This window comes from Capra hircus, chromosome 29 (assembly GCF_001704415.2).
Source record: "Capra hircus breed San Clemente chromosome 29, ASM170441v1, whole genome shotgun sequence".
NCBI classification, from domain to species: domain Eukaryota; kingdom Metazoa; phylum Chordata; class Mammalia; order Artiodactyla; family Bovidae; genus Capra; species Capra hircus.
The window spans coordinates 37,016,151-37,088,239 of record NC_030836.1 but is presented as its reverse complement, the minus strand read 5'-3'; the positions used below and the strand labels follow the sequence as shown (position 1 = coordinate 37,088,239).

Sequence of the window (72,089 nt, the reverse complement as noted above, 5' to 3'; positions counted from 1 at the left end):
CAAGAAGACTGATCAGTAACATCCAGAAGCTCATCAGCGCCATGCCACGGGGTTCTAAGGTGAAGAGTCATGACCCAGGGTCATTCCCAGTCTCCTTACAAAAGAAGCATCTCCAGGGCCAGCCTCTCTCCCTCTCTCTCTAACAGGACTGCGTTTCATGTTTTGCGGTCAATACACTCTCCTCTATTACCTTCACCCTCAATGGCATCATCTACCCAGTCCCAGCTCAAGCCTACATCCTCAAGGTGAGGGGAGAACCCTGAGGGGTGGTTCTCAAGTAGGAACTTGCAGGAACCCTCGGGCTGCTGCTGGGAGGAGGGCGCCCTCTGCAGGCTATCTCGCACCATTGCGGACGCTGTTAAGGGCTGGGGCAGGCCAGAGCCTCCCACAAGGCGAACCTCTTGAGAGTAAAGGGCCATCTGGGACACTGATCCATCCTGAAATAAATGTAGAGACACCACGCCATGCTGGCGTGGGGTAGTCACAAGGAGAGGGGAACACTCAGGTCTTCAGTGTTCAAAGAGCTTTACTTTAATCTGAACCTTCAGACGGATGAACATGGAAAGTCAGCTCTAGCAGTACCTGAAATAGGCCATGTAACAAGGAGAATGGCTGGGGACAGTCCCAGTTTGCTGTCCCACCATAGGGATTAACAGTCTCCCTTCACTTCTTGCAGTTTTCCTGGTTTGGATGATAAATTACATGATCACCCTAATTCTCAGATGCATCTTCCCCTAACTCTGGCCGGGTGCCCCCTTTGTGAGTCAGGCCACATGACCCCTCTGTGGGGAGGCTGGATGCTAATTTGAATAAAGGGTGCACAGTGACTGCTCAGCCCCAGCACAGGGTGGAGGCTTCATGTCAGCTCCCTAGGGGAGTTCAGAGCAGGCTGATGGGCTCAGAGAAGACTTTGAGGAAGGGAGGGAATTTCAGGAATTCTAAAACTGTAAACTTATGGAGCCATAAGGAGGGTTGCTTGGCTCTAGGCAAAACTGCACTGGATTCCATGCAAATGGCATCCCAAGGTGTTCTACACTGGGGCACTGGGGACTTACTCGGGGTGATGAGGGCTACGGACTGACCGGTGCGGATAGGGAACCAGAGTACGTTACCCAACCAAGCCTGGAGTAGCCAAAGAGCGTGAGTGCGGGCCGAAGGAGGCTTCCCAGAATTCCTAAGTTAAGTCTTCAAGAACGTGTTGTGGGCACTGCTCTATTTAAGATGGATAACCAACAATGAGTTACTTTGTAGCATGGGGAACTCCACTTAATTATATGACAACCTGTATGGGCAGGGTATTTTGGGAACGAGGATATATGGATACATACGGTTGAGTCCCGTTACTGTTCACCTGAAACTCAGAATATGGTTAATCAGCTAAATTCCAATACAAAATAAAGTTTTTAAAATAATGTATGGATTGTGGGGATGCAAGAGGAGAACCAGCGTTCTCTGCAGAGAAAACAAGGAGCAGGAGTCAGAAGGAAAGAAACAGGGAGAGAGGAGAACTATGGGCACTCTTGTTCTTTTCTAAAATTTTTATTGAAGTGTGGCTGATCTTCAGTGTTGTGTTAAGTTCTGCTGCACAGCAATGTGACTCAGTTATACACATACAGAAATATATATTCTTTTTCTTATTCTTTTTCATGTGGTTTATGACTGGATAGTTAATATATTTCCTTATGCTCTTCAGTAAGACTTTGTTGTTTATCATTCCTCTGTATCCCCAACTCCAGGTCTTCCCCTCCCCAACACCCTCCTCATGGCAACCTCATGTCTTGGCCCTTTTTGGTTGTGGATGAACTCTCATATCCCCTGCTAATGAGAAAATCCCTTGATACTTACCAAAAGTGGGAAATAAAAGCAAGAATTGTGTTGGGTCTGGATATTTGTGGGAGTCACATGTAATGGCTCCTGCTGACTGGTGTGTGTCTCTGACTCCCCCAGGATTCTAGAGGCCACTGCTCTACCACCTTTCAAGAGAACACAGTAAGGACATCTAGAGAGACCTGGATCCTGGGTGACATCTTTCTGAGGCTGTATTTCTCAGTCTTTGATCTAGGAAATGACAGGATTGCCCTGGCAGTCAGTGTAAATGCTTGGAGTGGTTCAGGAATCAGTATGGCTGCTCCGAGCAAACACTAAATCACGCTTAGGGTACTCCAGCCCAGGATACTGGTAAACTGTATGTGGTGTTCTTCACACCCTATTACAATAAACAATAAAGTGTTTCACTCGTAATGGTGCTGAAACAAACGGGTGCCACTGTTTGTGTCTGGGACGGGTACAATGATCAGGAAGGATCTAGAACAAAGTCTGAATCACAGTTGAGAGGAGCCCGCCTCCACCTGGCTTCAAGGACAGAGGGGACTCATTGAAATGATTCTGAGAATCCAGGACACAAGACTCAAAGCAAGCACAAAGATCTCTGTGACTGGACCCAAGAAATCAGAAGTCATCAGTCCTGTATTTCATACCCTCACTCTTTCATTCCCTCTTCTTTGATGGTCTGAGCCTGACAACTTTCTTCCTTAAGGCTTCTACACCTAATGAGGGAGTCCAAGCTACCTGCCCTAGGCTTTTATATCCTGAAGGCATCTCCAATAAGGAAAGAAAAGGTTACAGACATCAGAGTTCAAGGGTGTTCTCTGAATGATCCACCGAAGATCACAGGTGCAGTCCTAGATCAGCCATGCTAACAGGGCCATGGGGTCCTATCATTGGCTTTACATGGTCTTGTGTCCCTGACCCAGCAGCACACATGATTGTCAATTTCCTCCAGAACTACATGACTGAAGCTGGGGAGAAGTAGCCCCAAAGAAAGCAACTGGGAGATAGTCTAGGCCATGGAAGAGTTTGTGATAACCCATCAACTCCACCATCTCCTCATTCAGAGGAATTATAAGGGGTAATGAAATAGACTCTCTTCATCCTATCTCAGATGAACTATTCACTGGCCTTCTCCTCCAGGGGAGTTTGGGTGAGGTACTTCATGGAGAGCTAGTTCCCGTTTGTCCCACACCCAGTCACCAGGTTTCTGCCACATATGACTGCTCTGTCCTTTCCAGTCCTACTTAGTAAGTGATGGCCCCAGTGGATCCCTGAGCCATCCCCTTCCTCCAGGGCAGGCAGTGCTCCTTCCTTGGCCTCTGATGCTGCTGGGGAGAACGCAACATGTGTATCACGAGACCCAGGGTACACAGAGCCTTTCTGAGCTTCTCCATAGGTGGGGCTACAAACTGTTTGCTTGGAGCTGCCATGGTTAGGCACTTTTGCAGTGGGAGCATCCGTTCTTTCCACCTGGAGGCCCTCAGTAGATGCCTCAGCTGAAAAAGCAGGGGTCAGAGGTTGATTTCCTTTCAGATTGACTGGTTTGATCTCCTTGGTGTATAAGGGATTCTCAAGAATCTTCTCAAGCACCAAAATTCAAAAGCTCAATTCTTTGGCATTCACCGTTTCTTATGGTCCAGATCGCACATCTGTACCTGATTACTAAAAAAACCATAGTTTTGATACTACAGACCTCTATAGCAAAGTGAGTCTCTGCTTTTTAATACACTGTGCAGGTTTTTCATAGCCTTTCTATCTTCCAAGGAGCAAGTGTGTTTTAGCTTTTTGGCTGTAGTCAAGGTCCTTACTGATTTTGGAGCCCAAGGAAATAAAATCTGCCCGCTCTTTCCACTTTTCCCTCATCTATATGCCATGAAGTGGTAGGACTGGATGCCATGAATGTTGAGTGTCTTTTTGTGAACAGTTTCTTGAATGTTGAGTTTAAACTAGTATTTTCATCTCCTCTCCTCATCGAGAGGCTCTTTAGTTCTTCTTTGCTATATATTATTAGAGTAGTGACATCGTCATATCTGTGGATATTGATACTTCTCCCAGCAATCTTGATTCCAGCTTGTGATTTATCCAGAGCAGCATATTGAATGATGTATCCTATATATAATTACATAAACAGACAATGTATACCTTGTCATGCTCCTTTCCCAATTTTAAATCTTTCAGTTGTTCTGTGTCTGATTCTAACTTCTGCCTTTTGACCTGCATACAGAGTTTTTAGAACAATGGGAAGGTGATCTGATACTCCCGTTTCCTAAGAACTTTCCACAGTTTGTTGTGGTCCACACAGTGAAAGGCTTTAGCATAGTCAGTGAAGGAGATGGAAATGCTCTTCTGGGATTCCCTTGCTTTCTCTATGATCCAATGAATGTTGGCAATTTGATCTCTGGTTGTTCAAACCAGTTTGTATCTCTAGAAGTTCTCAGTTCATGTACTGTTGAAACTTAGCTTGAAAGATATTGAGCACTACCTTGCTAGCAAGTGAGATGAGCACAATGGCATGAAAGGTTGAAAATTCTTTGGAATTGCCTTTCTTTGGCATTGGAATGAAAACTGACCTTTTCCAGCACTGTGGTCACTGCTGAGTTTTCCAAATTTGCTGACATATTGAATGCAGCACTTTTACAGCCTCATTCTTTAGGATTTTTAAACAGCTCAGCTGGAATTTCATCACCTTCCCTAGCTTTTCTTGTAGTGATGCTTCCTAAAGCCCACTTGACTTCATACTCCAGTATATCTGGCTTTATGTGAGTGACCCCTGCATCATCCCTATCCTGGTCATTATGACCATTTTTGTATAGTTCTTCTGTGCATTCTTGCCACCTCTTCTTAATCTCATCTGCTTCTATTAGTTCTTTAACTTTTATGTCCTTTATTGTACCAATCTTTGCACTAAGTGTTCCTCTGGTATCTCCACTTTTCTTGAAGAGATCTATACTCTTTACAATTCTATTGTTTTCCTCTAAATCTTGCACTATTCACTTATGAAGACTTTCTTATCTCTCCTTGCTCTTCTCTGGAAGTCTGCATTCCATTGGGTATATCTTTCCCTTTCTCCTTTGCCTTTCCCTTCTCTTATTTTCTCAGCTGTTTTTAAGGCCTCCTCAGGCAACCAATTTGCCTTGTAACGTTTGTTTTTCTTGAGGATGGTTTTGATGACCACCTCCCATACAATGTTACAATCCTCCATCCATAGTTCTTCAGGCTAACAGACCTAATCTCTTGAAACTATTTTTCATCTCCACTATGTAATCATAAGGGTTTTGATTTATTTCGTAGCTGAATGTTCTAGTGGTTTTCCTTACTTTCTTCAATTTAAACGTGAATATTGTTTGCTTCTGCCTAAGCATTGCTTCCAGATCACCACCCACCACTCCCAGTGGGTGTGGAGCAAAAACACACAATTTGAGGACTGTTACCCTGGGTTTGTGCTTGGCTTTTCACATGCTTAGCTGTGTGAGCTTGATCAAGTCCCTTAATCTCAGTTTTCTTTTCTCATCTGGAAAATGGGCACCATGATGATAATTCCACCTTCTAGATTGCGTGTGTGCCTGCAAAGAGCAAGTGGCCCTGAGAGGGCTTTCTGGGTTCCTGAGTCTGGAACAAATATGAAATATTCTGCCACCTGGGAGAAGGAAAACTTCTGTTTAGAGGTCATGGCTCCCATCCCCAAGGCTAAATACTGATTCAAGCCAAGTGACATCTATCTCTGAACCCTGACCCAGAACTCTGACTGAGCCGATGCTTCTGTTTTCTGGGCTCCCACAAGAGCAAATGATTACTGGCTCAGATTACTCCCTTCTTCAGCCTTACCAGTCAGCCTTTCCTTGTCAACTACTTCTCCCCTGAAATCACACTGCAAGGAGAGTCATAAAGGCTCTTGTTCTCTTGTCAGTTTCCCAGATCGCCAGCATAGCAACAACTAGCTGTTATGGCTGCTTGTCATAGCAACAACTATGGCAACCTGTACAGTCCATCTCAGCCTGTTAAATGAATCTTTCCCCAGTTGCCCCCTCATGTTTAAATTACCTATAGTTGCCTTAGTAACCTTCCTATGCTTGCTGTTTAATGACAAAATGTGTGTGGACCTCATCTAGTTTTATTTCCCAAGCATAATTCCAACCATGCAATTAAGTAACCAAACATTTAGTTATCTAACTACCCACAGGAATTGACAAAAGCAAACCACCCATCATGCATTTTTGCTTGTACCAAAACACACTGAAGTGATCTCCTGAAACAATGTGATACATTGGCATGTACACTCCAGAAGGGACACTTTTTTCTCTGGATTTGTTTTCCATCTAGTGCAGAATGTCAATCATAAGCCTGACCCTCCAGCAGCTGGTCACCTAATTTTTGCAGACACAGACCACTCCAGATCCCTTCCACATCGCTCAGTAAAATTTAGAGAACAGACTTAGTCAAAGTTCTCACTCCTGCAGAAAACAGGTTTTTTGTTTGTTTGTTTGTTTGTTTGTTTAGAAAACAATATTTGGTAACACATTCAAAATCTTGTGCTCCTTGCCTTGGATTCAAGGAACTGCACAAGAGGATGGGAAGCCTCCTCTTCCACCTGAATCTTTCACCAGGGCTACAGTCTTGACTGGAACTCAAAGACTTCTGCCGGCTCCCTGATGTCCTCTATACATCAGTTCATTTCAGTCTCTCAGTCATGTCCAACTCTTTTCTATATCATGGGATGCCGCATGCCAGGTTTCCCTTTCCATCACCAACTCCCGGAGCTTGCTCAAACTCATCTTCATCATGTCGGTGATGCCACTCAATAATTTCATCTTCTGTCTTCCCCTTTGCCTTCTGCCTTTAATTTGCCCCTGTGTCAGGGTCTTTTCTAATGAGTCAGTTCTTCCCATCAGGTGGGCAAAGTATTGGAGGTTCAGCTTCAGCATCAGTCCTTCCAATGAAGATTCAGGACTTATTTCCTTTAGCATGGACTGGTTGGATCTCCTTGCAGTCCAAGAGGCTCTCAAGAGGCTTGTCCAACACCACAGTTTAAGAGCATCAATTTTTTGGTACTCAGCTTTCTTTATGGTCTAACTCTTACATCCACTCATGATTCCTCCATTTTAGTCGTCATAAAGGAGTAAAGGACACATTTATCCTCCTGTCTCAAGTAACTCCAAAATAGAAAAGACAAATGAAAGAGAATTCTTTTACATCAAACATCTGGCAGCAGAGAATGGATTCCTGAGGCAGAGAGCAAGCAGGGAGAGTTCTACAATTGCCCCAAGTCTAGAAATACTTTCCAACACATACATGGAAGGTGTACCTAGGCAGAGACAAACAGTCTCCCCAAGAAGAGAGATTTATGACTCTATATAGTTAGAGTTCATAGGAGAGAGTGACATACAGAGAACTGTAGGAATGTACAGGTGATACCCTTTCAGTTCTCAGCAGAGAGTTGATAGTACTGGTCTGAATTATAGGGAACAATCCTTGAGTCTCAAATTGCACCAAGTCTAAGTGTGTCCCCACCCACCTGCATGGAAATTATTCATTTTTAATATAAATTTATTTATTTTAATTGGAGGCTAATTACTTTAAAAGATTAGATTGGTTTTGCCATACATTGACATGAATCTGCCACGGGGGTACATGTGTTCCCCATCCTGAACCCCCTCCCACCTCCCTCCCCATACCATCCCTCTTGGTCATCCCAGTGCACCAGCCCCGAGCATCCTGTATCAGGCATAGAACTTGGACTGGCGATTTGTTTCACATATAATATACATGCTTCAATGCCATTCTCCCAAATCATCCCACCCTCGCCGTCTCACACAGAGTCCAGAAGACTGTTCTATACATCTCTGTCTCTTTTGCTGTCTCGCATACACGGTTATTGTTATCATCTTTCTAAATTCCACATATATGTGATAATATGCTGTATTGGTGTTTTTCTTTCTGGCTTACTTCACTCTGTATAATAGGCTCCAGTTTCATTCACTTCATTAGAACTGATTCAAATGTATTCTTTTCAATGGCTGAGTAATACTCCATTGTGTATATATACTACAGTTTTCTAATTTATTCATCTGCTGATGGACATCTAGGCTGCTTCCATGTCCTGGCCATTATAAACAGTGCTGAGATGAACATTGGGGTTAACTTGTCTCTTTCAATTCTGGTTTCCTTGGTGTGTATGCCCAGGATTGGGATTGCTGGGTCATAAGGCAGTTCAATTTCCAGTTTTTTAACGAATCTCCACACTGTTCTCCATAGTGGCTGTACTAGTTTGCATTTCCACCAACAGTGCAAGAAGGTTCCCTTTTCTCCACACCCTCTCCAGCATTTACTCCTTGTAGACTTTTGAATAGCAGCCATTCTGACTTCCGTGAAATGGTACCTCATTGTGGTTTTGATTTGCATTTCTCTGATAATGAGTGATATTGAGCATCTTTTTGTGTGTTTGTTAGCCATCTGTATGTCTTCTTCGGAGAAATGTCTATTCAGTTCTTTGGCTCATTTTTGATTGGGTCGTTTATTTTTCTGGAATTGAGTTGCAGAAGTTGCTTGTATATTTCTGAGATTAATTCTTTGTCAAATTGCTTCATTTGCTATTATTTTCTCCCAATGTGAAGTCTGCTTTTCACCTTCCTTATAGTTTCCTTTGTTGTGCAGAAGCTTTTAAGTTTAATTAGCTCCCATTTGTTTATTTTTGCTTTTATTTCCAATACTCTAAGAGTTGGGTCATAGAGGATCCTGGTGTGATTTATGTCAGAGAGTGTTTTTCCTATGTTCTTCTCTAGGAGTTTTATTGTTTCTGGTCTTGCGCTTACATCTTTAATCAATTTTGAGTTTATTTTTGTGTATGGTGTTGGAAAGTGTTCTAGTTTCATTCTTTTACAAGTGGTTGACCAGTTTTCCCAGCAACACTTGTTAAAGAGATTGTCTTTTTTTCATTGCATATTCTTGCTTCCTTTGTCAAAGATAACGTGTCCATAGGTACGTGGATTTATCTCTGGGCTTTCTATTTTGTTCCGTTGATCTATACTTCTGTCTTTGTGCCAGTACCATACTGTCTTGATGACTGTGGCTTTGTAGTAGAGCCTGACATCACGCAGGTTGATTCCTCCAGTTCCATTCATCTTTCTCACGATTGCTTTGGCTATTCAATCATACAGATTGTGAAATTATTTTTTCTAGCTCTGTGAAAAATATTGTTCATAGCTTGATAGGGATTGCATTGAATCTATAGATTGCTTTGGGTAGTAAAATCATTTTCACTCTATTGATTTTTCTAATCACAGACACGGTATATTTCTCCTTCTACTAGTGTCCTCTTTGATTTCTTTCACCAGTCTTTTATAGTTTTCTGTATATAGGTCTTTAGTTTTTTAGGTAGATATAGTCCTAAATATTTTACTCTTTTCTTTGCAATGGTGAATGGAATTTTTCCTTAATTTCTCTTTCTATTTTCTCACTGTTACTCTATAGGAATGAAAGGATTTCTGTGTGTTGATTTTATATCCTGCAACTTTACTATATTCATTGATTAACTCTAGTAATTTTCTGGTGGAGTCTTTAGGGTTTTCTATGTAGAGGATCATGTCATCTGCAAATGGTGAGAGTTTTACGTCTTCTTTTTGAATTCAGATTCCTTTTATATCTTTTTCTGCTCTGATTGCTGTGGCCAATAATTCCAAAACTATGTTGAATTGTAGTGGTGAGAGTGAACACCTTTGTCTTGTTCCTGACTGTAGGGGAAATGCTTTCAATTTTTCACCATTGTGGATAATGTTTACTGTGGGTTTGTCATATATAGCTTTTATTATGTTGAGGTATGTTCCTTCTATTCCTGCATTCTGGAGGGTTTTATCATAAATGGATGTTGAATTTTTTCAAAGGCTTTCTCTGCATCTATTTAGATAATCATATGGCTTTTACTTTTCAATTTTTTAATGTGGTGTATTATGTTGATTGATTTGCGGATATTAAAGAATACTTGCATCCCTGGGATAAAGCCCACTTGGTCATGATGCATGATCTTTTTAATGTGTTGCTGGATTCTGATTGCTAGAATTTTGCTAAGGATTTTTGCTACTATGTTAATTAGTGATATCAGCCTGTAATTTTCTTTTTTTTGTGTGTGTGTGGCATTTGTTCGATTTTGGTATTAGGGTGATGGTGGCCTCATAGAATGAGTTTGGAAGTTTACCTTCCTCTGCAATTCTCTGGAAGGGTTTGAGTAGGATAGGTGTTAGCTCTTCTCTAAATTTTTGGTAGAATTTAGCTGTGAAGCCATCTGGTCCTGAGCTTCTGTTTGCTGGAAGATTTCTGATTAGAGTTTCTATATCCATGCTTGTGATGAGTCTGTTAATATTTTCTATTTCATCCTTTTTCAGTTTTGCAAAGTTGTCCCTTTCTAAGAATTTGTCCATTTCTTCCACGTTGTCCATTTTATTGGCATATAATTGCTGATAGTAGTCTCTTATGATCCTTTGTATTTCTGTGTTGTCTGTTGTGGTCTCCCCATTTTCATTTCTAATTTATTGATTTGATTTTTCTCCCTTTGTTTCTTGATGAGTCTGGCTAATGGTTTGACAATTTTAATTATCCTCTCAAAGAACCAGCTTTTGGCTTTGTTGATTTTTGCTATGGTCTCTTTTGTTTCTTTTGCATTTATTTCTGCTCGCATTTTGAAGATTTATTTCCTTCTACTAACCTTGCAGTTGTTCATTTCTTCCTTTTCTAGTTGCTTTAGGTGTAGAGTTAGGTTATTTATTTGACTTTTTTCTTGTTTCCTGAGGTATGCTTTTATTGCTATGAACCTTCCCCTTAGCACTGCTTTTACAGTGTCCCACAGGTTTGGGGATGATGTGTTTTCCTTTTGATTCATTTCTATGCATATTTAGATTTCTTTTTTGAATTCTTCTGTGATTTCTAGGTTATTCAGAAGCGTGTTTTTCAGCCTCCATATGTTGGAATTTTTAATAATTTTCCTCCTGTAATTGAGATCTAATATTATCTGCATTGTGGTCAGAAAAGATCCTTGGAAGGATTTCAATATTTTTGAAACTACCAAGGCTAGATTTATGGCCAAGGATGTGATTTATCCTGGAGAAGGTTACATGTGCTTTGAGAAAAAGGTGAAATGCTTTATTTTGGGGTCAAATCTCCTATAGATATCAAGTAGGTCTAACAGGTCTATTGTATCATTTAAAGTTTGTGTTTCCTTGCTAATTTTCTGTTTAGTTGATCTATCCATAGGTGTGAGTGGGGTATTAAAGTATCCCACTATTATTGTGTTATTGTTAAATTCCACTTTCATACTTGTTAGTATTTGTCTTACGTATTGCGGTGCTCGTATGTTGGGGGCATGTGTATTTATAACTGTTATATCTTCTTCTTGCACTGATATTTTGATCATTATGTAGTGTCCTTCTTTGTCTCTTTTCAAAGCCTTGTTTTAAAGTCTCAGTTCAGTTCACTTCAGTCCCTCAGTCATCTCCGACTCTGTGACTCCATGAATCACAGCATGCCAGGCTTCCCTGTCCATCACCAACTCCCGGAGTTCAATCAGACTCACATCCATTGAGTCCGTGATGCCATCCAGCCATCTCATCCTCTGTCGTCCCCTTCTCTTCCTGCCCCCAATCCCTCCCAGCATCAGAGTCTTTTCCAATGACTCAACTCTTCTCATGAGGTGGCCAAAGTACTGGAACTTCAGCTTTAGCATCATTCCTTCCAAAGAAATCCCAGGGTTGATCTCCTTCAGAATGGACAGGTTGGATCTCCTTGCAGTCCAAGGGACTCTCAAGAGTCTTCTCCAACACCACACTTCAAAAGCATCAATTCTTCGGTGCTCAGCCTTCTTCACAGTCCAACTCTCACATCCATACATGACCACGGGAAAAACCATAGACTTGACTAGACGGACCTTAGTCAGCAAAGTAATGTCTCTGCTTTTGAATATACTCTCTAGGTTGGTCATAACTTTTCTTCCAAGGAGTAAGCATCTTTTATTTTCATGGCTGCAATCACCATCTGCAGTGATTCTGGAGCCCCCAAAAATAAAGTCTGACACTGTTTCCACTGTTTTCCCATCTATTTCCCATGAAGTGATGGGACCTGATGCCATGATCTTCATTTTCTGAATGTTGAGCTTTAAGCCAACTTTTTCGCTCTCCTCTTTCACTTTCATCAAGAGGATTTTTAGCTCCTCTTCACTTTCTGCCATAGGGGTGGTGTCATCTGCATATCTGAGGTGACTGATATATCTCCCGGCTATCTTGATTCCAGCTCGTGTTTCTTCCAGTCCAGCGTTTCTCATGATGTACTCTGCACATAAGTTAAATAAGCAGGGTGACAATATACAGCCTTGACGGACTCCTTTTCCTATTTGGAACCAGTCTGTTGTTCCATGTCCAGTTCTAACTGTTGCTGCCTGACCTGCATACAGATTTCTCAAGAGGCAGGATAGGTGATCTGATATTCCCATCTCTTTCAGAATCTTCCACAGTTGATTGTGATCCACACAGTCAAAGGGTTTGGCATAGTCAATAAAGCAGAAATAGATGTTTTTCTGGAACTCTCTTGCTTTTTCCATGATCCAGAGGATGTTGGCAATTTGATCTCTGGTTCCTCTGCCTTTTCTAAAACCAGCTTGAACATCAGGGAGTTCACGGTTCATGTATTGCTGAAGTCTGGCTTGGAGAATTTTGAACATTACTTTACTAGCATGTGAGATGAGTGCAATTGTGCAGTAGTTTGAGCATTCTTTGGCATTGCCTTTCTTTGGGATTGAAATGAAAACTGACCTTTTCCAGTCCTGTGGCCACTGCTGAGTTTTCCAAATTTGCTGGCATATTGAGTGCAGCACTTTCACAGCATCATCTTTCGGGATTTGAAACAGCTCAACTGGAATTCCATCACCTCCACTAGCTTTGTTCGTAGTGATGCTTTTGAAGGCCCACGTGACTTCACATTCCAAGATGCCTGGCTCGAGATTAGTGATCACATCATCATGATTATCTTCGTCATGAAGATCTTTTTTGTACAGTTCTTCTGTGTATTCTTGCCACCTCTTCTTAATATCTTCTGCTTCTGTTAGGTCCATACCATTTCTGTCCTTTATCGAGCCTATCTTTGCCTGAAATATTCCCTTGGTATCTCTAATTTTCTTGAGGAGATCTCTAGTCTTTCCCATTCTGTTGTTTTCCTCGATTTCTTTGCATTGATCTCTGAAGAAGGCTTTCTTATCTCTTCTTGCTATTCTTTGAAAGACTGCATTCAGATGCTTATATCTTAAAGTCTATTTTATCTGATATGAGTATTGCTACTCTTGCTTTCCTTTGGTCTCTATATCTTTTTCCAGCCCTTCACTTTCAGCCTGAATGTGTCTCTTGTTTCAAGGTGGGTCTCTTGTAAACAACATATATATTTGAATCCATTTAGCCAGTCTTTGTCTTTTGGTAGGGGCATTCAACCCATTTACATTTAAGGTAATTATTGATAAGTATTATCCCGTTGCCGTTTACTTTATTGTTCTAGGTTCAAGTTTATACACCCTTTCTGTGTTTCTTGTTTAGAGAAGATCCTTTAACATTTTTTGGAGAGCTGGCTTGGTGGTGCTGAATTCTCTCAGCTTTTGCTTATCTGTAAAGCTTTTGATTTCTCCTTCATATTTGAATGAGATCCTTGCTGGGTACAGTAATCTGGGATGTAGTTGTTTTTCTTTCATCACTTTAAGGATGCCCTGCAATACCTTCCTGGCATGAATAGTTTCTATTCAAAGATCAGCTGTTTTCCTTATGGGAATGCCCTTGTGTGCTATTTGTTGTTTTTCCCTTGCTGCTTTTAATATGTGTTCTTTGTGTTTGATCTTTGTTAATTTGATTAATATGTGTCTTGGGGTGTTTGGCCCTGGGTTTATCCTGTTCGGGATTCTCTGGATTTCTTGGTCTTGCCTGATTATTTCCTTCTCCAATTTAGGGAAGTTTTCAACTATTATCTCAAATATTTTCTCATGGTCTTTCTTTTTGTCTTCTTCTTCTGGCATTCTTATGATTCGAATATGGGGGCAATTAACATTGTCCCAGAGGTCTCTTAGATTGTCCTCATTACTTTTAATTCGTTTTTCTTTTTTCCTCTCCGTTTCATTGATTTCCACCATTCTATCTTCTACGTCACGTATCCTATCTTCTCCCTCTGTTATTCTATTCTTGGTTCCCTCCAGCGTGTTTCTGATCTCATTTATTGCATTATTCATTATATATTGACTCTTTTTTATTTCTTCTAGGTCCTTGTCAAACCTTTCTTGCATCTTCTGAATCCTCGTCTCCAAGTTACTTATCTGTAATTCCTTTTTGTTTTCAAGATTTTGGATCATTTTCACATTCATTATTCGGAATTCTTCATCAGATAGATATCCTATCTCTTCCTATTTTGTTTGGTTAGGTGGACATTTACCTTGTTCCTTTACCTGCTGGATATTTCTCTGCCTCTTCATCTGGTTTATATTGCAATGTCTGGGATTGCCTTTCTGTCTTCTGGCAGTTTGTGGCTTTCTCTTTATTGTGGAGTTTCCTCACTGTGGGTGGGTTTGGACGGGTAGCTTGTCAAGGTTTCCTGGTTAGGGAAGCTTGTGTCTGTGTTTTTGCAGGGTGGAGCTGGACTTCTTCTCTCTGGAGTGCAATGAAGTGTCCAGTAATGAGTTATGAGATGTCAGTGGGTTTGGAGTGACTTTGGGAAGCCTGTATATTGAAGCTCAGGCCTATGTTCCTGTGTTGCTGGAGATTTTGCATGATATGTCTTTCTCTGGAATTTGTTGGCCCTTGGGTGGTGCTTGGTTTCAGTGTAAGTATGGAGGAGTTTGATGAGCTCCTATCGATTAATGTTCCCTGGAGTCAGTTCTCTGGTTATCTCAGAATTTGGACTTAAGCCTCCTGCCTCTGGTTTTCAGTCTTATTCTTACAGTAGCCTCAAGACTTCTCCATCTATACAGCACCAATGATAAAACATCTAGGTTAAAGATGAAAAGTTTCTCCACAGTGAGGGACACCCAGAGACGTTCACAGAGTTACATGGAGAAGAGAAGAGGGAGAAAGGGAGATAGAGGTGACCAGGAGTAGAAGAGGGGGAATCATAAGAGGTGAGCACACGCTAGCCAGTAATCAGTTCCTTATGTGCTCTCCACAGTCCGGATCCCTCAGAGTTGTTCACAGAGTTACACAGAGAAGAGAAGATGGAGGAAGGAGACAGGGGTGGCCAAGGGCATAAAGGGGGGAATCAAAAGGAGAGAGACATATCCAGCCAGTAATCCGTTCCCTAAGTGTTCTCCACAGTCCAGAACACAAAAAGAGATTCACAGAGTTAGGTAGAGAAGACAAGGGGGAAGGAGGAGATAGAGGCTACCTGGTGGAGAAAAAGGAGATCCAAAGAGGGAGAGAGCAATCAGGCCAGTGATCTCGCTCCCAAGTAAAAATGGTTACTGAAGATTGGGTTCTTAAAGGTACAAAATTGATAACAAACACCAAAAAGCAAAGATTAAAAATCTAGAGTAGAGGTTAGATTCTCAAAAATACAATTAAAGGAAAAAAACAAAGTCACAAAAATTATATATATATAGGAAGTTTACTTTAAGAAATAAGGTCTTTTTCCCCAAAGTAATAGTAGGTTATAAAAATGAAAATTAAAGGAGCAGTAGACTTAAAAATTAAAAAAGAAATTAAATTTAAATAATAAAATAGTAAAAATATGTCTATTTTTACTTTCTCTGGTGTTGTTGTGGACAGTGTGGAGTCAGTTCATTTTCAGATAGTTCCTTGATCCAGCTTATACTTCTAAAGATCTATAGGCCCTTTCCTATGCAGTCGGTGCTAACTGCAGGGTCTTAATCTATTGCATCTGTCACTTCCAGGGTGGTTCCCTCTGTTTTAGCTTCTTTTGTTCGCTGGTGTCTTCAGTGTCTAATTTCCACCCTGACACAAGGGGGTGATGGTGGACAATTTTTTAGGCTCACTTGTTCAGTCGTGCTGTGGGGAGGGACACTGCCAACAAATAACACTGGCCTGTGCTCGCAATGATTCGGCCACACTGGGTTTGTTCCCACTCACACTGTGTGTACTTTCCCAGTCTACACTGCTCAGGCTCTAAGTCACTCAGCTGATAACTCTCTGAGGCTGGCCCTGGGTTGCATGTACTTCCCAGGTCTAAGCCACTCAGTTTCAGTAATCGGGTACTTCTCAAAGGTACAGACTCGGTTGGACCTGTGTTTTTTGCTCTTCACAGGTCTAAGCCGCTCAGGTGACCAGGTGTTTGGCGAGCGTGGTCACTCCTACTCATCGCCTCTCCCATCCCTGCCGCTCAGTTTTCTGGGTGTACAACCAGCGCACCTTCTCAGGCAGATGTTGCCCATCCAGAATCCCAAGAAGTCTTGGTTAGCAATGAAGCCTGCTTGCAGTTTGGTAGATGATGCCTCTCTGGGGCCAAGATTGCCCCTTCCGGCTCTGGCTGCCCTCGCCTTCCTGTCTCTGGAAGGGTAGGTGCCGGTCTGCAGCCGGCTAGCTCTGCTCAGTCTTTGTTCTATGAGTAGGCCTAGAAGTGTCTTACTTTAGGGCTTTTCGCCAGGGTAGCTATCCCAGGGTCTGGTTTGCTATCTTAAGTGAGTTCCCTCAGATTTTCCTCAGGGCATTCAGGCCTGGTCCTTACTCTAAGCAATGCAGCTCGCACCTTCCTGCCCAGCCCCTGCTTGCTAGTGGCTGGTGCAGGTATCTGCACTGCTTCTCCACTGGGAGTTACCATTGGACATGTAATCTGTGGGTTTAAATTATTTATTTATTTTTCCTCCCAGTTATGTTGCCCACTGAGGTTCTAAGGCTCGCCACAGGCTTGCCAGTGAGAGTGTTTCCTGGTGTTTGGAAACATCTCTTTTTTAAGACTCTCTTCCTGGGATGGATCTCCATCCCTACCTCTTTTGTCTCTCTTTTTATCTTTTACATTTTTTCCTACCTCCTTTCAAAGACAATGGGCTGCTTTTCTGGGTTCCTGATGTCCTCTCTCTGAACTCAGAAATTGTTTTGTGGAATTTACTCAGCGTTCAAATGTTCTTTTGATGACTTTGTTGGGGAGAAAGTAGTTCCCCTGTCCTAATCCTCTGCTGTTTTAGGACTGCCCGTGAAAATACTCATAATTCCCATGAGATTAATAGGGCCCTGAAGACAATATTGCTTTGCTAGTGGGGAACAGTAAACGAGGTCTAAAGACTGGTTTCATCCAGCTCAAAAAACTTTACAGCAAGCCTTCAAAAAATGCAATTATTTCCCAAAAATTAACAGTGTTTGCAAACAGTGAAAGGAATAATTTATAAAAATTAAAAAAAAATCCAGCATCCAAAGCTAAAGTGACCACATCCACAATCCAATTTAAAATTTCCATATAAATTGTGAAAGTATTTGTCCGAGTTTCATCTCAATATTGTAAGGTAATTATCCTCTGATTAAGATAAATAAATAAATTTTAAAAGAGAAAAATCCAGATGTGTAAAGAAGCAAGAAAATATCCATAACGAGGGCAAAGTCAATTAGTAAAAACACAAGTAAAATATGTATTACATAATTAACAGGGAAGGACATTAAAATGCTTACTATATCAATAATCCTTAAATTGATGAAGCTGAAGAATATTGCATATATTAAATAAAGACATGGAAAATAGAAATACAAAGACTGTGGGAAAAAAATTAATTGTACAAAAGAGAGCTTTGAAGGAACTTTAAGAGTGGTAAAATATATGTAAATGAAATCACACAGGAGGTAAAAGACAGAGGAATAGAGCAAAGAACTTCACAATTACTGGCTGAAAAATTTCCAGGTATGATGAAAGCTTTAAAGACATTAACACAGAAACTCAATTAATTCAAGTACAAGAAATATGACAACTCTACAAAGGCACATCATAATTCATGGCTTAAGACAATCAACCAAAGAAATGTAACCAGAAGGAAAAACAGACACAGTAGAACAAAAAATGGGGATGACAGCAGATTAGGCATATGAAACAATGGTAGGCATATGAAATTAGGCACATGAAACATGGCACCACATCATAAATGCTGAGAGAAATATAACTGACTCAGAATTCTATACACAAGAAAATTGCACATCAAAAACAAGATAAAATACTTTCTCAGACATACAACAACTACAAGACTGCATCACCACCAACAGACAATGTAAGAAATGTTTTTTAAAAGGTCTCAAGTCAGGAGGAATTTAAAGCCAAGTGAAAATCTGGATCTACAGGGGAAATGAACAGTACCCAATATGATAATCATGTAATATGTATTAAAAAGTAAATATAGGGACTTCCTTGGTGGTCCAGTGGTTAAGGATCTTCTTTGAAATGCAAAGCATTTACAAATGGAAAAAGTTTGTTCCTTTGCCAGAGAACTAAGATCCCACATGCCACTGAGCAACTAAGCCTGCATGTCTCAAATAGAGTTTACATGCTATAAGTACTGAGCGTGCCCTCCTCAAATAGAGAGTCCCTCCCACAAGGAAAATTCTGCATGCCACACTAAGACCCAGTACAGACAAAGAAGTGATAAATAAATAAATGATTTAATAATTATCATAATTAATCATGATAAGCTGGCAAGTTAAAGATGCATACCGTGGATCTTAAAACTACTTAAAAACAGTTCCAGTTAATAAAGTGGCAAAGGATATAAAAGGGAAATCTAAAAACTAGCCAGTTACAAAGAAGTCAGGGATAAAAAGAGACATGGAAAGAAAAAACATGGGACAAACTGAAGATAAAGAATAAGGTGATGGAATTAAACCCAACTAGAGTTAACCCCTCAGATGTGAACCCAGACTGAAGATATAACCGAGGGCCCAGACGACAGCAGATCCCCATACACTGCACTGTGCAGCTGAAACAGAGCCTGCCAAGCCCCAGAGCCCCATGTGTTTGGGCACAGAACAGCACCAAAAGTTTATATGGAACAGTAAATTAGAAGACTTCAATCATACAAAGTACGTCCTCTGTTTATAAAGAAATGGCATTAGAAATCAATGTACATATACACAATGGAGTATTACTCAGCCATTAAAAAGAATACATTTGAATCAGTTCTGATGAGATGGATGAAACTGGAGCCGATTATACAGAGTGAAGTAAGCCAGAAAGAAAAACACCAATACAGTATACTAACACATATATATGGAATTTAGAAAGATGGCAATGATTACCTTGTATGCAAGACAGCAAAAGAGACACAGATGTGTAGAGTGGACTTTTGGACTCTGTGGGAGAGGGAGAGGGTGGGTGATTTGGGAGAATGGCATTGAAACATGTAAACTATCATGTAAGAAACGAATCACCAGTCTATGTCTGATGCAGGATACAGGATGCTTGGGGCTGGTGCACGGGGATGGCCCAGAGAGAGGTTATAGGGAGGGAGGTGGGAGGGGGGTTCATGTTGGGAACCTGGTCCTCTGTCACTTGCAGCCATGTTCCCATACACCAGGCCTCAATCTCACCCAATGAAATTGATATTCAGAGTTGCCATAATACATACAAAAAGGGAAAGAACAGCTCCTTACTCCCCTCTCTTGTTCCTTCACAACATACATTCACTGAAAACCTGTGTAGCAAGTTGGTTACATACAGACGTTCAAGCTGAAAACATTCAAACATGTAAAAGCGCATTTGCATGTGCAATCACATCAGTTAGTTCACAGATCTGACAAACATTGTCGTGGGCACATCCAAGACAAGTTGATGTGCATTTGTGTACTTTACTGTACAGAACTGTATGGAGTAAAATAGTGCAGGACTTTTATTTCAAGCCTACGCTGTCTGAAAGGAAGCATAAATGCAGTGGTAACGGAGATGGTACTACTACTCTATTTTTAAAGGTGTGCTTAGTTGCTCAGCTGTGTCTGAATTTTCAACATATGGACTGCAGTATGCCAGGTTCCTCTTGCCATGCGGATTCTCCAGACAAGAATACTGAAGTGGGTTGCCATGCCCTATCCAGGTACTGCAAGATTAAAGATGTTTCTTTAATTGTGTTTGTTTTTTATGTATTATTTGTGTGAAAAGTATCATAAAGCTATTAAACTACAGCAATAAAACCAATTGTCTTAGTAGGCTACCTAAGTAACTTCGCTGGACTTATGAAGAAACTGGGATTTATGAACACCCTTTTCAAATGCAACTTGTTCATATACAGGGGACTTACTGTTCTGCTAAGACCTGTGGATCCAAACGTGAACGCATCCCCTCCAGGTCCAAGGAAATCACATTCTTGGTTGGGATTTTAGAGGAAACGTGAGATCTCCATAATTCTAGCCATTTCAATCTTTTCAAAAGACCTTGATCAGGACACACAAATACTAAAGTAGAAATAGTCATTATGTTTCTACCCACTTCCAGAAAGTGTTGCTAAGTTCTCAATACAGGATCTTGTAATGCTGAGGGACTAGATGAAGAAATGATGTGAACAGAAATAAGGTAGGTGAGACAGGTAGGTCAGAATGTGAGGTAACAAAGACAAGGTATTTAGAAGCTGAAGAATTGAGAGAGATTTGGGACCTGAGTTGCAAAAGCAGTTTTCAAACCAAAATCCTCTCTTGCCTTTATTTAGCAAGTCTACAATACCAGCACAGTGGGTCAGGACCGGTACCAGTCTTTGGTCTACTAGGAACCAGACCCCCACAGAAGGAGGTGAGCTGCAGGCCAGTGAGCGAGTCTTCATCTTTATTATAGCTGCTCCCCATCACTCTCTCATCACCCCCAGAAGGGACAGTCTAGCTTGTTTTCCAGGAACTGTTTGTAGTTACATAACCTATGCTTAATAGAAACAAAGATAGTATAAATATTGATGATTATTTTCCTTTCTCAGTGCTCAGAATGGTGAGCTGGTGCCCTTGCAATCTATCACAGTGACAAATTAAATGTTGCCTATTAACATTTGGATACAGTCGGCTAGCTTAAAATCAAATATTAAAGAAACTAAGATCATGGGAGCCAGCCCCATTCTTCATGGCAAATAGAAGGAGAAAAGGTGGAAGCAGTGACAGATTTCTTCATCTTAGCCTCTAAAACCACTGTGGATGGTGCCTGCAGCCATGAAATCAGAAGGCATTTACTTCTTGGCAGGAAAGCTATGGGAAACACAAACAGTGTGTTGAGAAGCAGAAAATCATTCTGCTCAACAAACTGATAGATGTTTGGCCTTTTCATTTGGATTTCTAAACTTTCTGTCCAGTCCCCATTGGTCTTTGAAGTCCCTCACCTTTCTGCTCCTTCACGATTCCCAAGATTATTTTGTGCATTTCTTTACCCAGTCCTGAAATCAGCCATCTAAAGATTGTCTGATGGGAAATGTATTCAGAAGCTAGATGTTAGACCTCAGAATAGTCACTGTTATCAAGTTGTCACTGCTTCTAGGCTTTACAGTGGTCAGAGGAGGAAGTACATATTTCCCTTAAAAACTGATACTAAAAGAAATATAATTAGTTGGTACAAACTTATGCTTTCAGTTCAAGATTTAAGACAGCAAGGTTTGAATTAAACTTCTATATATTATGTGTGAACCTCTTTTTCTAGCCACTGAAAGGCTTACTTCAAAACATTAGTTGTAATTACTGTCTTGCTTTTACCTGTTAATATACATATGATTCTTTCAAAATAACAGAAACAATATGAGGAATGATAAGTTGTTGAATTATTGCTCACCGAAGCTACAATGGCAGTGCAGATGCATGGTAGCTGCAATGGCAGCACAGAAGCACGGTGGAGAGGAACTACCCCACGTCCAAATTAGGGGCAGCAGCTGAGAGGAGCTACCCTACTTCCAAGGTAAGGAGCAGTGGCTGCACTTTGCTGGAGCAGCGGTGAAGAGATAACCCACATCCAAGGTAAGAGAAACCCAAGTAAGATGGTAGGCGCTGAGAGAGGGCATCAGAAGGCATACAGACTTAAAACACAATCACAGACAAGTAGCCAATCTCTCACACAGATCACAACCTTGTCTAACTCAATGAAACTAAGACATGGCATGTGGGGCCACCCAAGATGGACGGATCATGGTGGAGAGGTCTGACAGAATGTGGTCCACTGGAGAAGGGAATGGCAATCCACTTCAGTATTCTTGCCTTGAGAACCCCATGAACAATATGATAAGGTAAAAAGATTGGACAATGAAAGATGAACTCCCCAGGTTGGTAGGTACCCAATATGCTACTGGAGATCAGTGGAGAAATAACTCCAGAAGGAATGAAGGGATGGAGCCAAAGCAAAGACAACACCCAGTTGTGGGTTGGACTGGTGATAGAAGCAAGACTCAATGTCGTAGAGAGTAATATTGCATAGGAACCTGGATTGTTAGGTCCATGAATCAAGGCAAATTCAGTTCAGTTCAGTTCAGTCTCAGTCCTGTCTGTCTGACTCTGCGAGCCCATGAATTGCAGCAGGCCCAGCCTCCCTGTCCATCACCAACTCACAGAGTTCACTCAAACTCACATCCATTGAGTCGGTGATGCCATCCAGCCATCTCATCCTCTGTCGTCCCCTTCTCCTCCTAACCCCAATCCCTCCCAGCATCAGAGTCTTTTCCAATGAGTCAACTCTTCACATGAGGTGGCCAAAGTACTCGAGTTTCAGCTTTGGAATCATCCCTTTCAAAGGATACCCAGCACCAATATCCTTCAGAATGGACTGGTTGATTCTCCTTGCAGTCCAAGGGACTCTTAAGAGTTTTCTCCAACACCACAGTTCAAAAGCATCAATTCTACAGTGCTCAGCTTTCTCCACAGTCCAACTCTCACATATACATGACCACTGGAAAAACCATAGCCTTGACTAGACGGACCTTGGAAGTGGTCAAACAGGAGATGGGAAAAGTGAACATAGACATTCTAGGAATCAACGAACAAAGGTTGACTGGAATGGGTGAATTTAAAACAGATGGCCATTATATCTACTACTGTGGGCAGGAATCCATTAGAAGAAATGGAGTAGACAGACATCACAGTCAACAAAAGAATCTGAAATGCAGTACTTGGATGCAATCTCAAAAATGACAGTATGATCTCTGTTCGTTTCCAAAGCAAACCATTCAATATCATGATAATCCAAGTCTATGCCCCAGTCAGTAATGCTGAAGAAGCTGAAGTTGAACAGTTCTATGAAGACCTACAAGACATTCTAGAAAACAACCCAAAAAGATGTCCTTTTCATTATAGGGGACTGGAATGCCAAAGTAGGAGTCAAGAAACACAGGAGTAACATGTAAATTTGGCCTTGGAGCACAGAATGAAGCAGGGCAAAAGCTAATAGAGTTCTGTCAAGAAAATTCAATAGCAAACACCCTCTTCCAACCACACAAGAGAAGACTCTACACATGGACATCACCAGATGGTCAACACCAAAATCAGACTGATTATATTCTTTGCAGCCAAAGATGGAGAAGCTCTATACAGTCAGCAAATCAAGATTGGGAGCTGATGGTGGCTCAGATCATGAACTCCTGGTTGCAAAATTCAGACTGAAATTGAAGAAAATGGAGAAAAGCACTAGACCATTCAGGTATGACCTAAATCAAATCCCTTAGGACTATACAGTGGATAGTCCGATACAGTGGATAGATTTATGGGACTAGATCTAATAGACAGAGTGCCTGACGAACTATGGACGGAGGTTGATAACATTGTACAGGAGACAGGAATCAAGACCACCCCCAAGAAAAAGAAATGCAAAAAAGCCAAATGGCTGTCTGAGGAGGCCTTGCAGATAGCTGTGAAAAGAAGGGAAGCAAAAAGTAAAGAAGAAAAGGAAAGATATACCCGTTTGAATGCAGAATTCCAAAGAATAGCAAGGAGACATAAGAAAGCCTTCCTCAGAGATCAATGCAAAGAAATAGAGGAAAACAATAGAATGGGGAAAACTACAGATCTCTTCAAGAAAATTATAGATACCAAGGGAATATTTCATGCAAAGATGAGCTCAATAAATGACAGAAATGGTATGGACCTAACAGAAGCAGAAGATATTAAGAGGTAGCAAAAATACACAGAAGAACTGTACAAAAAAGATCTTCATGACCCAGATAATCACGATGGTGTGATCACTCACCTAGAGCCAGACATCCTGGAATGTGAAGTCAAATGGGCTTTAGGAAGCATCGCTATGAACAAAGCTAGTGGGGGTGATGGAATTCCAGTTGAGCTCTTTCAAATCCTGAAAGACGATGCTGTGAAAGTGCTGCACTCAATATGCCAGCAAATTCGGAAAACTCAGCAGTGGCCACAAGACTGAAAATGGTCAGTTTTCATTCCAATTCCAAAGAAAGGCAATGCCAAAGAATGCTCAAACTACCACACAATTGCACTCATCTCACAGGCTAGTAAAGTAATGCTTAAAATTCTCCAAGCCAGGCTTCAGTATACATGAACTGTGAACTTCAAGACGTTCAAGCTGGTTTTTGAAGAGGCAGAGGAACCAGAGACCATATTGCCCACATCTGATGTATTATCAAAAAACCTAGAAATTCCAGACAAACACCTACTTCTGCTTTACTGACTATGCCAAAGCCTTTGACTGTGTGGATCACAATAAATATGAAAAATTATTAAAGGGATGGGAATACCAGACCACCTGACCTGCCTCTTGAGAAACCTGTATGCAGATCAGGAAGCAAGTTAGAACTGGACATGGAAAAACAGACTGGTTCCAAATAAGAAAGGAGTACATCAAGGCTGTATATTGCCACCCTGCTTATTTAACTTATATGCTGAGTACATCATGAAATCGCTAGGGCTGCAGGAAGCACAGGCTGGAATCAAGATTGCCGAGAGAAATATCAGTAGCCTCGGATATGCAGAAGACTTCACCCTATTGCAGAAAGTGAAGAAGAATAAAGAACCTCTAGATGAATGTGAAAGAGGAGATTTAAAGGTTGGGTTAAAGCTCAACACTTAGAAAACTAAGATCATGGCATCTGGTCCCATCACTGCATGGCCAAAAGATGGGGAAACAGTGGAAACAGAGGCTGGCTTTATTTTTGGGGGGCTCCAAAATCACTGCAGATGGTGATTGAAGCCATGAAATTAAAAGATGCTTACACCTTGGAAGGAAAATTGAGACCAATCTAGACAGCATATTGAAAAGCAGAGACATTACTATGTCAACAAAGGTCCATGTAGTCAAGGCTATGTTTTTTCCAGTGGTCGTGTATTGATGTGAGATTTGGGCTATAAAGAAAGCTGAGTCCCAAACAACTGATGCTTTTGAACTGTGGTGTTGAAGAAGATTATTGAGCATCACTTGGACTGCAAGGAGATCCAACCAGTCCGTCCTAAAGGAAATCAGCCCTGAATGTTCACTGGAAGGACTGATATTGAAGCTGAAACTCCAATACTTTGGCCACCTGATGCAAAGAGCTGACTCATTTGAAAAGATCCTGAGGGGGTGGTCCTAAGATTATGAAGGAATAGGACGGGGAGACCACTTTTTCCCCCACAAATTCATCAAAAGAACATTTAAATGCAGAGCAAATTCCACAAAACAACTTCTGAATACCAACAGAGGACATCAGGCACCCATAAAAGCAGCCCATTGTCTTCAAAAAGAGGTAGGAAAAAATATAAAAGACAAAAAGAGAGACAAAAGAGGTAGAGATGGAGCTCCTTGCTGGGAAGGGAGTGTTAAAAAGAGAGAAGTTTTCAAACACCAAGAAACACTCTCACTGCTGAGTCTGTGGCAAGCTTTGGATCCACAGAGGGCCACATAACTGGGAGGAAAAATAAATGAATAATTAAAACCCACTATGTGCCCACCGTTAACTCCCCCAGTGGAGAAACAGTGCAGACACCTGCACCAGCCACTAGCAAGTGGGGGCTGCATTGCTTAGAGTAAGGACATGGCCTGAATGTCCCAAGGGCAATCTGATGGAATTAACTTGGGCTAGCAAACCAGACTGTGGGATAGCTTCCATGTGAAAAGCCCTAACATAAGACACTGCCACGCCTGCTCACAGAACAAAGGACTGACTAGAGCTATGTGAAAAGCCCTAACCTAAGACTCAGGCAGGCCTGCCTCACAGAACAAAGGACTGAACAGAGCTAGCAGGCTGCAGACTATTCCCCTCTGGTGACAGGCAGCCAGAGCCAGAAGAGGGCAATTGCGGCCCCAGAGAGGCATCATCTACCAAACTGCAAGCAGGCTTCTTTGCTAAAATTTCTTGGGATTCTGGATGGTCAACATCTGCCTGAGAAAGATGCACCAGTTGTACACCCAGAAAACTGAGCGGCAGGAATGGGAGGAGGCAATAAGTCACAGCAACCGTGCTCCCCAAACACCTCATCACCTGACTGCTCGGACCTGGGAAGGGCACAAAACGCAGGCCAATCGAGTCTGTGCCTCTGAGGACAACTGCAGTGCCTGAACCTGAGCGGCTTAGACCTGGGAGGTGCATGCAGCCCAGGGCCGGCCTCAGATGGTTCCCCTCGGAGCAACCTAGAGCATGAACAGTGTGGGCAGGGAGGGCACACGTGCCATGAGCGGGGGCAGGCCCAGTGTGGCTGAGACACTGTGAGCACATGCCAGTGTTATTTGTTAGCAGCATCCCTTCCGCCCCACAGCGCGACTGAACGAGTGAGCCTAAAAAAGTGTCCACCACCACCCACTTGAATCAGGGTGGAAATTAGACTCTGAAGAGACCAGCAAACAGAAGAAGCTAAAACAGAGGGAACTGCCTTGGAAGTGACAGGTGCAATAGATTTAAACCCTGTAGTTAGTACCAACTACATAGGAATGGGCCTATAGATCTTGAGAAATATAAGCCGGACCAAGGAACTATCTGAAAATGAAATGATCATAAACTGCCTACAAGAACACCAGAGAAAGTCCTAGATACATTTTTACTATTTTTACTATCATTCTTTATTTTTTAAATCTTTTTAATGTTTAAGTCCTTTATTGCTTCAATTTTCATTTTTATAACCTACGATTACTATGCAAAAAAAAGCAAGAGAGAGATCCTATCTTTTAAAACAAACTTCATATATACATATATATATACAGTAATTTTTGTGACTTTCTTTTCTTTTCTTTCATATTGTATTTTTGAAAATCCAACCTCTACTCTAGATTTTTAATCTTTGCTTTTTGGTATTTGTTATCAATTTTGTAACTTTAAGAGCCCAATTTTCAGTGCCCATTTTTACTTGGGAGCGAGATTACTAGCTTGACTTCTCTTGCCCTTTGGACTCTCCTTTTTCTCCACCAGGTCGCCTCTGTCTCTTCTCTCTCACTGCGCTTCTCTATCAAACTCTGTGAATCTCTTTGTGTGTTCTGGATGGTGGAGAACATTTAGGGAACTGGTTCAGTTCAGTTCAGTTCAGTTCAGTGGTGTCTGACTCTTTGTGACCCCATGAATCGTAGCATGCCAGGCCTCCCTGTCCATCACCAACAACTGGAGTTCAATCAGACTCACGTCCATTGAGTCAGTGATGCCATCCAGCCATCTCATCCTCTGTTGCCCCCTTCTCCTCCTGCCCCCAATCCCTCCCAGCATCTGAGTCTTTTCCAATGACTCAACTCTTCGCATGAGGTGGCCAAAGTACTGGGGCTTCAGCTTTAGCATCATTCCTTCCAAAGAAATCCCAGAGCTGATCTCCTTCAGAATAGACTGGTTGGATCTCCTTGCAGTCCAAGGGACTCTCAAGAGTCTTCTCCAACACCACACTTCAAAAGCATCAATTCTTTGGTGCTCAGCCTTCTTCACAGTCCAACTCTCACATCCATACATGACTACTGGAAAAACCATAGCCTTGACTAGATGGACCTTAGTCGGCAAAGTAATGTCTCTGCTTTTGAATATACTGTCTAGGTTGGTCATAACTTTTCTTCCAAGGAGTAAGTGTCTTTTAATTTCATGGCTGCAGTCACTATCTGCAGTGATTTTGGAACCCAGAAAAATAAAGTTTGTCACTGTTTCCACAGTTTCCCCATCTATTTCCCATGAAGTGATGGGACCTGATGCCATGATCTTCATTTTCTGAATGTTGAGCTTTAAGCCAACTTTTTCACTCTCCTCTTTCACTTTCATCAAGAGGCTTTTTAGGTCCTCTTCACTTTCTGCCATAAGGGTGTTGTCGTCTGCATATCTGAGGTTATTGATATTTCTCCTGGCAATTTTGATTCCAGCTTGTGTTTCTTCCAGTCCAGGGAACTGATTACTGGCTGGATTTGTCTCTCTCCTTTTGATTCCTCCCTTTTATTCTCCTGGCCACCTCTGTCTCCTTCCTCCCTCTTCTCTTCTCTGTATAACTCTGTGAACATCTCTGAGTGTTCCAGACTGTGGGGCATATATAAGGAAGTGATTACTGGCTAGCTTGCTCTCTTCTCTTTTGATTCCATCTCATCTCATTCGGGTCACCTCTAACTCCCTCCTCCCTCTTCTCTTCTCCATGTAACTCTGTGAACCTCTCTGAATGTCCCTCACTGTAGAGAAACTCTTCATCTTTAACCTTTTCATCTTTAACCTTTAACCTTTCCAACTTTAACCTAACATCTAAGTTATGCTGTACAGAGAGAGAAGTCTTGAGGCTACTGTACAAATAAGACTGAAAATCAGAAGCAGGAGGCTTAAGTCAAATCCTGAGAGCACCAGAGAACTCCTGACTGCAGGGAACATTAATCGACAGGAGCTCATCAAGTACCTTCATACCTACACTGAAACCAAGCACCACCCAAGGGCCAACAAGTTCCAGAGAAAGACATACCATGCAAATTCTCCAGCAATACAGGAGCACAGCCCTTAGATTCAATATACAGGCTGCCCAAAGTCACTCCAAACCCACTAACATCTCATAACACATTACTGGACACTTCATTGCACTCCAGAGAGAAGAAGTCCAGCTTCACTCACCAGAACACCAACACAAGCTTCACTAACCAGGAAACCTTGACAAGCCACACATACAACTCCCCCCCAAAACTGAAGAAATTCCACAATAAAGAGAACTCCACAAACTTCCAGAATGCAGAAAGGCCACCCCAAACACAGCAATATAAACAAGATGAAAAGACAGAAGAATACCCAGCAGGTAAAGGAATAGGATAAATGCCCACCAAACCACAGAAAACAGGAAGAGACAGGGAATCAACCTGATAAAGAATTCTGAATAATGATAGTGAAAATGATCCAAAATCTTGAAATCAAAACGGAATCACAGATAAACAGCCTGGAGACAAGGATTGAGAAGATGTAAGAACAGGTTAACAAGGACCTAGGAGAAATAAAAAAGAGTCAATATATAATGAATAATGCAATAAATAAGATCAAAAACATGCTGGAGGGAACAAATAGTAGAATAACAGAGGCAGAAGATAGGATTACTGAAGTAGAAGATAGAATGGTAGAAACAAATAAATCAGAGAGGAAAAAAAGAAAAACGAATTAAAAGAAAATTAGAATCATAGGTGTCTCAGAAGAAGAAGACAAGAAGAAAGACCATGAGAAAATACTTGAGGAGATAATAGTTGAAAAGTTCCCTAAAATGGGGAAGGAAATAATCACCCAATTCCAAGAAACACAGAGCATTCCAAACAGGATAAACCCAAGGTGAAACACCTCAAGACACATATTAATCTAATTAACAAAGACCAAACACAAAGAACAAATATTAAAAACAACAAGGGAAAAACAACAAATAACACACAAGGGGATTCCCAAAAGGCTAACAGCTCATCTTTCAATAGAAACTCTTCAGGCCAGGAGGGAATGGCAGGACAGACTTAAAGTGATGAAAGAAAATAACCTACACCCCAGATTATGGTCCCAGCAAGGATCTCATTCAAATATGAAGGAGAAATCAAAAGCTTTACAGAAAAGCAAAAGCTGAGAGAATTCAATGCCACCAAACCAGCTCTCCAACAAATGCTAAAGGATCTCCTCTAGACAGGAAACACAAAAAGTGTGTATAAATTTGAACTCAAAACAATAAAGTAAATGTCAACGGGATCATCAGTTCAGTTCAGTTCAGTCGCTCAGTCGTGTCCGACTCTTTGTGACCCCATGAATCTCAGCAAGCCAGGCCTCCCTGTCCATCACCAACTCCCGGAGTTCACTCAGACTCGATATCCATCGAGTCAGTGATGCCATCCAGCCATCTCATCCTCTGTTGTCCCCTTCTTCTCCTGCCCCCAATCCCTCCCAACATCAAAGTCTTTTCCAATGAGCCAACTAACCTGATCATACTTATCAATAATTACCTTAAACATAAATGGGTTGAATGCCCCAACCAAAAGACAAAGACTGGCTGAATGGATACAAAAATAAGACACCTATATATGTTGTCTACAAGAGACCCACCTCAAAACAAGGGACACATACAGACTGAAAGTGAAGGAGTGGAAAAAGATATTCCATGCAAATAGATACCAAAAGAAAGCAGGAGTAGCAATACTCATATCAGATAAAATAGACTTTAAAACAAAGGCTGTGAAAAGAGACAAAGAAGGACACTACATAATGATCAAAATATCAATCCAAGAAGAAGATATAACAATTATAAATATAAAGGTACCCAACATAGGAGCACCGCAATATGTAAGACAAACGCTAACAAGTATGAAAGGGGAAATTAACAATAACACAATAATAGTGGGAGATGTTAATACTTCACTCACACCTATGGATAGATAAACGAAACAGAAAATTAACAAGGAAACACAAATTTTAAATGATACAATAGACCAGTTAGACCTAATTGATATCTATAGGACATTTCATCCCAAAATAATGAATTTCACCTTTTTCTTAAGTGCACACGGAACCTTCTCCAGGATAGATCACATCCTGAGCCATATCTAGCCTTGGTAAATTCAAAGAAAATTGAAATCATTCCAAACATCTTTTCTGACCACAAGGCAGCAAAATTACATCTCAATTACAGGAGGAATATTATTTAAAGTTCCAACATATGCAGGCTGAACAACACGCTGCTGAATAACCAACAAATCACAGAAGAAATAAAAAATGAAATCAAAATATGCATAGAAATGAATCAAAATGAAAACAAAACAACCCAAAACCTGTGGGACACTGTAAGAGCAGTGCTAAGGGGAAGGTTCATAGCACTACAGGCATACCTCAAGAAATAAGAAAAAAGTCAAATAAATAACCTAACTCTACACCTAAAGTAACTAGCAAAGGAAGAATGAAGAACCCCAGTGTTAGTAGAAGGAAAGAAATCTTCAAAATGTGGGCAGAAATAAATGAAAAAGAAACAAAAGAGACCATAGCAAAAATCAACATAGCCAAAAACTGGTTCTTTGAGAGGATAAATAAAATTGTCAAACCATTAGCCAGACTCATCAAGAAACAAAAGGAGAAAAATCAAATCAATAAAATTAGAAATGAAAATGGTGAGATCACAACAGAAAATACAAAGGATCATAAGAGACTACTATCAGCAATTATATGCCAATAAAATGGACAACGTGGAAGAAATGGACAAATTCTTAGAAAAGTACAACTTTCCAAAACTGAACCAGGAAGAAATAGAAAATCTTAACAGACTTATCACAAGCATGGAAATTGAAACTGTAGTCAGAAATCTTCCAGCAAACAAAACTCAGGTCCAAAAGGCTTCACAGCTGAATTCTATCAAAAATTTAGTGAAGAGCTAACACCTATTCTACTCAAACTCTTCCAGAAAATCTCAGGGGAAGGTAAACTTCCAAACTCATTCTATGAGGCGACCATCACCCTAATACCAAAACCTGACAAAGATGCCACAGAAAAAAAGAAAACTATAGGCCAATGTCACTGATGAACATACATGCAAAAATCCTTAACAAACTTCTAGCAATCAGAATCCAACAACATATTAAAAAGATCATACACATAACCAAGTGGGCTTTATTCCAGGGATGCAAGGATTCTTCAATATCCACAAATCAATCAATGTAATACACCACGTTAACAAATTGAAAAATAAAAGCCATATGAATATCTCAATAGATGCAGAGAAAGCCTTTGAAAAAATTCAACATCCATTTATGATTAAAAAAAAAAAAACTATCCAGAAAGGAGGAATAGAAGGAAATACCTCAACATAATAGAAACTATATATGACAAACCTACAGCAAACATTATCCTCAATGGTGAAAAATTGAAAACATTTCCCCCAAAATCAGGAACAAGACACTTTCATCACTACTATTCAACATAGTTTTGGAAGTTTGGGACACAGCAAACAGAGCAGAAAAAGATATAAAAGGAATCCAAATTCCAAAAGAAGTAAAACTCTCACTGTTTGCAGATGACATGATCCTCTATACAGAAAACCCTAAAGACTCGACCAGAAAATTACTAGAGCTAATCAATGAATATAGTAAAGTTGCAGGATATAAAATCAACACACAGAAATCCCTTCATTCCTATAGATTAACAATGAGAAAATAGAAAGAGAAACTAAGGAAACAATTCCATTCACCATTGCAAAGAAAAGAATAAAACACTTAGGAATATATCTATCTAAAGAAACTAAAGACCTATATATAGAAAACTATAAAACACTGGTGAAAGAAATCAAAGAGGACACAAATAGATGGAGAAATATACCACGATCATAGATCAGAAAAATCAATAGAGTGAAAATGATTATACTACTCAAAGAAATCTATAGATTCAATGCAATCCCTATCAAGCTACCAACAGTATTTTTCACAGAGCTAGAACAAATAATTTCACAATTTGCATGGAAATACAAAAAACTTCAAATAGCCAAAGCAATCTTGAGAAAGAAGAGTGGAACTCTAGGAATCAACCTGCATGACTTCAGGCTCTACTACAAAGCCACAGTCATCAAGACAGTATGGTACTGGCACGAAGACAGAAATATAGATCCATGGAAAAAAATAGAAAGCCTAGAGATAAATCCACCCATTTATGGACACCTTACCTTTGACAAAGGAAGCAAGAATATACAATGAAGAAAAGACAATCTCCTTAACAAGTGGTGCTGGGGAACCAGGTGAACCGTTTGTTGTCTAGAATGAAACTAGAACACTTTCTAACACCATACACAAAAATAAATTCGAAATGAACTAATGATCTAAATGTAAGACAAGAAATTATAAAACTCCTAGAGGAGAACATAGGCAAAACACTCTCCGACATAAATCACAGCAGGATCCTCTATGATCCACCTCCCAGAATACTGGAAATAAAAGGAAAAATTAAAAAATGGGACCTAATCAAAATTCAAAGCTTCTACACAAGAAAGGAAACTATAAGCAAGGTGAAAAGACAGCCTTCAGAATGGGAGAAAATAATAGCAAATGAAGAAACTGACAAAGAACCTATCTCAAAAAAATACAAGCAACTCCTGCAACTCAATTCCAGAAAAATAAACAGCCCAATCAAAAAATGGTACAGAGAACTAAACAGACATTTCCCCAAAGAAGACATACAGATGGCTAACAAACACAGGAAAACATTGTCAACATCACTCATTATCAGAGAAATGCAAATCAAAACCACAATGAGGTACTATTTCATGCCAGTCAGAATGGCTGTGATCCAAAAGTCTACCAGCAATAAATGCTGGAGAAGGAGTGGAGAAAAGGGAACCCTCTTACGCTGTCGGTGGGAATGCAAACTAATACAGCCATTATGGAGAACAGTGTGGAGATTCCATAAAAAACTGGGAATAGAACTGCCTTATGACCCCGCAATCCCACTGCTGGGCATACACGCTGAGGAAACCAGAATTGGAAGAGACACATATACCCTAATGTTCATCGCAGCACTGTTTATAATACCCAAGACATGGAAGCAACCTAGATGTCCATCAACAGACGAATGGATAAGAAAGCAATGGTACATATACAAAATGAGGTATTACTTGGCCATTAAAAAGAATACATTTGAATCAGTTCTAATGAGATGGATGAAACTGGAGCCTATTATACAGAGTGAAGTAAGCCAGAAAGAAAAACACCAATACAGTATACTAATGCATATAAATGGAATTTAGAAAGATGCTAATGATAACTCTCTATCAGTTCATTTCAGTTCAGTCACTCAGTCATGTCCAACTCTTTGCAACCCCATGAATTGCAGCACGCCAGCCCTTCCTGTCCATCACCAACTCCTGGAGTTCACTCAAGACTCACGTCCATCAAGCCAGTGATGCCACCAGCCATCTCATTCTTTGTTGTCCCCTTCTCCTCCTGCCCCCAATCCCTCCCAGCATCAGAGTCTTTTCCAATGAGTCAACTCTTTGCATGAGGTGGCCAAAGTACTGGAGTTTCAGCTTTAGCATCATTCCTTCCAAAGAAATCCCAGGGCTGATCTCCTTCAGAATAGACTGGTTGGATCTCCTTGCAGTCCAAGGGACTCTCAAGAGTCTTCTCCAACACCAGAGTTCAAAAGCATCATTTCTTTGGTGCTCAGCCTTCCTCACAGTCCAACTCTCACATCCATACATGACTACTGGAAAAACCATAGCCTTGACTAGACGGACCTTAGTCGGCAAATTAATGTCTCTGCTTTTGAATATGCTATCTAGGTTGGTCATAACTTTTCTTCCAAGGAGCAATCATCTTTTAATTTCATGGCTGCAGTCACCCGAGACAGCAAAAGAAACACAGATCTATAGAACAGTCTTTTGAACTCTGTGGGAGAGGGCGAGGGTGGGATGACTTGGGAGAATGGCATTGAAACATGTATAATATCATATATGAAACGAATTGCTAGTTGAGGGTGGATGCATGATACAGGATGCTTGGGACTGGTGCACTGGGATGACCCAGAGGAATGGTACAGGGAGGGAGGTGGAAGGGGGATTCAGGAGGGGGAACACGTGTACACCCATGGTGGATTCATGTTGATGTATGGCAAAACCAATACAATATTGTAAAGTAATTAGCCTCCAATGAAAATAAATAAATTTATATTTTTATAAAAATGAAAAGACCTTAATGTTGGAAAAGATTGAGGGCAGGAGAAGAAGGGGATGACAGAGGATGAGATGGTTCAATGGCATCACCAACTCAATGGACACGAGTGTGTGTGGACTCCAGGAGTTGGTGATGGACAGGGAGGCCTTGCATGCTGCCATGCATGGGTTCACAAAGAGTTGGACACGAATGAGCAACTGAACTGAACTGAAGTTGTTTAATATACTTTCAGATTTCTTTCCGGTTTTTTGTTTTGATTTTCTTTGGTTTTGTTTTTGATGGGCAGGATTTTTGTTTTTCCTTAGAAGATATTCCACTCTGAATGTAGAGTCATAAGTCTGAATTTTAAAGCCACTTAAATAATGTGTTGTTATAGGTAGCTAGTCAACAACCTGATTCAATTAGATTTATTAGTCTTTGTTCTCAATTTGTTCAGTTCAGTTCAGTCCTTCAGTTGTGTCCGTCTCTTTGCAATGCCATTGACTGCATCATGCCAGGCTTCCCTATCCATCACCAACTTCCAGTTCTTGCTCAAGCTCATGTCCATTGATTTGGTGATGCCATCCAACCATCTCATCCTCTGTTTTCTGCTTCTCCTCCTGCCTTCAATCTTCCCTATATCAGGGTCTTTCCCAATGAGTCAGCGTGTTTAGTATGCATTCAGTCTCTTTTCAAATCAACTAATATGAATTAAATTCCTCTCTGTCCCCACTGCACTTCCAACTCTAGGCCAGAAACAAAAGCCTGCAGAGACTGAAGGCTGATTCCAGCACATTGTTGTGGAGATTTCATTCCCACTGTTTTCTCTGGGAAAAAAAAAAAAGGTAGTTGCTAACATTAAAAGCAGTACATTGTACATAAATATCCAAACTTCTGATTCTCTTGAAAACATGGCCAACTGGCGTGCTTTACAGCATTGGTGAAGTGAAGGAAAGGCTGCTCCCAGTGGTAAAGCCTGTGCTGCCCAGGGTCCAACATAGCCACCTAGTCCTAGTATCATATCTCCTGACTCCTGGGGACATTAGTTTGTGAGAACTAGACTGCTAGCCCTCTTAAGATAAAGACTACTTTTGTCTTGATCAACTTTGACTTTGAAGCCTTTAACCCAGAACCTAGCACACAGTTCTTCCTTGTACATGTTTTGGATGATATAAAATATCTTGTGGATGCATAGGACATTTCTTCCCATACTGAAACCATGTAATTGACGTACTGCTCTGCCCTAAATCTTTGATGCAGACTGGCATCATAGGTGCCCCTGATGTCTGCCATTAGACCCCCTACCTAAAGCCAGTTATATGTCCCTGGGCTGTCCCTGAAGTCTTCACTTTGCCATTTGACAGCTTACCCTCCTAGCAATCTCCTCTCTAATGCAGACAGCAATGGACATCGCATGAAGTGGCTAGGAAGATGACATGAAACCAAGAATGTCTAGCATGGCCCCTAGTACCCATTTCATGATGGTCTTAGCAGTTTTTTCTCCAAGTTGGCAAGGATCTCTGTCTTCTTAGATGTCCATGCAGATCAGGTTGGTTTTCCAGCCAAGATTCTAGGAAGAGATTACAGTTCAATTCTTTGTATTGTGAGAAGCTTCAAAGTCCACTCGCCAAGGACACTGATGAAGGTAAAGATTTTATCAAGAGCTTTGTGATTTTTTTCAGATCTTTTTAGTGGCCTAAAGGGGAAAACTAGGGTAGGTCAGTGCATATATAACTAGAGGCTCCTGGTCACCACTACATGATAAGAACTCAAACTTCCCTGAGTACTTGGAGCCAGGAAAGAAGCATGAAGTGGCTTGTGCTCCTTGGGCTGGTGGCCTTTTCAGAATGCATAGTGAAGTAAGTATGAGGACTGTAAGTCACATCATATTCCTTTTTCGGATTTTCCTTTCATCTGCTTATTCTTCCACCCATCAGGTTTAGAAGGGAATGGAATATTTCCCTAAGAGTCTTAAAGTTCCACTGTTACTTATTGAATAGTAACTTGCTGTAGGAACTGTGGATCCCAAGGTCTTGGTGTAGATTTGGGTTGCACAACTTGGGGTCCAGTCATGTCATGACCTATTCAAAATGCAACTCCTTGCAACTGTTCAGTGCACAGTCTATGCAGATGTCAATGTGGTCCTGTGGAATAGCACTTTTCTACATTTTATTCAACATGTCCTCTTTTTTCCCTGTCTACTTTAGTGTGTATATGCCTATGTCTGCGTCTCTGTATCACTGTCATTTATCTCTCTATCTCTTTGGAAGTCACTGGGAGTGTGGGAGTATGTCTGGGGACACACTGGGAGTATGTCTCTCTGTGTTATTTTGTTTTATTTTTCATTTGACCCTTCCTTTTTCAGCCTCTGAGTTTGCCTTACTTGTTCCCTATATTTTGGATTCTTCTTTCAACTCTCTCTTCTCTTTCAATGTGGAAAAAGATACACTGTTTTATAAACAGTGTGTTATATCTGACAACCAGTGTGACCACTTCCAACTCAGAAACCTCTTGTATTTCAAATTGCTCCCTTGTAAAAAAAAAGGATAAGAGTACCCCTTCTAACTCTTTCCTGAGCTTCTGTGAGAAGGTTAGAGTGGGATGGCAACAGCAATGCTAATGGCTGTCTTTGTTGAGACTTCCTATTTATCAGGTACCTTATATCCATCACTTCACTTATCCCCAAGATATTCTATTTGGAGGGGTTGTATTGTTACAGCCATCGTTTTACCGAAGGGGACACTGAGACACCATATGGTCATATGGCTTACCCAAGATTGCAGAACATAACCTGTATTCAAATCTATGTCTTTCCCATGGTATATACATAGAATTCTGATAATGTCCCTCATAAAAATTATTAGAAAATACACAGAGCCATTACAATGACAGTTACACCTTAACACTGACAGCTAACTGTAGCATCTTCTTTGTTTTCTTTGTCAAATGCTTGGTGAAAGAATACCTCTAAGGAGAGTGAAGACCATGAGAAACACCCTCAGTGGAAAAAAGATGCTGAACAGTTTCCTGAAGGAACATGCTTACAGACTGTCTCAGATTTCTTTTCGTGCCTCAAATCTAACTATTAACCCTCTGAGAAACATCATGGATGTGAGTATTTTGGGAGGACGGTGCTCCACAGCACCCCCTGGTGCTCTTGCCCAGTACTGAGGCTCATCTAGAGGTGTCAGGTGGGATGTTGGGGTTGGAGTTCCTGCAGGAGGCAGAAACCCTGGAAAACCGGGAGCCCAACCAGAGGATAAGGCACTCTCATCCTCAACTGTTGGTCTTTGTGACTGAGCCCAGCAATCACCAGGTGGCAGGTAAATATCTATTTCTGTGTCAAAGATGCGTCATTAGTTTAAGGGAGATTGTTCCTTCTAAACTTAGTGAGCCACTTAGTTACAGATGAGGAGTGAACCGTCACTGATCAAAAGGTAGAATCAACTGCAAAGCAATTGTGAATCCCCAGGTAGAGGAATTCAGTTTTCACAGATGCAAGAACGACAACAGCAAAAAGCTACTGAACCTGTATTCCGTGTATGGCCATAAAAATCACTGTGGTTACTGTTTTTAGATTAGAAAAAAGGCTTATTTTGTCTTCAAAATGTCTTTAAGAATGTCCATGCCAGCCTGAGAGATGGACAAAGAGTAAATACATGTAAAATGAAAGGGTCACCTATGCTTGTTGATTGGATGTGGTCTGAGTTTAGAGGGAGTGGCTGGGGTTGATCAAGAAGGACCTCCTGGAGAAGGGGGTGCTAAGGCTGGGTTTGAAGAGAGGACAGAGGTTCTCAAATGAAGGCACCAGGACTACCCTGGGTGCCCAGCAGTCCTGGAGGTGCAGTGATTATGCCTCTGGGATCCCATGCAGGAGATACCACTTCAGTGCCTGGTCATAGAGTGAATATCCTGCATACAATGTAGTACAGGAAAAATATATCAAATGCAGATACCTCTGTGATGAAAGTCTGTGAGCTGCATGGTGGTTAGAAAGTGATCTCCAGAGATATGAGACACCCAGAGGGAGACATCACTGTGGGAATAGAGGGTAGCCAGTTCTACACTAACCCACTCACTCCTTCTCCCTGTAGATGCTCTACGTGGGTAAAATCACCATTGGAACACCCCCTCAGGAATTCCAGGTTGTCTTTAACACAGGCTCATCTGACTTGTTGGTGCCCTCCATCAATTGCCTCAGCCCAACCAAGAGACCCTGTAGTGAGTAGAGACACCCTGTACCCAGACTATCCTTCACTGGCCTTGCCACCCTATTTACGACCTTGGCACCTGATGACACTCATCTCTTGTTTCTGCAGGTAAACAAGATAAGTTCAAACATCACCAGTCTTCCACCTTCCGGTTTACCAATGACACCTTCAGAATCTACTTTGGTTCCGGAACAATGAGAGGAGTTGTTGCTCATGACACAGTTCGGGTAACATTGTAACAAATGCTGAGTCAGGACTGGCTATAGAGTGACCACTGCTTGCAAAACAGATGCAGAACCATCTGGCAGGACCCTTCCTAACCCAACTCCCATAGATATTGGCCATCTTATTCACAGGATCATGTCTCTGGGGAGGCAGTGCCCATGGTGACACATGAGCAAACCGATTAGCTAACCCAGAGAGTGGCTTGAGGTGTGGACTTGCAGCTCCTCTGCCCATGAGCAGTTCAAGGTTCATTTTGCTGTGAGCGAGAAGAAGGGATAAAAGCACTCAAATTTATATTCAAAGACTGTTCCAGGCACTTTCCAGTGATAACTGGTTTAATCCTGCAGCAATCCCACACAGCAGTTACTCTGATTAGCTCATGAGACATATGAGGAATCTGAGGTGCAGCTAGCAAGGGCCTTGCTGAGGTCACACATTGATAAAAGGTGGAGATAGGCTGGCTTTTCAGGACTGAAGTTGCTGTGGGGTGTTTGGGGACAGGATAAAACTGATCTGGGGGCCCTGGGTGCCGGCAAGGACTTCAGGTATACAGAGTGGGAAACTGGAAGCCTGAGAATTCAAGGGGCCTGATAAATGATTTCTCACTCTAGAGGATCCTTGAGAGTCTAATAAACATATGGTCTGCCTCCCCCAAAGTATTTGAATAGTTCCCTTCTCTCTCTTTCTCTCTCATACACACTCACAGAAATATACACATATCCCCAAAAGTGAATCCCCCAGGCAATAATTTCATAGAACCCTGCAAGCAAGATTGTGTTTTTGGCTTCTGTCTTCCTGGACAGATGCAGAAGCCACAGTAGCTTACAGAGAATGCAGTCCATTCCTGTCATTAGGTCACAGCGATGCCAAAGAAAAGGCTATCTTGCTTTTGTTTTGTCTGTAAGGTGGCACCAATGGGACCTGGCCCAACTCTTGGTTGCCCCACCTGTACAGAAGCCATCAGGCCAATTTGACTCACTGACATGGTGTTTTTCAGAGGGGCAGGTGTTTTAAAATTCACAGCCTCTCTCAAATAGAACCCAAATTCTCCTTCCACCTTGCTCTAACCATCTGTGGACCACCAAAGACAGAGCCCAGCTTCAATTCTTCTCTGAGGATATAATGGCAAGGCACCCCAGCCCAGTCTTAGCTCCACTTCATGTATCTGTAAGTGGGAACACTCTTCTCTCCCGCAGATTGGGGACCTTGTAAGTACTGACCAGCCGTTTGGTCTAATCTTTTTGGAAACCTGGCTTGATATCCCTTTTGATGGCATCTTGGGCTTGAACTATCCCAACATATCCTTCTCTGGAGCCATCCCCATCTTTGACAAGCTGAAGAATGAAGGTGCCTTTTCTGAGCCTGTTTTTGCCTTCTACTTGAACAAGTAAGTCTGAGATGGACAACCTCTTCCTCCAAATTAGGTGTAATATGCTTTTAGTTGCAAGAAAATTGTAGAACACTTGATAAAGAGGTATCTTGAGAGATAATCTAACCCACCATAAATATGGCCCCAGGGCCCTACCTGGCCTCACCCCTGGCATTTATAAATAAAATTTTATTGGAAGACAACCCTGATCCTGGGCTCAAGACCAGTAACTTGGTCTAGGGGAGTGAGTGAGAAAGAAGGCTAACGGAAAGCAACAGAAAACAAGTTGAAGGAAAAGGCATTAGGATTTGCTTATGAATTTGATAAGGAAGTAAGGAGAAGGCTGGTGGATATCTTTCCTTCCTCATTAGCATTTCACTTGAAGCCCAGGATCAGCTACCCAATTTGTAGGAGGCAATGAAAAACAAAAGTTTAGGACACAAAAGTGTGGGACCCCTTTTTCAAGAAATATTAGGCATTTCAAGACAGAGAAAGCAGAGGTGGGGCCCCTTCTAAGTATGGGGCCCTTTGGACAGTAGATGTCACAGGCCAGTGGAGCCAAATCTGGGTGACCTGAACCCAAACCCTTAGAACTTCCAGGCTTGATTTTCCTGAAAAATGACAAGATGGACAAGGGGAAAGCCAAAACACTTCAGCACCCTGTCCTCTGAGGGTGTCTGAGCACTCTGGTCGCTGGAGGTCCAGGGAGTCTTCAGAAGACTTAGTGGGTGGAGCCCAGCCAGGTGATTCAGCTTCTAACCTCTGTGCCACTCATTAGCCAGTAACAGCCAACAGTCTGGATCTCAGTCTTTCCTAGATGCTATTTCTGCATCTGTACATGGGGACCTTATTAGGGCCTTGATGGGTGGACAAGCACAGCTCTCAGACAGTGCTGTTGTTACTGTCCTCCAAGGATCCCCCCACCTCTCTTCTCTCTACAGAGACAAGCAGGAGGGTAGTGTGGTGATGTTTGGTGGGGTGGACCACCGCTACTACAAGGGAGAGCTCAACTGGGTACCATTGATCCACCCAGGCGAGTGGAGTGTACCCTTGGACCGGTAAGCCTCTCCCTCTTGAGCCCAAGTGATGCTCCCACTACTGTACACGAACGCAGGCAGAAACACACAAATGCATTCTTAGATGCACAGTCACACAGACATATACACCACCCACAACAACACAGACAGACACACAGACTCATGGAAACACACAAGCAGACACAAAACATGCATAGCTAGTCAAAGACACACAAACACACACAGAGACACATACAAACACATACGAACAAACACACAAGCACATAGATACACAAACAACCCATGGGTTCATAACCCCCAGGCATTCTGAGCAAGGCTCTGACCAGGGTCCTGAAAGAGTCTAAAGAGGTCTGTTCAGCTGGGAAAGGGCTGCACCCACCGCCCTTTGAGGTGTGGAGCATGGTTAGAGGACTCTACAGTGTGGTGAACAGAGGATCAGGGAGAATTTCACCAGCCTGGACAGAGTTATGATAAGATGATCAACTGTCCAGGGCTACCTAGGACATAGGAAGTTCTCAGTACAGGTAAATGTCAGTTTAAAAACAGGGACAGTCCTGAGAAAATGGGGAAAATTAGTCTTCTTTGGGAGCAGCTACGCAGCAGTGGAGGGAGTTTGGCTGCAATCTTAAGACATGAAAGCAACTAATAAAAAGACACCCCATGTTCTTGAGCACACAGTGGGGCAGGAAGATGGGATCTTCCTGAGAAGATCTCACAGAGAATCAGGAAGGTGGGATCTAGGAGTGACCTGAGGACAAGAGGCATAATTGATAGGATTCTGTGTGATACCCTCAGACAAAAGCTGACCTATCCTTTGGAGTTTCTGCAGGCTAGTCATGTATTTCCTGGCCAGGGTCTCAGGGTCTGAGCTGGTTGTAGGAGCAGTGCTGGGTGACGCCCTCTCCCAGAGGAGCCCCTCTATCCCCCTACTATGAGAATCTGCTGCCCCTGAGAATCTCCACCTTCACTTTGTGTGAGACCCATTATTTGTTCCTCACCAGATACAGCTCTCTGGAAGTTACTTATTGTTTTCTAAGTCTTCATTCACTCATTGAACAGACAAGCATTTGGCATCCACTCTATGCCAGGCACTTTAGGGAGGCAAGGAGAATAAAACTTGCCTTCACATCTAAGAAGGCAGATGTACATGAAGTGACCTGCCCACATAGTGAATTGTGACTTTGGTACATGCTAGACGTGATGAAGAGAAGGCAATTGCAACCCACTCCAGTACTCTTGCCTGGGAAATCCCAGGGACAGCAGAGCCTGGTGGGTTGCCCTCTATGAGGTCGCACAGAGTCGGACACGACTGAAGTGAGTTAGCAGCAGCAGCAGCAGACATGAGGAAGGGTCTATAGAGAGTGACCAAGACAGGAGACTGATAAACACCAGGGGAAAGACTTCCTGAAAACAATACAATTAAGCTGGAATCTGGAAGATGAGAAGAAATTTGCTAGTCAAATGGGACTGGAGTTTTCTAGGAAGGAAGACCAGCATGTGTCAAGGTACAAAAGATCCTGGTGTATTCAAGTACTGCATTCGAGGATGTCAAGAAAGGTGTTGGGTCGAGAGCAAAGGAAAAGAGAGAAAGACACGAAGGGCTGTTTAGGGACAGTTGGGAAGGGGGCAACTCTGGGGAGACTCAGAGTGACCTTGATGCCCGCTTTCTTCCATTGTCTCTCAGCATCTCCATGAGAAGAAAGGTTATCGCTTGTTCTGGTGGCTGTGAGGCCCTTGTGGGCACCGGGACAGCACTGATCCTTGGCCCAAGAACAGTGGTTGAAAACATACAGAAGCACATCGGTGCCACACGACAGTGTTTCGAGGTGAAGGGTCATGCCCCAGGGTCACTCCCTGTCTCCACACACAATAAGGATCTCCAGGGCCAACCTCTCACCCTCTCTCTCTAACAGTACTTTGTTTCATGTTCTGCGGTCTATGCCCTGCCCTCTATTGTCTTCACCATCAACGGCATCAACTACCCAGTGCCACCTCAAGCCTACCTCGTCAAGGTGAGGGGACAATACTGCGGGTTGGTTCTCTAACTGGAGCTTGCAGGAACCCTTGGGCTGCTGCTGGGAGGAGGCGCCCTCTGGAGGCCATGTACACCATTGCATATGCTGTTGAGCCCTGTGGCTGGGCTAGTGCCTGCCAGAAAATCAATTACTTGAGAGTAAAGGGCCGTCTGGGACACTAATCTTCCTGAAATAAATGTGGAGACACCACATCATGCCAGCATGGTGGGAGTCAGGGAGAGGGGAACACTAAGGTCCTCAGTCCTCAAAGAGCTGCAATTCAATCTGAACCTTTAGGTGCATGAACATGAAAGTCAGCTTTAGCAGTCCCTGAAGTAGACCATGTTACAAGGAGAATGACTGGGGACAGTCCCAGTGGGATGTTTCAGCATATGTTAACAGTCTCCCTTCCCTTCTCAAAGTTTTCCTGGTTTGGATGATAAATTACATGGTCAGCCTAGTACTCGGCTGCATCTTCCGCCTGCTCTGGCCTGGTGCCTCCTTTGTGAGTTGGGTACCCGACTCCTCAGTGGGAAGTTTGGAAACTAAGGTGAATAAAGGGTGCCCAGTGACTGCTCAGCCCAGGCACAGGGTGGAGGCTTCATGTCAGCTCCCTGAGAGAGTTCAGGGCAGGCTGATGGGCTCAAAGAAGCCTTTGAGGAAGATAGGGAATTTCAGGAATTCTAAAACTGTAAACTCATGAAGCCCTGTGGAGGGTTGCTTGGTTCTAGGCAAAACTGCGCTGGATTCCATGCAAATGGCATCTCAAGGTGGTCTGTCTGCACTGGGGCACTGGGGACTTACTAGGTGTGATGAGGGCTACGGACTGACCAGTGGGGTTGGGAACCAGAGTATATTACACAACCAAGCCTGGAGTGGCCAAAGAGGGTGAGTGTGGGCTGAAGGAGGCTTTGCAGAGTTCCTGAGTTAAGTCATCATGAACGTGTTGTGGGCACTGCTCTAATTAAGATGGATAACCAACAATGAGTTACTGTGTAGCACAGGGAACTCTCCTCAGTTATATGACAGCCTGGATGGGAGGGGTATCTTTGGGACCAGGATGCACGGATAAATACGATTGAGTCCCTTTACTGTTCACCTGAAACTCAGAGTATTGTATATCAGCTATACTCCAAAACAAAATAAAGTTTTTTAATAAGGTACAGGTTGTGGGGATGCCAGAGGAGAACTGGCATTCTCTGCAGAGAACATGTATAATATCATATAAGAGATGAATCACCAGAGCAGGTTTGATACAGGATGTTGGGGCTGGTGCACTGGGATGACCCAGAGGAATGGTATGGGGAGGGAGGTGGGAGGGGGGTCAGGATGGGGAACACGTGTACGCTCGTGGCAGATTCATGTTGATGTGTGGCAGAACCAATACAATATTGTAAAATAATTAGCCTCCAATTAAATAAATTTCAAAATAAATGAAAGAAGGGGAGAAGGAGTAAGAAAAGAAAAAAGAAAAAAAATGTTTGAACTAACATTAAAATAAAAAAGGGCAGGAGTCAGAAGGAAGTAAACAGTGAGTGAGGAGAACTATGGACAAGCTAGTTCTTTTCTAAAAAATTATATTGAAATGTGGCTAATCTTCAGTGTTGTGTTAAGTTGTGCTGCACAGCAATGTGACTCAGTTATACACATAAAATTATTTTTTTCTTTTTTTCATTCTTTTTCATGTGGTTTATCACTGAATATTGAATATAGTTCCTTACGCTCTACAGTAGGACTTTGTTGGTTTTCATTCCTCTGTTTCCCCAACTCCCAGTCCTCCCCTCCCCCACAGCCTTCCTCATGGCAACCTCATGACTTGATCCTCTTTCTTTTGGATAAACTGTCATATCCCCTGCTGCTGAGAAAACCCCTTGATACTTAACAAAAGAGGGAAATAAAAAAGTTTGTCGGGTCTGGATATCGGGGGGAATCGCCGGTAACGGCTCATGCTAACTGGTGTGTGCCTCTGACTCCCCCAGGATTCTAGAGACCAGTGCTATTCCCCCTTTCAAGTGAACAGAGCGAATCCATCTGCAGAGACCTGGATCCTGGGTGACATCTTCCTGAGGCGGTATTTCTCAGTCTTTGATCGAGGAAATGACAGGATTGGCCTGGCACGGGCAGTGTAAATGCTGGGAGTGGTTCAAGAATCAGTAAGGCCGATCCTAACACACATTCACTCACCCTTTGGGCACTCCTGCCCATGATGCTGGTGAACTGTATTTGGTGGTCTGCACACCCTATTCTCAGGAAAGAATAAAGGGTTTCACTCTTAATGGTGCTGAAATAAATCGGTGCCTCTGTTTTTGTCTGGGAGTGAACGATCTAGAACCAAGTCTGAATCAAAATTGAGAGGAGCCCTAATCCAGCTGGCTTCAAGAAACAGGGAGACTCATTGAAATGATTCTGGGAAACTAGGACGCAAGAAACAGAGCAAATACAAAGATCTCAGTGACTGGACCCAAAAAATCAAAAGTCATCAATTCTCTCTCACCCTTGCTCTTTCCCTTCCCTCTTCTTTGATGGTCTTAGCCTGGCAACTTTCTTCCTTAAGGCTTCTACACATAGTGAGGAAGTCCAAGCTACCTGCCCTAGGATTTTATATCCTGAAGGCATCTCCAGTAAGGAAAGAAAAGATTGAAGACATCAGAGTTCAAAGGTGTTCTCTGAAAGACCCACCTCAGATCACATGTACAGCCCCAGATCAGCCATCCTGGCAGGGACATGGGGTCTTATGATTGGCTTTACATGGTCTTTGGCGCTGACCTGGCAGCACACATAATTGTCAGTTTCCTCAAGAACTACATGACTAAAGCTGGAGAGAGGTAGCCCCAAGGACAGCAACTGGCAGATGGTCTAGGCCATGGAAGAGTTTGTGATGACACACCAACTCCACCACCTCCTCATTCAGAGGAATTATAAGGGGTAATGAAATCTTCTCCTCCAGGGGATTTTGGGTGAGGTGCTTCATGGAGAGCTGGTTCCCTCTTGTTCCCACACCCCAGTCACCAGCTCTATGCCACATATGCCTGCTCTGTCCTTTTGAGTCCTACTTGGTAAGTGGTGGCTCCAGGGGATCCCTGAGCCATCCCCCTCCTCCAGGGCCCAGAATGCCTCTTCCTTGGCCTCCAATGCTGTTGGGAAGGATGCAACTCATGCATCACGAGACCCAGGGTACACAGAGCCTTCAGCCTTTCTGAGCTTCCTCCAGGGGTGGAGCTACAAACTGTTTGCTTGGAGCTGCCATGGTTAGGCACTTGTGCAGTGGAAGCATCCATTCTTTCCACCTGGAGGCCCTCAGTAGATGTCTCAGCTGAGACAGCAGGGGTCAGAGGTTGATTTCCTTTCAGATTGACTGGTTTGATCTCCTTGGTGTATAAGGGACTCTCAAGAATCTTCTCAAGCACCACAGTTCAAAAGCTCAATTTTTTGCCATTCCCCCTTTTATGGTCCAAATCACGCATCTGTACATGATTACTGAAAAAATCATAGCTTTGACAATAGAGACCTCAGTAGCAAAGTAAGTCTCTCCTTCTTAATACATTGTCCAGGTTTTTCACAGTCTTTCTTCCTTCCAAGGAGCAGGTGTCTGTTAATTTGGGGCTGCAATCAAGGTCCATAGTGGTATGGGAGCCCAAGAAAATAAAATCTGCCTCTGTTTCCACTTTTCCCTCATGTACTTGATATGAAGTGGTTTGACCGGATGCCATGAATGTTGAATATATCTTGTAAATAGTTTTTTGAATGTTGAGTTTTAAACCAGTTTTTGCATCTCCTCTCCTCATCAAGAAGCTCTTTAGTTCTTCTTTGCTTTCTGCCATTAGGGAAGTGTCAACTTCATATCTATGGATGTTGATATTTCTCCCAGCAATCTTTATTCCAGCTTGGGATTTATGCAGTCCAGCATATAGAATGATGTATCCTGTATAGAAGTTAAATAACCAGAGTGAGAATGTACACCTTGTCACGCTTCTTTCCCAGTTTTAAATGTTTCAGTTGTTCCGTGTCTGATTCTAACTGCCACTTTTTGACCTACATACAGACTTTTCAGGAGACAGGTAAGGTGATCTGGTACTCCCATTTCCTTAAGAATTTTCCACAGTTTGTTTTGGTCCACACAGTGAAAGAATTTAGCATGGTCAGTGAAGCAGACAGGAATGTTTTCTGGGATTCCCTTGCTTTCTCTATGATCCAATGGACGTTGGCATTTTGATCTCTGGTTCCTCAAACCAATTTGCATATCTGGAAGTTCCCAGTTCATGGAGAGTTGAAGCTTAGCTTGAAGGATTTTGAGCATTACCTTGCTAGGAAGTGAGATGAGCACAACTGCATGATAGTTTGAACATTCTTTGGAATTGCCTTTCTTTTGGATTGGAATGAAAACTGACCTTTCCCAGCACTGTGGCCACTGCTGAGTTTTCCAAATTTGCTGACATACTGAATGCAGCAGTTTTACAGCCTCATTCTTTAGGATTTTTAAATGGCTCAGCTGGAATTCCATCAGCTCTCCTCTCATTGTTTCTAGGGATGCTTCCTAAGGCCCGCTTGACTTCATACTCCAGTATATCGGGCTTTACATGAGTGAGCCAAGCATCATCTCTATCCTGGTCATTATGACCATTTTTGTTCAGTTCTTCTGTGCATTCTTGCCACCTCTTCTTAATCTCATCTGCTTCTGTTAGATGTTTGATTTTCTGTCCTTTCTTGTGTGCATCCTTGCATGAAGTGTTCCTCTGGTAACTCTAATTTTCCTGAAGAGATCTATACTCTTTACAATTCTATTATTTTCCTCTAATTCTTGCGCTGTTCACCTATGAAGACTTTCTTATCTCTCCTTGCTATTCTCTGGAAGTCTGTGTTACATTCAGTATATCTTTCCCTGTCTCCTTTGCCTTTCATTTCTCTTTTTTTCTCAGATGTTTTTAAGACCTTCTCAGGCAACCCCTTTGCCTTCTCACATTTGTTTATCTTGGCAATGGTTTTGGTGACCACTTCCCATACAATGTTACAAACCTCCATCCATAGTTCTTCAGGCTACCAGACCTAATCCCTTGAATCTATCTTTCATCTCCACTTAGAATCATCAGCCATTTTGTTTAGGTCATATCTGAATGGTCTAGTGGTTTCCCTTACTTACTTCAATTTAAGCCTGAAAACTGCTTGCTTCTGCCTAAGCATTGGTGAGAGATCACCACTCACCACTCCCAGTGGGTGTGGAGGAAAAACACACAATTTGAGGACTGTTACCCTGGGTTTGTGCTTGGCTTTTCACATGCTTAGCTCTGTGACCTTGATCAAGTCCCTTAACCTCAGTTTTCTGATCTGGAAAATGGGCACCAAGATGATAATTCCACCTTATCGATTGCATGTGTGCCTGCTAAGAACAAGTGGCCCTGAGAGTGCTTTCTGGGTTCCTGACTCTGGAACAAATATAAATTATTCTGCCACCTGGGTGTTGGGAGCCAGCGTGAGGAACTCCGCCCATGGCAAAGGTCGTGAGGAAGGAAGATTGACATAGGCAAAAGCGTGATCAAGCCTCAGGAAACCCCCTGTTCCTGAGCATCTACCCCAAAACCAGAGTACTTTACGGGGAGCTCTCCCCCATAACCATTTCTCTCAGAGAAGGAGTTAACTTGCAGCTCCAGTTAATAAAAATTCCTGGGCGTGACAAGAGTGTTTCAGCTTACGAACTCTGGAGGTTCTCTGGCTTGCCTGATCAGGCTCATCCGGCCGCATGTGATTGTTTACAGCCTCCCAACTGTGAGAGGCATGGGATGTTTTAAAACTTTCTAAATACAGACTCTTTTGAGAAGTTAGAAGATCATTAGTATAGTATTAGTAAGTTGATTAGGAATTATATTGGTGAAGGGTTTTTTCTTCATTTGTTGTGCCAATAATTACTGCTAATTCCCTGCCCTGGGTGTGACAAGGATGTCTCAGGTCAAACCTCTCTGCTGACAGACTAGCTGGTGTGACAGCCTCTCAGCCATAAACAGCACAGAGAGTTTAGAGTATTAGCATAGGGCTTTTTTCACTGATGAGTCAATGATTGCCATCAGGCCTCCATATCCTTAGGCACCTGGGAATATATTAATCAACATATTTGGAATATAGAAAAGGAAATATAGTAGTTTTTGATGCTAGCAATACTAGACTTTTGAGTTAATGAATCTTCTCTTTTGTTATAGATCACTGTACTTTGTTATAAATCACTAGAAATCACTGTGTCCTTGCTATGCAAAAATGTAACTTTATCACTATCTCAAGACAAAATAGATCTTAAGGGGAACATTGGTGAAGGGTTTACATTTGTTGAGCCAATACTTGCTGCTAAATCTCCATATTCCTGTCCTTACAATGAATATAACTAGCATATAGGAGAAATAAGTATTAACCTTTAAGATTAATCATGTTAAACCTTAGGTTAAGTAAATTCCTTTCTTGATTGTAACTCACTACACCCTCACCCTATAGGAATGGAACTTTATTTGGAGGGTGGCGCCTGATTTAAGAAAAAGTCACCCCTGGAAAAATAAGTTTTCTGGTTAACTGACCAGTATCAGAAAGGGCCATAAAATGTCAGCAGATCTCATGGATAAAAGATGATAAAACTCATAAGACCTTTGTATAATTTTATACGAAGCATCTGATTGTGACAAGGGTCAGGTCTGCTGACCCCCGCGTGACTCTGTATTCATCCCTATGTATAACAAAAAGGTATATAAACAAACCTGAAAAATAAAGAAATCGGATCAGTTTCTGGAAAGACTGATTCCCCAGTGTTGTCTCTTTCTCGCTCCCCGTTTTCCTGGCTGAATTCCCATCTGAAATGTGGGTACTCACCAAGCCTGCTAATTCTGCCTGGGCTTCTGAGATCGGACCGGGGAAGCCTCAGTGCCTCCTCTCCTTTGGGAAAATGGAAAGACGCCTGTGGCCTACATAGGTAGTGATTGGTGTTCCATGTAAACCAGTTGTTCAGCCTCTTTTCTCCACTAATTCTCCTACTACACTATCTGTTTCTAATCTCCCTCTATATCTATAATTAAATAAGTTTTTTCCAGGACGCCAACTCCGTCCCCACCTTCGAATTACCCTGGATCCACTGGGGCTGGACCCCGGCACCTGGGGAGAAGGAAATCTTCTGCTTAGAGGTTATGGCTGCCATCCCCAAGGCTAAATATTGATTCAGGCCAAATGACATCTATCTCTGAACTGTGACAGAACTATGACTGACCTGATGCTTCTGTTTTCTGGGCCCCAACAAGAGCTACTGATTACTGGCTCAGATTACTCTCTTCCCAGCCTTACCAGTCAGCCTTTCCTTGTCAACTACTACTAGCCTGAAATCACACTGCAAGGAAAGTTGTAAGGCTTTTGGTCTCTTTTTGCTTTCCCACATCTCCAGCATAGCAACAAGTAGCTGTTATGGCTTCTTATCATGGCAACAAGTATGGCAACCTGTACAGTCAATCTCAGCCTGTTAAATGAAACTGTCCTCATTTGGCCCCTCATGTTTAAATTACCTACAGTTGCCTTAGAAACCTTCCTCTGCTGTTTAACGATGAAATATGTGTGGACTTTATCTAGGTTTATTTCTTAAGCATGATTCCAACCATGCAATGATGTAACCAGACAATTAGTCATTCATTCTCATTTAGTCACATCATACAGTCTTCCTTGACCCAAAACAACATCGATGTGATTTGCCAAAGCAACGTGATACTTTGACACATCCACTCCAGAAGGGACAGTTTTTCTAGATTCGTTTTCCACCTAGTGCAGAATGTCTACCACAAGCCTCTCCCTCCAGCAGCTGGTCACTTGGCTTTGGCAGACTCAGCCCACTCCAGATCCCTTCCACATCCCTCAGTAAAATCTAGAGAATAAACTCAGTCAAAGATCTCTCTCCTGCAGAAAACAGTTTTGTGGGTTTTTTTTAGAAAACAAAGTTTGGTAACACATTCAAAATCTAGTGCTCCTTTCCATGGATTCATGACGTGCACCAGAGGATGGGAAGCCTCTCCTTCCACCTAAATCTTTCTCCACTCCAACAAGGACCAGAGCCTTCACTGGACCCTGTGTCCTCATTGGTATTGTTCAGTTCCTAAGTCATGTCTGACTCTCTGATCACGTTTGGCCATAAAGCTGGCTTCCCTGTCTTTCACTATTTCCTGGAGTTTCCTCAAACTCATGTCCATTGAGTCAGTGATGCCATTTCACAGTCTCATCCTTTTGACCCCTCTCCTTCTGCCCACAATCTTTCCCAGCATCAGGGTCTCTTCCAATGAGCTGGGTCTTCACATTAGATGGCCTAAGTGTTGGAGCTTCATCTTCAGCATCAGTCCTTCCATTGAATATTGCTCTACCATTTCCAAAACAAAACTCCTGTTTCCAATCATTTAACAATATTGAACACTGATAAAGTTTAATAGAACAGGGATCTTATCCTCTGCAAAATCCCAGCACTGCCACCGTGTCTTTCTCATACCATTCTCTCCACCTGGCATACAATTGTTTCCCTACAGCTTCTCCAGTTTGAAATGGCCTGCCAACCATCATTGTTAGCTATCCAGGAATTGTTCCTTCCTCCTTCCTTAAAGACTTCTACTTGCTTCCTGATTGTCCTCTGTACCTCAGTTCAGTTCAGTCTCTCAGTCATGGCCAACTCTTTGCTATATCATGGGGTGAGCACGCCAGGCTTCCCTGTCCATCACCAACTCCCAGAGCGTACTCAAACTCATATTCATCAAGTTGGTCATGCCACCTAACAATTTTGTCTTCTGTCTTTCCTTTTGCCTCCTGCTTTTAATCTTTCCCTGCATCGGGGTCTTTTATAATGAGTCAGTTCTACCCATCAATTGGCCAAAGTAATGGAGGTCCAGCTTCAGCATCGGTCCTTCCAATGAATATTCAGGACTAATTTCCTTTAGGATGGACAGATTGGATCTCCTTGCAGTCCAAGGGACTCTCAAGAGTCTTGTCCAAAATCACAGTTCAAAAGCATTAATTCTTTGGTGTTCAGCTTTCTTTACAGTCCAACTCTCATATTCACTCATGGCTTCTGGAAAATGCATAGCTTTGACTGTACGGACCTTTGCTGGTAATGTCTCTGCTTTTTAGTATGCTGTCTAGGTTTTTCATAGCTTTTCTTCCAGGGATCAAGTGTCTTTTTTTTTTTTTTTTTCCACAGCTGCAGTCACTAACTACAGTGATGTTGGAGCCCAGGAAAATAAAGTCTGTCACTATTTTCTTTGTTTCTCCATGTATTTTCCATGAAACAATGGAACTGGATGCAATGATCTTTATGTTTTGATCTGTACATACCTCATCAAGATCATCCCCCAAAAAAATGAGATGCAAAAAGGCAAAATCGTTATCTGAGGATGCCTTAGAAATAACTTAGAAAACAAAAGAAGCAAAAGGAAAAGAGAAAAAACATACCAATCTGAATGCTAGTTCCAAAAAATAGTAACAAGAGATTTTTTAAAAGCCTTCCTAAGTGATCAATGAGTATGGTTTCAGTGTGTATGTTCTCTGATGCCCTCTTGCAACACCTACCATCTTAATTGGGTTTCTCTTACCTTGAGTGTGGGGTATCTCTTCATGGCTGCTCCAGCAAAGCATAGCCACTGCTCCTTACCTTGGATAAGGGGTATCTCCTTACCGCCCCCGTTCCTGACCTTCAATGTGGGATAGCTCCTCTAGGCCCTCCTGTGCCTGCACAGCCACCACTCCTCGGGTTGCTTCTCCCGGCCACCAGCCCTGGCCTCGGGCGTGAGGTGGCTTCTCTCGGCTGCCCCTGACCTCGGATGCAGGGTGTCTCCTCCCGGCCACCACTGACCTCAGACACAGGGTAGCTCCTCTCGGAGACCACTGACCTCGGACACAGGGTAGCTTCTCTCAGCCGTTCCTGTGCTGTCGCATCCTGGCACTCTAGGCCACTAACTCTGACCTTGGACATGGGGTAGCTCCTCTCAGCTTTGCTTAGTGTGCCAGCCCGCAGCCGCCTGCACCCAATGAAATCAAGCCATGCCTGCGGGACAACCCAAGAAGGGTGGGTCATGGTGGAGAGGTCTGACAGAATGTGGTCCACTGGAGAAGGGAATGGCAAGCCACTTCAGTATTCTTGCCTTGAGAACCTCATGAACAGTATGAAAAGACAAAATGATAGGATACCAAAAGAGGAACCCCCCAGGTCATTAGGTGCCCAATATGCTACTGGAGATCAGTGGAGAAATAACTCCAGAAAGAATGAAGGGATGGAGCCAAAGCAAAAACAATACCCAGTTGTGGATGTAACTGGTGATAGAAGTAAGATCCAATGCTGTAAAGAGCAATATTGCATAGGAACCTGGAATTTCAGGTCCATGAATCAAGGCAAATTGGAAGTGGTCAAACAAGAGATGGCAAGGGTGAACTTCAACATTCTAGGAATCAGCGAACTAAAATGGACTGGAATGGGTGAATTTAACTCAGACGACCATTACATCTACTACTAAGAGCAGGAATCCCTCAGAAGAAATGGAGTAGCCATCATGGTCAACATAAGAGTCCAAAATGCAGTACTTGGATGCAATCTCAAAAAACGACAGAATGATCTCTGTTTGTCTCCAAGGCAAACCATTCAATATCACAGTTATCCAAGTCTATGCCCCAACCAGTAATGCTGAAGAAACTGAAGTGGAACGGTTCTATGAAGACCTACAAGACCTGTTAGAACTAACACCCAAAAAAGATGTCTTTTACATTATAAGGGACTGGAACGCAAAAGTAGGAAGTCAAGAAACACCTAGAGTAACAGGCAAATTTGGCCTGGGAATGTGGAATGAAGCAGGGCAAAAACTAATAGAGTTTTGCCAAGAAAATGCACTGGTCATAGCAAACACCCTCTTCCAACAACACAAGAGAAGACTAAACATATGGACATCACCAGATGGTCAACACTGAAATCAGATTGATTATATTCTTCACAGCCAAAGATGGAGAAGCTCTATAAAGTCAACAAAAACAGACCAGGAGCTGACTGTGGCTCAGATCATGAACTCCTTATTACCAAATTCAGATTCAAATTGAAGACAGTCGGGAAAACCACTAGACCATTCAGGTATGACCTAAATCAAATCTCTTATGATTATACCGTGGAAGTGAGTAATAGATTTAAGGGTCTAGATCTGATAGATAGAGTGCCTGATGAACTATGGAATGAGGATCATGACATTGTACAGGAGACAGGGATCAAGACCATCCCCATGGAAAAGAAATGCAGAAAAGCAAAATGGCTGTCCGAGGAAGCCTTACAAATAGCTGTGGAAAAAAAAGAGAAGTGAAAAGAAAAGGAGAAAAGGAAAGATTTAAGCATCTGAATGCAGAGTTCCAAAGAATAGCAAGAGAAAAGAAAGCCTTCTTCAGTGATCAGTGCAAAGAAATAGAAGAAAACAACAGAATTAGGGGAAAGACTAGAGATCTCCTCAAGAAAATTAGAGATACCACGGGAACATGTCATGCAAAGATGGGCTCGATCAAGGACAGAAATGGTATGGACCTAACAGAAGCAGAAGATATTAAGAAGAGGTGGCAAGAATAGACAGAAGAATTGTACAAAAAATATCTTCACGACCCAGATAATCATGATGATGTGATCACTATTCTCAAGCCAGACATCCTGGAATGTGAAGTCAAGTGGGCCTTCGAAAGCATCACTGTGAACAAAGCTAGTGGAGGTGATGGAATTCCAGTTGAGCTGTTTCAAATCCTGAAAGATGATGCTGTGAAAGTGCTGCACTCAATATGTCAGCAAATTTGGAAAACTCAGCAGTGGCCACAGGACTGGAAAAGGGCAGTTTTCATTCCAATCCCAAAGAAAGGCAATGCCAAAGAATGCTCAAACTACCACACAATTGCACTCATCTCACATGCTAGTAAAGTAATGTTCAAAATTCTCCAAGCCAGGCTTCAGCAATACGTGAACTGTGAACTCCCTGATGTTTAAGCTGGTTTTCAAAAAGGCAGAGGAACCAGAGATCAAATTGCCAACATCTGCTGGACCACCGAAAAAGCAAGAGAGTTCCAGAAAAACATCTATTTCTGCTTTACTGACTATGCCAAACCCTTTGACTGTGTGGATCACAATAAACTGTGGAAAATTCTGAAAGAGATGAGAATACCAGACCACCTGACCTGCCTCTTGAGAAATCTGTATGCAGGTCAGGCAGCAACTGTTAGAACTGGACATGGAACAACAGACTGGTTCCAAATAGGAAAAGGAGTACGTCAAGGCTGTATATGGTCATCCTGCTTATTTAACTTCTATGCAGAGTACATCATGAGAAACGCTGAACTGGAAGAAACACAAGCTGGAATCAAGATTGCCGGGAGAAATATCAATCACCTCAGATATGCAGATGACACCACCCTTATGGCAGAAAGTGAAGAGGAGCTAAAAATCCTCTTGATGAAAGTGATAGAGGAGAGTGAAAAAGTTGGCTTAAAGCTCAACATTCAGAAAATGAAGATCATGGCATCCGATCCCATCACTTCATGGGAAATAGATGGGGAAACAGTGGAAACAGTGTCAGACTTTATCTTTGGGGCTCCGAAATCACTGCAGATGGTGACTGCAGCCATGAAATTAAAAGACGCTTACTCCTTTGGAAGAAAAGTTATGACCAACCTGGATAGTATATTTAAAACCAGAGACATTACTTTGCCGACTAAGGTCCGTCTAGTCAAGGCTATGGTTTTTCCTGTGGTCATGTATGGATGTGAGAGTTGGACTGTGAAGAAGGCTGAGTGCCTAAGAATTGATGCTTTTGAACTGTGGTGTTGGAGAAGACTCTTGAGGGTCCCTTGGACTGCAAGGAGATCCAACCAGTCCATTCTGAAGGAGATCAACCCTGGGATTTCTTTGGAAGGAATGATGCTAAAGCTGAAACTCCAATACTTTGGCCTCCTCATGCGAAGAGTTGAGTCATTGGAAAAGACTCAGATGCTGGGAGGGATTGGGTGCAGGAGGAGAAGGGAATGACCGAGTATGAGATGGCTGGATGGCATCACTGACTCAATGGATGTGAGTCTGAGTGAACTCTGGGAGATGGTGATGGACAGGGAGGCCAGGCGTGCTGCAATTTATGGGGTCACAAAGAGTCAGACACGACTGAGCGACTGAACTGAACTGAAGTGATCAGTGCAAAGAGTAGAGGAAAACAATAGAATGGGAAATACCAGAGATTTGCTCAAGAAAATTAGCAGTAGGGAAGGATCATTTCATGCAAAGATGGGCCTTACAAAATACAGAAATGTCACGGACCTAAAAGAAGCAGAATATATTAAGAAGAAGTTGGAAGAATATACAGAAGAACTATACAAAAAAGATATTAATGACCCAGATAACCACAATGGTGTGATCACTCACCTAGAGCTAGACATCCTGAAATGTGAACTCAACAGGGTCTTAAGAAGCATCACTATGAGCAAAACTAGTTGAGGTGATGGAATTGCAGGTGAGCTATTTCAAATCCTAAAAGATGATGCTGTTAAAGTGCTTCACTCAATATGCTAGCAAATTTGGAAAACTCAGTAGTGGCCACAGGACTGGAAAGGTCGTTTTCATTGCAATCCCAAAGAATGGCAATTTCAAAAAATGTGCAACTACCATACAGTTGCACTCATCTCACATGCTACCAAAGCAAGTCTTTCTCCAAGCTGGTCTTCAACAGTGCATGTGCTGTGAAATTCCATATGTTCAAGCTGAATTTAGAAATAGCTGAGGAACCAGAGATCAAATTGCCATCATCCATTGGGTCATAGAAAAAGCAAGAGAATTCCAGAAATATACCTACTTCTGATTTATTGAGCATGCAAAAGCCCTTGATTGTGTGGATCACAACAAACAGTGGAAAACTTAGAGATGGGAATACCAGACCATCTTACCTGCCTTCTGAGAAATCTGTATGCAGGTCAAGAAGCAACAGTTAGAACTGAACATGAAACAGCTGAATGATTCCAAATCAGGAAAGGAGTAAGTAAAGGCTGTATATTTTCACCCTGCTTATTTAAATTATATGCTTAGAACATAATGCGAAATGCCCAACTGGATGAAGCACAAGCTGGAATAATGGTGGCTGGGAGAAATATCAATAACCTCAGATATGCAGAAGACACCACCCTCGTGGCAGAATGTGAAGGGAAACTAAAGAGTCTCTTGATGAATGTGAAAGAGGAGAGTGAAATAACTGGCTTTAACTCCACATTCAGAAAATGAGATCATGGAATTTCATCCCATCAATTCATGGCAAATAGATAGGGAAACAATGGAAACAGAGAAAGACTTTATTTGGGGGGCTCCAAAATCACTAGAGATGATGACTGCAGCCACGAAATTAAAAGATATTTGCTTGTTTGAAGAAAAGCTATGACAAACCTAGCAGCATTTTTAAAAGCAGAGACATGACTTTGCTGAAAAAGTTCAGTATAATCAAAGCTATGATTTTTACACTTATCATGTATGGATATGACAGTTGGACCATAAAGAATGGTTTTCGATGAAGAATTGATGGTTTTGAACTGTGGTATTGGACAAGACTCTTGAGAGTCCCTTGGACTACAAGGACATCCAACAAGTCAATGCTAAAGGAAATCAATCCTGAATATTCATTGGAAGTAGCGATGCTAAAGCTGAAGCTCCAATGCTTTGGCCAACTGATGTGAAGAACTTACTCATTAAAAGACCCTATTACTGGGAAAGATTGAAGGCAGGAGGAGAAGAGGAAGATAGAGGATGAGATGGTTGGATTGCATCACTGACTCAACGACTTGAGTTTGAGCAAGCTCCGGGAGTTGGTGAAGGACAGAAAAGCCTGGCATGCTGCAGTCAATGGGATTGCAAAAAGTTGGACATGACTGAGCGACTGAACTGAACTGAACATACCCCATAGCAAATGCTAGTTGTAATTGTCATGTTTCTCCAGCAAGATGGGGCTCCCCAAAACCCCAAGACATATCCCTGGTTAGTCTGCACCCATGCACAGAAATCACTGCTTAGCATTCACAAGGCATTCAGGGAGTTCTGATTGCAGGGGGACCTCCATTTTGGTAAACATAGAGGAACAAAGGACACATTTATCCTCCTGTCTCAAACAACTTGAAAATAGAAGAGATAAATGAAAGCAGTTTTTTACCTCAAATGTCAGGCAGCAGAGAATGTATTCCTGAGGTGGGGAGCAAGCAAGGTGAGTTCTACAATTGCCCCAACTCTGGAAATAGTTTCCAACACATACATGTAAGGGCTATCTAGGCAGAGACAAATGGTCTCCTCAAGAAGAGAGATTTGAGACTCTAGATAGTTATAGCTCACAGGAGAGAGCTACACACAGAGAACTGTGCGAGTGTACAGGTGATACCCTTCCAGTTTACAGCAGAGAGTTGATAGTACTGGTCAGGATTATAGGGAACAATCCTTGAGACTCAAATTGCTCCAAGTCTAGTGGTGTCCCCAACCACCAGCGTGGAAATTACTCATAATTCCCATGACATCAGTATGGCCCTGAAGACAATACTGCCTTACTAGTGGGGAATAGTAAACCTGGTCTAAAGGCTGGTCTCATATCATATAAAAAAAACTGAACAGCAAGCCTTCAAAAAATACAATGTTTTCCAAGATATTAACAGTGTTTGCAAACAGTGCTAGAAATGATTTATAAAAATTAAAAATATCCAAAATCCAAAGAGTAAAAATTACCATATCCAATATCCAATAAAATTTCCATAAGAATTGTGAAAATATTTGTCCTAGGTCAACCAAAATATTGTAAAGTAATTACCCTCTAATTAAGACAAATACATAAATTTAAAAACAAAAAAAAATTTCAATGTGTAAAGAAGCAAAGAAATGTCCATAATGAGGGAAACATCAATTAGTAAAAATACAGTTAAAATATACATTACATGATTAGCAAGAAAGGACATTAAAATGCTTCCTAGAATAATAATCTTTATATTCATGAAGCTGAAGAATATTGGGTACATTAAATAGAGACATGGAAAATAAGAAAGAAAAGAATGTGGGAAACAATTAATTGTGCATCACAGATATTCGAAACAACTTTAAGAATACTGAAATATATGTAAATGGAATCCCACAGGAAGTAAAAGAAGCCGAATAGAGAAAAGAACTTCATAATTACTGGCTGAAAATTTTTCGATATGATGAAAGCTTTAAATCCATTAACACAGAAGTTCTATTAATTCAAGGACAAGAAATATGACAAGTATTCAAAGGTGCATGATAATTCATTGTTTAAAATAATCAACCAAAAAAATGTAACCAGAAGGAAAAACAGACACAGTAGAACAAAAAATGGGAAAGACAGCAGATTAGGCATATGAAACAATGTTAGCCAGAGGACACTGGCACCACATCTTAAAATGCTGAGAGAAATATAATTGACTCAGAATTCTATACCTAAGAAAAAATCCATATCAAAAACAAGATAAAATACTTTCTCAGACGTACAACAACTATGAGACTGCATCACCACAAACAGAACAATGTAACAAGAAATGTAACAATGTAACAAGGCCTTTTTAAAAGGCCTCAAACGTGAGATCTCCATAATTCTAGCCATCTCAGTCCTTCAAAAGACCCTGATAAGGACAAACAAATATTAAAGTAGATACTCATTGTGTTTTTACCCAATTCTAGAATGTATTGCTAACTCCTCAGTACTGGATCTTGCAATGCTGGTGGACTAGATGAAGAAGTGAGGTGAACAGAAATAAGGAAGGTGAGACAGGTAGGTCAGAATGTGAGGTAACAAAGACAAGGTATTTAGAAGCTGAAGAACTGAGAGAGATTTGGGACCTGAGTTGGAAAAGCAGTTTTCAAACCAAATTGGGTCATGTGGTATGTATAATCCTCACTTCAGTCTTCAGAAGACCTCTACTGACCAGTCTGCCTCTTTTATCTGGAGCACAGTTCAGGTCCATCTAGCTGTTTCTCATTGCTGTTCTTTCCTCCTGCTTCCCACACTGTGCCCAGCCATTCAGCCTGATCCATTCAGAAAAGGTTTGTTTTTTAAGGCAGGCACTGCAGGCTACCTAAAATGATCTATTATCTGCTTCTCTTTCAAAACTGAAAATAGATTGTTATATAGCCATGAGCACAGTAGCCACAGGATTGCATTTCCTGCTCACCCGTGCTCTTAGTCATGACTGGTGACCGAAATGCAAGCAGATATGTAAGAAGGATTTCTATAAAGACTGCTTTCAAGGAGCTGATTTAACTGAGAGATGGGACTCTTCCCTTCCCTACATTCTTCCTAACTGTTGTCTGGATTTTAGTTGTGATGGCTGGAACTCCTACAGTTGTATTGGACAATCATGTAACCATGGAAATGGATAACACCCAAGCTCTTTCTGGCCCACCTAAAGCTTTGTTCCAGTGGGAGAGAAAAATCAAGTTTATCTTGCTAAAGTTATAGTTGTTTTAGTTTTTTGCAATGTGCGTCCAAGCATAGTCCTGATACTACTATGTGTTTAATATTATATAGCCTTATTATTTTGTTGGGTTTAGTGAATATATTTATGTTTTATATTTCTCTAATTTTTTATTTTATAAATTGATTCATCAACCACTATACCTAAATTATATAAATGCAAAATTATGATTATAAGCATGGTTTCCTTTAGATTTTGAATTTTTATACTTTCTTATCTTCTTTTGTTTCTTGTTTTTGCCATATATTGTACAGCCTGGACCATGGCCTCTCTTATAACCTCATCCATATCCATATCTGCAAGCCAAAACAGACAGAGACCTGTTGGGGAGGAACAAAGAAGAATGAATACAGGGATATGAATGAAGGGTGGTGGCCACTGTTACTCATCATTAATGTTCTTCATTAAGATCACATTTCCTTGCCCTTCCATGTGCCCACCACCCCCCAGGTTTGCTGTGACCATGGAAGATACTTGGTCCAGTGGAATTTGAGTAGAGGTGATATCTCACTTCCAAATGGAAGTATTATTTTCTGTCTGCTGGAATGCACAGGTAATGACAGGAGCTGGAGCAGCCATGTTAGACCAGAGGTAAGTAGCACAAGTGGAAGATGTGACAAGAAAGAAGTGGGCCCTCATCTCTGTGGAGAGACCTGCACTATCATTATATGACAGAGAATTGAAATTATATTGTATTTAAGATAATGTTATTTAGGGTTTGATTACAGTCAGTGAACCTGTAACCTAACACTCAGAATAACTGATTTTTGTGTTAGAGTTCTCTTGACATTAGGGTCTGAATGAGACAGTGTCTAGGGATGTATACTTAGAAGTGAGTCAAGTGACAGCTCTGCCCTCTGTGCTCTAGTGTGGGATTCAGAAACTCAAGCAAGAATAAAGTCACATGGCAGGACAGCTTCAGGATCCTGTAGGAACCCTTGGGAGGGGATCCTCAATCAGTCCTGATCTCAAGAGTTTGCTTGAAGCAGGGACAATCCTCCGTCAGTCTCCTGATAAATGGGCCATGGTGCCAAGTTTCATGTAAAAGTGATTTATTTCAAATTCCTTCCAGACTGTTTCCCCTTTTGATCCAGTGCTTAAGATATGCATTTGAGACCTGGTTTGGGAAGATTGCAAGTGTCCCAGGGAAACTATGCCAGAGGGCCACAACTACAGAGCCTGTGGGCCCTAGAGCCTGTGATCTACATCAAGAGAAGCACAGGATTGAAAAGCCAGTGCACTACCATTACAGAGTAGCCCCTGCTCGCTGCAAATGGAGAAGTTCTGAGCAACAATACAGACCTAGTGCAGCCAAAATTAAAAAAAAGAAAGAAAGAAAGAAAGAAATCTCCCAGAGAAACCAGTGAGGTCTCAGGGGAAGCAGGACATGAAAAAGGAAGAAACCAGTCTGGGTCTGATTTCATGCAAGTCATGTAGAGGGAAGCTACAGCCTGTTTTCACAGGGAAATTGGGACATAAGTTGTGCTTCAAACGTACCCCAACCCAAGGCTAGGGAGCTGGGATTTCACTCTTTCACTAGCGCCTCCCTCTCATGCTTCAACTAACACCCAGCTGGTGTCTCCGAGCCCTTGTATTAGATCCTCCAAAAACAAATCAAAGGTGACACTAGAAGCAAAAGACACCAAAGCTCAGGAAAATGCAACCTCAGATAATGTCTAGATTTCTGCACCCAGTCTGCCATCTCCAGCATCATATCTGAAATCCTGCGAGTCTAAAGAATTCCATGGGTCTCTACATATAAGCATTTTCTTTTAGTCCCTAAAAATCATAAGGGTGATTGTAATTCTCTCAAGGCCTTTGAATCTTCAAGGTCTATTTGGAGCATCAAAGTGGGTACACATCCCCTGCATTCAGGCTAGTCTCAGAACCCAAGCTCGTTCTGCCAGGGGTTCCCTGAGGAAACATAAGGCAATTATCTAAGTTGCCGTACGGCTAAGAGAATACTTCTTGCCGTGAATGCAGGTTCATGTTACCCAGTCAGCCAAGGGCCTGTCTTGTGTGAAGGAGGAGCGGGAGCTCAGGGGATCTGAGTTGGAAGTGAGTCAGTCACCACCTGAACGACTGCCTCCTAGGGTCACTACAGCTGGGGCTCTCCCACTGTGCCTGGAACCCAGAAGAAACAGCCCTGAATATTGCTTTCCTGCTGCCTTATGGAAGCAGGTCTGCTGATAAAATCGGAACCAGACGTGAGGGGCAACGGGAAAAAAACTTCGACTCTGGTGCTTGCAGACATCTGAGAGCTACCCAGCAGTGGATGCAATTGAGCTTTCTCTCATCTTTCCCTTCCTGGAAGTCTCCTAGCCTTGGAACCATAGTTCCTGGGTCCCAAGTCTTTACTAACTTACCTGCAGCCTTAAGGTGAGTCATACACCCCAAAGTTCAGTTTCCCATCTCTTCGATGAGGGAGATTGGACTTGCTCCAGAACACTTGTTCCAGACTGAAGCTCAGTGCCAATTAGTGAACAAGTGGATCAGAGGTGGGTGTTGCTGAGGATGCTGAGGCTGCCTCTGGTGAGCAGAGGGCTGTAAATATCTGGTGATGTTCATGGGTCCTGGTCTCAGGATTGGGAGTGGTAGACCACTTGGCACACAGCTGCTGTGACACCAAGGACCTTAGAGGCCTTGCCCACTGGAACTTATCATCATTTGGGTTCTGTGGAACGAGATCAGGTAGTTATAAGTCAGAAGTTACCAGTGGGGAAGCTTGTAGATTCTTCAGGAAAAACCCAAATTAGGCTGATGAACCATCTCCCCAAAAAAACTCTGGGAACTAGATATACCAGGGCTCTTAGACAAATTTTGTAATATTTTAAATACTATTTAAAGTAGGTCATCTTTTGAATGATCTGCCATTTGCTCTCTGGCTTGGGATGATACCTGCAGTCAGAGTGGAATCAAAGGGACTCTGGGGTAGGCTGTTCCTCTCCCTGTGACTCAGTAGCAGTGAGGACAGCTCTCTCCCCTTCACATCTGGAGCAGGAATTCCAGCAGGAAGAACGTGACCTCCAAGTTTAACTGGAAGACTCAAGAAGGTCTGGCCCTCAGGTAGGCACTATTCTTTTCCCACTGCTTCTTCCTTCCCTCCTGGGTCCTGTGCAAGCTGCCCACCTCCTGGTTTCTGGGTTCTGAATTTTCCCTCCCTTCACTTGCAGATGCCTATGCAGTCCCACTTGTAACTCTCTCCCTACCCAGGCCCAATCCCCCACCCATAGATCACACTAAAGGAGGGAAAAACAAGATGGGTCTGCCCAGTTCATTCTTGCTAAAAATGTCTGCATTCCTTCTGCTTCCATATCCTGTCCTGAATCATGAACATCTCCAGCTAGATGACTCAGCTTAGCAGAGGAATGGAGATGCAGATGGTGGAGGGGGGAAGTTAAGGGTTCCAGGTGCAGGGGACAGTTTTCAGATGACAAGAGATGAGTTGGAGTAAGGAGCATGTGGTCCTCCAACCACTCATTCATTGGGGACCTGCCTGAATCTGCTATCTTGGATTCCTCAGGATATCACTAGGACAGAAATTTCAAAATGGACTTTCTGTAAATTTCTTACTGCAAAACAATTTCAAACATAACAAATATAAGAAAGAAGAATGTCATGAACACTATATTTCATCATTCAGCATCAATAACTAAAAACTAACCTCTTAGTCCCACAGGTTGTCATAGACTGGAGACTGCAACATCGAGGTGATGGCCAGTTGAGTTCCCGGTGAAGACATTCTTGACTTGCATCAGTCTTACTCTTCTTGCTATGTTCTCACATGTGGTGGGGGAAGGGAAGGAGGAAGAGGAACAATAAGAGAGAAAAATATGGAAAAGCTAATCCCATCATGAGGGACCACCATCAAAACACCATGTCAACCTGGATACCTCCCGAAGGCCCTACTTCCTAATACCATCACATTGGGAGTCAAGGATGGACACAATTCAATCCATAGCAGCTGTGCATCACATAGCAGCTATCTGTTTTTAAAACAAGACAGACCCTCATTTCATTCTCTCTTTTACTCCTTGTTCATTTTTCTGAAGTATTTTAGGGAAAAGAACATTTCACAAAATGTACCTAATGAATATTTGTGGTAGAATGATAGGATATGAAAAAAAAATGCTTTTTTTGTCCCAATAAAATGAATATTTTATATCCAGTCCATGTGCAAATTTCCCTGATTCTCAAAAAGCAGATGTCTTTTCGCAGTTTATTGAAAGAATGTACTCATATATTGTACTTGGTTGTTCTCCTTTAGGAAGAAATAACTATTCCTCTCTCAAATTTAATGCCATTTATTTGTTCAGAAACTGGGTGGAAGTAGGGTGGTTTGTCCTCCAGAAAGTCCCACTATTCGGTTTAGAGCAGGAGTCTACAATACCAGCACAGTGGTTCAGGACCAGTACCTGTCCTTGATCTATTAAGAACCAGACCTCCATAGCAGGAGGTGAGCTGCAGGCCAGTGAATGAGGTCTCATCTGTATTATAGCTGCTCTCCATCACTCTCTCATCACCCCCAGAAGGAACAGTCTAGCTTGTTTTCCTGGAACTGTTTGTAGTTACATAACCTATGCTTAATAGAAACAAAAATAGCATAAATATAGATGATTATTTTCCTTTCTCAGGGCTCCGAATGGTGAGTTGGTGCCCTAGGAATCTATCACAGTGACAAACTGGATGTTGCCTATTACCATTTGGACACATTCAGCCAGCTTAAATTTAAAAATTAAAAAACTAAAATCATGGGATCCAGCCCCATCCTTCATGGCAAATAGAAGGAGAAAAGGTGGAAGCACTGATAGATTTCTTCATCTTAGCCTCTAAAACCACTGGGGATGCTGCCTGCACCCATGAAATCAGAAAGTTTTTGCTTCTTGGTAGGAAAGCTATAAGAAATATAAACAGTATGTTGAGAACAAGAAACATCATTCTGCCCAACAAACTAGTAGATGTTTGGCCTTTTCATTTGGATTCCTAAAATTTCTGTCCAGTCCCCATTGGTCTTTGAAGTCCCTCAGCTTTCTGGTGCTTCAAGATTCTAAAGATTATTTTATGCATTTCTTTACCCAGTCCTGTGATCATCCATTGTTTAAGATCGTCTGATGGGAAATTTATTTAGAAGCTACATGTTAGACCTCAGAATAGTCACTGTTATCAAGATGTCATTGCTTCTAGGCTTTACAGTGGTCAGAGTAGGAAATACACATTTCCCTTAAAAATTAAAATAAAAAGAAATATAATTAGTTGATACAAATTTAGGCTTTCAGTTCAAGATTTAAGACAGCAGGGTTTGAATTAAACTTCTTTATGTTATGTGTGAACCTCATTTTCTAGCCACTGAAAGTCTTACTTGAGAACAATACTTTTAATTATTGTTGTGCTTTTACCTGTTAACATCCATACGATTCTGTCACAATAATAAAAACAATATGAGGATCAATACATTGTTGAATTATTGCTTGCCTTAGCTGCGATGGCAGTGCAGAGATGTGGTGGCTGCAACAGCAGCACAGAAGCGTGGTGAAGAGGAACTACTCCATGTCCAAATCAGGGGCAGCAGCCGAGAGGAGCTACCCTACTTCCAAGGTAAGGAGCAGCGTGGGCGTTTTGCTGGGGCAGCCATGAGGAGATACCCCATGTTGAAGGTAAGAGAAACCCAAGTAAGAAGGTAGATGTTGAGAGAGGGCATCAAAAGGCACACAAACTGAAACCACATTCACAGACAACTAGCCAATCTGTCACAAGGACCACAGCCTTGTCTAACTCAACGAAACTAAGCCATGCCATGTGGAGCCACCCAAGACGGATGGGTCATGGTGGAGAGGTCTGACAAAATGTGGTCCACTGGAAAAGGGAATGGCAAACCACTTCAGTATTCTTGCCTTGAGAACCCCATGAACAGTATGATAATGCAAAAAGATAGGACACTGAAAGATGAACTCCCCAGGTTGGTAGGTGCCCAATATGCTACTGGAGATCAGTGGAGAAATAACTCCAGAAAGAATGAAGGGATGGAGCCAAAGCAAAGGCAACATCCAGTTGTGGGTGGTACTGGTGATAGAAGCAAGATTCAATGTCGTAGAGAGCAATTTGCATGCATAGGAACTTGGATTGTTAGGTCCATGAATCAAGGCAAATTTGAAGTGGTCAAACAGGAGATGAAAAGAGTTAACACAGACATTCTAGGAATCAGAGAACTAAGATGGACTGGAGAAGGTGAATTTAACTCAGATGACATTATATCTACTATTGTGGGCAGGAATTCCTTAGAAGAAATGGAGTTGATATCACAGTCAACAAGAGTCTGAAATGCAGTATTGGATGAAATCTCAAAAATGACAGTATGATCTCTGTTCATTTAGAAGGTAAACCATTCAATATCACAGTAATCAAAATCTATGCTCTGATCAGTAATGCTGAAGTTGAACAATTCTATGAAGACATACAAGACCTTCTAGAACTAACACCCCAAAAAAGATGTCCTTTTCATTATAGGGGACTGGAATGCAAAAGTAGGAAGTCAAGAAACACCAGGAGTAACACGCAAATTTGTTCTTGGAGTACAGAATGAAGCAGGACAAAGGCTAATAGAGTTCTGCCAAGAGAACGCACTGGTCATAGCAAACACCCTCTTCCAACACAAGAGAAGACTCTACACATGAACATCACCAGACGGTCGACACCAAAATCAGATTGATTATATTCTTTTCAGCCAAAGATGGAGAAGCTCTATACAGTCAGCAGAAACAAGACTTTGAGCAGATGGTGGCTCAGATCATGAATATATTATTGCCAAATTCAGACTGAAATTAAAGAAAGTAGAGAAAAGCACTAGACCATTCAGGTATGACCTAAATCAAATCCCTTAGGACTATACAGTGGAAGTGAGAAATAGATTTAAGGGACTAGATCTAACAGACAGAGTGCCTGATGAACTAAGGACAGAGGTTCATGACATTGTACAGGAGACAGGAATCAAGACCATCCACAAAAAAAAAAAAAAATGCAGAAAAGCAAATAGCTGTCTGAGGAGGCTGTACAGATAGCTATGGAAAAAAGGGAGGCAAAAAGCAAAGGAAGAAAGGAAAGATATACCAATTTGAATGCAGAGTTCCAAAGAATAGCAAGGAGACATAAGAAAGCCTTCCTCAGTGATCAATGCAAAGAGATAGAGGAAAACAACAGAATGGGAAAGACAAGAGATTTCTTCAAAAAATTAGGGATACCAAGGGAATATTTCATGCAAAGAGGAACTCAATAAAGGACAGAAGTGGAATGAACCTGACAGAAGCAGAAGATATTAAGAAGAGGCGGCAAGAATACGCAGAAGAACTATTAAAAAAAAAAGATCTTCATGACTCAGATAATCACGATGGTGTGATCACTCACCTACAGCCAGACATCCTGGAATGTGAACTCAAATGGGCCTCAGGAAGCATCACTATGAACAAAGCTAGTGGACGTGATGGAATTCCAGTTGAGCTATTTCAAATCCTGAAAGATGATGCTGCAAAAGTGCTGCACTCAATATGCCAGCAAATTTGGAAAACTCAGCAGTGGCCACAGGACTGGAAAAGTTCAGTTTTCATTGCAATCTCAAAGAAAGGCAGTGCCAAAGAATGCTCAAACTACAGCACAATTGCACTCATCTCACACACTAGTAAAGTAATGCTTAAAATTCTCCAAGTCAGGCTTCAGCAGTACATGAACCATGAATTTCCAGATGATCAAGCTGGTTTTTGAAAAGGCAGAAGAACCAGAGATCATATTGCCAACATCCAGTGAATTATCAAAACAGCAAGAGAATTCCAGAAAAACACATTCTTATGCTTTACTGAGTATGCCAAAGCCTTTGACTGTGTGGATCACAATAAAATATGGAAAATTCTGAAAGAGATGGGAATACCAGACCACCTGACCTGCCTCTTGAGAAACCTATATGCAGGTCAGGAATCAACAGTTAGAACTGGACATGGAACAACAAGCTGGTTCCAAATAGGAAATGAGTACGTCAAGGCTGTATATTGTCACCCTGCTTATTTAACTTATATGCAGATTACGTCATGAAAACGCTGGGCTGGAGGAAACAAGGATGGAATCAAGATTGCTGGGAGAAATATCAATAACCTCATATATACAGATGACACCACCCTTATGGCAGAAAGTGAAGAAGAATGAAAGAACATCTTGATGAAGGTGAAAGAAGAGAGTGAAAATGGTGGCTTAAAGCTCAACATTTAGAAAACTAAGATCATGGCATCTGGTCCCATCACTTCATGGGAAATAGATGGGGAGACAGTGGTTGACTTCATTTTTCTGGGCTCCGAAATCACTGCAGATGGTGATTGCAGCCATGAAATTAAAACACACTTACACCTTGGAAGGAAAGTTGTGACCAACCTAAACTGCATATTGAAAAGCAGAGATATAACTATGTCAACAAATGTCTGTGTAGTCAAGGCTATGGTTTTTCCACTGATCATGTATGGATATGAAAGTTGGACTATAAAGAAAGCTGAGCCGTGAAGAACTGATGCTTTTGAACTGTGGTGTTGGAGAAGACTCTTGAGTGTCCCTTGGACTGAAAGGAGTTCCAACCAGTCCATCCTAAGGGAAACCAGTCCTGAATGTTCACTGGAAGGACTGATGCTAAAGCTGAAACTCCAATACTTTGGCCACCTGATGCGAAGAGCTGACTCATTTGAAAAGGCCCTGATGTTGGTAAAGATTGAGGGCAGGAAGAGAAGGGGATGACAGAGGATGAGATGGTTGGATGGCATCACCAACTCAATGAACACGAGTATGTGTGGACTCCAAGAGTTGGTGATGGACAGGGAGGCCTTGCATGCTGCTGTACATGGGCTCACAAAGAATTGGACACCTCTGAGCAACTGAACTGAACTGAAGTTGTTGGATATAGTTTCAGATTTCTTTCCTTTTTTCTTTTTCTTTTCATTGGTTTTGTTTTTGATGGGCAGTATTTTTGTTTTTCCTTAGAAGATATTCCAATCTAGGCATTCCTAAGATGACGGAGGAATAGGACAGGGAGACCACTTTCTCCCCCATAAATTCATCAAAAGAACATTTGAACGCTGAGTAAATTCCACAAAACACCTTCAGAATGCCCGCAGAATATATCAGGCACCCAGAAAACAGCCCATTGTCTTTGAAAGGAGGTAGGAAAAATTATAAAAGACAAAAAGAGAGACAAAAGATGTAGGGATGGAGCTCCGTCCTAGAAAGAGAGTCTTAAAAAAGAGAGAAATTTCCAAACACCAGGAAACACTCTCACTGCTGAGTCTGTGGTGAGCCCTTGAACTACAGAGGGCAACATAACCAGGAGGAAAAATAAATACGTAATTAAAACCCACTTAGGTGCCCATCGGTAACTCCCCCAGTGGAGAAGCAGCACTGTCGCCTGAATCCGCCACTAATAATCTGGGTCTGGGCAGGGAGGTGCATGTTGCATTGCTTAGAGTAAGAACCATGCCTGAATGCCCTGAGAGCAATCTAAGGGAACTAACTTGGGCTAGCAAACCAGACTTTGGGAGAGCTACCATGTGAAAAGCCCTAACCTAAGACACTGCCAGGTCCGCTCACAGAACAAAGGACTAAGCAGACCTAGCCTGACCCATCCACCTACCTGGTGACTGGCAGGCAAGGGCAGCCAGAGCCAGAAGGGGGCAATCACGGCCCCAGAGAGGCATTACCTACCAAATTGTAAGCAGGCTCCGTTGCTAACCAAGACTTCTTGAGTTTCTGGATGGCCAACATCCGCCTAAGAATGTGCACCAGTTGTACACCCAGAAAACCAAGTGACATGAACAGGGGAGGCGATAAGTCACAGTGACCATGCTCACCAAACACCTGGGCACCTGAGCTGCTCGGATCTGGGAAGGACGCAAACCACAGGCCCAACCGAGTCTGTGCCTCTGAGGACTACCTGAGTACCTGAATCTGAGTGGCTTAGACCTGGGAAGTGCATACTACCCAGGGCTGGCCTCAGACAGTTCCTGGCAAAGCAACCTAGAGCCTAAGCAGTGTAGACAGGGAAAGCACACATGCTGTGAGCGAGGGCAAACCCAGTGTGGCTGAGACACTGCAAGCATGCGCCAGTGTTATTCTTTTGCAGCGTCCCTCCCTCCCCATAGCATGACTGAACAAATGAGCCTAAAAAAGTGTCCACCACCACCGCCTATGTCTGGGCTGAAATTAGACACTTAAGAGACTAGCAAACAAAAGAAGGTAAAACAGACAGAACTTCCTTGGAAGTGACAGGGGCAATAGATTACAACCCTGTAGTTAGTACCGACTACATAGGAAAGGGCCTATGGATCTTGAGAAATATAAGCCAGATCAAGGAACTATCCAAAAATGAACTGACCCCACACTGCCCACAACAACACCAGAGAAAGTCCTAGATATGTTTACTATTTTTACTATCATTCTTATTTTTTTTATTTTTAAGTCCTCTATTACTCCTTTAGTTTTCATTTTTATGACCTATTATTACTTTGCAAAAAAAAAAAAGAGAGGAAGAGATAAACCCTATTTTTAAAGCAAACTTCATATATATATATATATATATATATATAAAATTCTTGTGACATTGATTTCTTTATTTTTTTATTCTTTAATATTAGATTTTTGAAAATCAAACCTCTACTCTAGATTTTTAATCTTTGCATTTTGGTATTTGTTATCAGTTTTGTGCTTTTAAGAACACAATCTTTTTTACCTGGGAGCGAGGTCACTGGCCTGATTTCTCTCTCCTCCTTTGGACAATCCTTTTTCTCCACCAGGTCGCCTCTATTTCCTCCCTCAGCCTTGTCTTCTCTACCCAACTCTGTGAATCTCTTTGTGTGTTCCAGACTGTGGAGAACATTTAGGGAACTGATTACTGGCTGGATCTGTCTCTCTCCTTTTGATTCCCCCCTTTTATCTGCCTGGCCACCTCTGTCTC

The 72,089-nt window shown here is 42.0% G+C and overlaps 1 protein-coding gene across 1 annotated transcript; it reads left to right on the top strand.

Annotated features, from left to right (window-relative positions):
• Positions 36,574-45,753, top strand: LOC102181002 (pregnancy-associated glycoprotein 1). Its single transcript, XM_005699669.2, has 9 exons — positions 36,574-36,626; positions 37,728-37,878; positions 38,862-38,988; positions 39,087-39,205; positions 40,400-40,590; positions 41,514-41,630; positions 43,294-43,435; positions 43,523-43,621; positions 45,604-45,753. Exons 1-9 carry the CDS (start codon positions 36,574-36,576, stop codon positions 45,751-45,753), a joined length of 1,149 nt encoding a protein of 382 aa, XP_005699726.1.

What these genes read in the sequence shown, in the direction of transcription:
- LOC102181002 (XM_005699669.2), top strand. Translation starts at nt 36,574, where the DNA reads ATGAAGTGGCTTGTGCTCCTTGGGCTGGTGGCCTTTTCAGAATGCATA. An exon ending in TTTTCAGAATGCATAGTGAA is followed by an intron (nt 36,627 to 37,727) that starts GTAAGTATGAGG and finishes GCTTGGTGAAAG; the next exon opens with AATACCTCTAAGGAGAGTGA. An exon ending in CCCAACCAAGAGACCCTGTA is followed by an intron (nt 38,989 to 39,086) that starts GTGAGTAGAGAC and finishes TTGTTTCTGCAG; the next exon opens with GTAAACAAGATAAGTTCAAA.